This window comes from Lolium perenne, chromosome 4 (assembly GCF_019359855.2).
Source record: "Lolium perenne isolate Kyuss_39 chromosome 4, Kyuss_2.0, whole genome shotgun sequence".
In the NCBI taxonomy this organism is placed as follows: Eukaryota; Viridiplantae; Streptophyta; class Magnoliopsida; order Poales; family Poaceae; genus Lolium; species Lolium perenne.
In genome coordinates, this window is record NC_067247.2 from 285,887,096 (window position 1) to 285,959,184 (window position 72,089).

General features: G+C 44.1%; 1 protein-coding gene and 1 long non-coding RNA gene across 3 annotated transcripts; both read left to right on the forward strand.

Moving 5' to 3' along the window:
* Positions 1 to 18,758: 18,758 nt before the first annotated feature.
* Positions 18,759 to 20,979, forward strand: LOC127295654 (uncharacterized). Of its 2 annotated transcripts, XR_011743677.1 has the most exons (3): positions 18,759 to 19,569; positions 19,677 to 20,668; positions 20,811 to 20,979. XR_011743677.1 is itself a non-coding variant. In XM_071819231.1 (2 exons), exons 1-2 carry the CDS (start codon positions 19,396 to 19,398, stop codon positions 20,217 to 20,219), a joined length of 717 nt encoding a protein of 238 aa, XP_071675332.1. In that variant the 5' UTR covers positions 18,759 to 19,395; the 3' UTR covers positions 20,220 to 20,760. The 2 variants fall into 2 exon arrangements, 1 of the variants encoding a protein (XP_071675332.1); XM_071819231.1 differs by lacking the exon at positions 20,811 to 20,979 and having other exon boundaries at positions 19,677 to 20,760.
* Positions 20,980 to 33,516: 12,537 nt separating this feature from the next.
* Positions 33,517 to 33,990, forward strand: LOC127347682 (uncharacterized). Its single transcript, XR_011756835.1, has 3 exons — positions 33,517 to 33,683; positions 33,787 to 33,843; positions 33,928 to 33,990. It is a non-coding gene; the product is annotated as an uncharacterized lncRNA (long non-coding RNA).
* The last annotated feature ends 38,099 nt before the right edge of the window (positions 33,991 to 72,089 follow it).

Sequence of the window (72,089 nt, forward strand, 5' to 3'; positions counted from 1 at the left end):
TGCGGGTGTCTGTCTCTCCTACTATAGTGAAGATTCAATTTACTCTTCTATTGACAACATTAGTATCACCGTTGTGGTTCATGTTCGTAGGTAGATTAGATCTCTCTCGAAAACCCTAAACCACGTAAAATATGCAAACCAAATTAGAGACGTCTAACTTGTTTTTGTAGGGTTTGGTGATGTGATATGGCCATAATGTGATGATGAATATGTATGAGATGATCATTATTGTATTGTGGCAAACGGCAGGAGCCTTATGGTTGTCTTTAATTTTCATGTTGAGTAGTATTTCAAAGTAGTTGTAATAGTTGCTACATGAGGTGAACAACCATGAAGACGGCGCCATGGACCTTGACGCTACGCCGACGATGATGGAGATCATGCCTATTGATGATGGAGATCATGTCCGTGCTTTGGAGATGAAGATCCAAGGCGCAAAGACAAAAGGGCCATATCATATCACATATGAATTGCATGTGATGTTAATCCTTTATGCATCTTATTTTGCTTAGAACGCGACGGTAGCATTATAAGATGATCCCTCACATTAATATCAAGATAATAAAGTGTTCTCCCCTCGTATGCACCGTTGCCAAAGTTCGTCGTTTCAAAGCATCTCGCGATGATCGGATGTGATAGACTCAACGTTCACATACAACGGGTGTGAGCAATGTTGCACACGCGGAATACTTGGGTTTGCTTGACGAGCCTAGCATGTACAGACATGGCCTCGGGACAACGGAAACCGAAAGGTTGAACACGAGTCATATGGATGATATGATCAACATGTTGATGTTCACTATTGAAGCTACATCATCTCACGTGATGATCAGTTTTGATGTAGTGGATATGGATCATGTACCACTTAACAACTATGAGGGATGTTGTATTAAGTGGGAGTTCATTAGTAATTAGATTAAAACATGAACTAATTATCATGAACATAGTCTGAGTAGTATTTTGAGTTAATTTTGTAGTATTGGCATCCGTTTTCTACCATGCGCTAGTCTTGTAATTAAGATAGAAATACTGTTAAAATCTGACAAGAAACTTTACGGATTGGTACCGTATTGTTAAAGAATCAAGAATTGATTAAGTCCTATTGCAAACTTTTAGTAAACCTCACATTGTTGATTCAAAGAGCTATGGTTTCAATTAGTAGCTAAAGTTATCTTGTCTCCGTGAAACTTGAAGTTCAAATCTGTTTGAAAAGTAAGGAGCTGAAAATTTAGTTTTCATAAATAATCAAGGTATGAGATATATGTGATATCTAAGACCTTATTGCAAGATGATAGAATATAATTTGGTGAGACTACATAAACTCATAAGTTTTATGGGAATGTATGAAGGTTGAAGACGCCGGGCGTCACAATCCTCCAACTATTGGGGCACTAACGATATTCGCATATCCATGAAGTGATCGTCCTTAGTATGCACCGTTGCTAAGACTCGTCGTTTCGAAGCATCACGTGATGATCGGGTGTGATAGATTCTGTGTGTGCATACAACGGGTGCAAGCCAGATTTGCATATACGAATACTAAGGTTTAAACTTTACGAGCCTAGCATGTACAGACATGGTCTCGAAAAGTCGTCATGATATGATGGATAAAATTATGAGTGAAATTGTTCATCATATTAAAAGGTTACTAATAAGTGAAATCCGGAACACTTGTCATATGATGATCAACTTCAAAGTAAGAACCTCAAGGTTATTGGTATTTGACCAATAAACCTAGAAGTTATTGAAAATGAAGTGTTTTCTGAATAATGAGGAAAGCTAAAAGAGAAATTACAAAAGATATTTTGGCAGAAAGAAAGAAAAGACTAGAAAGTCTAGCTCAGGTATACATGTTATGGTTGTATTCCTAGTTAGGTCATACAATGAAATTCTTGGGTATTACTACCATATTGGTTGGTATGAAGTGTCATACAAAACAACACAATACAAGAATACAATGGCCTAAATGACTGACAAGGAATATGATAGGAATACACGTCTGGAACAAAATAAAGTGTTATTATGTTCGTCGTTGGCATTCTATCTAGCCCTTAGAATTTATAATAAAGAACTTAATAATTGTTATTTTGCTCTGGTCAAATGAAAACAATGAGTTGTTCAAATTATGACATTACTCCATGTGTGATGGATAAGTTATTATAAATCTTAATGGTGAAACACACACACATAATACCGACGCTAAAATGCCATAAGGCAAATGATTTGAATTCCACTTATTTGTGGAACCGCCATTTAGGTCATGTTAGAAAGGAACGCATGAAGGAACTCCATGCAAATGGATTTTTGGAGTCATTTGATTTTTGAATCGTTTGGCACTTGCAAATCTTTTCTAAAGAGAAAGACTAAAATACCGTTCATAGGCCAAGAGTTGAACGGGCAACTAACTTAGTGAAAACATACATGATGATATATGTGGTTCACTGGGAATAGTTGTGTGCGGGAGATTCTTCTACTTCATGAAAACTTCCAACAATGAATTGAGTATATATATGTAAATATATTCGATAAGGAAGAAGTTTGAAACATTTGAATGGATTCAAATAAATTTCAGCATGAAGTGGAAATCATCGTAATAGAAAAATCAAATATCTATGATTGGATCATGGTGGAGATATTTGAATTACGAGTTTTAGCGAACATCTAAGAGAGCCATGAAATTGTTCTACAACTCACATTTCTTGAAGTATCATAATGATGATATAGTATCCGAGAGGTGTATCCAAACCTTGTTGGATTAATGATGAGATAAAAATTTATGACGCCATTATATTTTTGTGGATTATGCTTTAGTGACTACCGCTTTTACACTAAATAGAGCATCATCATGATCCGTTGAAATGACACCATATGAGTTATGGCATGGGTATGAACCTTAATAGTCCTTTCTTAAATTTTTGTATGCATAGCATAAGTAAATAAATTTACAACCAAAATCGGATGAATGTCTTTGTTGGTTATCCCAGAGAATTGATTGGGAATTCTTTCCACTATGGAGACAAAGACAAAAGTGTTTGTCAATGTTTCTTATTTCCAAGAAATTGTTTTCTAGCGAAGTATTTAAGTGGGAGGACAGTAGAACTTGATAAGGTTTATGAACCTGAGCATAATGATCAGAGTAGCGCAGCATCGGAATTGGTTCCGGAAGCGGCCACGACGATCATGGCTCCCATGACTACAAAGTGTTTTAGCCATGGAGATCGAAGTACATATTGAACCTTGTAGGTATGGTTTACTTTGTGATCAAATAAATGATTTGTGGACAAAGAATTGATTTTGAATAATGATAAACCAACTACAAATAAAGAAGTTATGATGGGCCCTGACTCCGTTAAAATGGATATGCGCCATTAAATCCAAGATAGATGAATACTTGTTGAAAGTAAATGGATATATAAAATTGATGAAGCTTGACTTGTCGAAAAGTAGTTTACGACAAAGTTCAAAGAGTTGACTACGATAAGATTAGATCTTCCGTAGCAATGCTTATAGTATATGTGGATTATTCTAGTAATCGCTACATATTTCTTTTATGAGATATGCTAGTAGGATGGCAAAATACATTACTTATCAGAAGTGTGTATTAAAGGTGTATACAAAATACAACCAATATTTTTGCTGGTCCGTGGAATACTAGATAGGTATACAAACTTCAATTGGATGAAGTGAGTATCATGGAGTTGGAATCTTCACCAGATGAAATAGTCAAAGAGTTTTTGATTTCATCAGAAATGATGAAGAGGCTTGCATTTGCAAGAAATTAAGTAGGAGCGCTGAGACATATTTATAATACTTTATGTAGATGACATATAGTTGGTTATAAATGTTGTAATTATATACTTGATTAAAAAGGTTTCATTGAGAAATTAACTTCAATAAAAGGATATGGACTGAAACAAATTTAGTGTCAAGATCTATGGAGATAGATTGAAACACATAATAAATTTAAGTCAAAGTACATAGAATGGATATTGAAGTAGTTCAATATAGAAATATTAAGAAAATGTTCTTGTCATGTGAAGTTTTAACAAGACTTGAGTGTATCTAACACTCAATGAGTAAAAACACATGAGTGATTATAGATCACAAATAATATGTACACAATCAGATATCATGTGCTCTTAAAAATGTTATGAGCATGTACCAGAATGATTCATGTGATGATCATTGAAAAACAGTAAGAATATTCTTAAGTACTTAAGAAGAACCAAGGATATATATATAGTTTTATATGGAGAAATGACAAACAAATCGCTGTAAGGTGTTGCACCAATATTTGTTTTGTCACATATGAAAATAAAATTTCAATCTCAAATTAGACTAAGTGTTGTTTAAAAGGTAGCACAATGAGCTAGAAGTTGTCTATGCTAGATTTAGAAGAGTTCTAAATATTGTGACGGATTCTACAAAAGAAGGCAGAGTATGTCATTGTTTTGACAATGACAAAGGATGTTAAAGTCAAGAGGTTCTTTGAGAACTTGGTGTAGTTCCGACAGAGTCAGAACTTTGAAGCTATATTGTGTGTGACAATATTAGGGACATATTTCAGACCGCGGAATTAAGGTTCCACCAGAATACCAAACATATTTAATGCCAACTCATTTGGAAATGAGTGATGCGTTGAGACGCAAAAGAATTACAAAATACATACGTTTCTGAGCGTGTCAGATCCGTTGACAAAAACCTCTCCCGCGAGCAAAACATGATAAAGCACCAGAAGGCCAAGATGTTATATCTTTACAAATGTAAACTAGATTATTGACTCTAGTGCAAGTGGGGGACTGTTGGAGATATGCCCAAGAGTCAATAATAAATGGTTATTATATATCTTTGTGTTTATGATAATGTTTACATACCATGCTATAATTGTATTAACCGGAACATTGATACATGTGTGTTATGTGAACAACAAGGAGTCCCTAGTAAGCCTCTTGTATAACTAGCTTGTTGATTAATAGATGATCATGGTTTCGTGATCATGAACATTGGATGTTATTAATAATAAGGTTATGTCATTATATGAATGATGTAATGGACACACCCAATTAAGCATAGCATAAGATCACGTCATTAAGTTTTTTGCTATAAGCTTTCGACACATAGTTACCTAGTCCTTATGACCATGAGATCATATAAATCACTTATACCGGAAAGGTACTTTGATTACATCAAACGCCACTGCGTAAATGGGTGGTTATAAAGGTGGGATTAAGTATCCGGAAAGTATGAGTTGAGGCATATGGATCAACAGTGGGATTTGTCCATCCCGATGACGGATAGATATACTCTGGGCCCTCTCGGTGGAATGTCGTCTAATGTCTTGCAAGCATATGAATAAGTTCATAAGAGACCACATTCCACGGTACGAGTAAAGAGTACTTGTCAGGAGACGAGGTTGAACAAGGTATAGAGTGATACCGATGATCAAACCTCGGACAAGTAAAATATCGCGAGACAAAGGGAATTGGTATCGTATGTGAATGGTTCATTCGATCACTGAAGTCATCATTGAATATGTGGGAGCCATTATGGATCTCCAGATCCCGCTATTGGTTATTGGTCAGAGAGAAGTCTCAACCATGTCTACATAGTTCACGAACCGTAGGGTGACACACTTAAGGTTTGATGTCGTTTAAGTAGATATGGAATATGGAATGGAGTTCGAAGTTTTGTTCGGAGTCTCGGATGGGATCCAGGACATCACGAGGAGTTCCGGAATGGTCCAGAGAATAAGATTCATATATAGGAAGTAACTTTCCAAGTTTGGAAATGATCCGGTGAATTTATGGAAGGTGGTTTCTAGAATTATCCGGAAATAAATTACTATGGAAGGAGGAGTCCCGGAGGGACTCCACAAACCCTAACCAGCCAACCAAGTGGGAGGGTGGAGTCCATGGTGGACTCCACCTCCTTGGCCGGCCAAGAAAAGAGGGAAGGGGAGAGTCCCTGTCCCTCTAGGTTTCGTCCATAAGGCAGTTTTTCTGTTGGGTTCTTATTCGAAGACTTTGGGCAAACCCTTGGGGTTCCACCTATATAATGAGGAGGAGAGGGAGGGGGCAGACTATGGCTTGGCCACACCAAGACCACCATGGCCGCACCCCCTCAAGGCTGCCCTAGCCGGCGCCCCCTCTCCCAAACCCTAGCGGTTCCCTCCTACCTCTCTCTCCCACATAGCTTAGGCAAAGCTCTGTCGGAGATCTCCACCACCACCGCCACCACGCCGTCGTGCTGCCGGGATTCCGAGGAGGATCTACTACTTCTGCTGCCCGCTGGAACGGGGAGAAGGACGTCGTCATCAACACCGAACGTGTGACCGAGTACGGAGGTGCTGCCCGATTGTGGCACCGTCAAGATCGATTGTGGCACCGTCAAGATCTTCTACGCGCTTTTGCAAGCGGCAAGTGATCGTCTACCGCAGCAATAAGAGCCTACTCTTATAGGCTTTGGAAATCTTCAAGGGTGAGTCTCGATCATCCCCTCGTTGCTCCCGTCTTCTAGATTGCATCTTGGCTTGGATTGCGTTCTCGCGGTAGGAAATTTTTTGTTTTCTATGCAACGAATCCCTACACTCCCTTCTTTCCCATTGAGTTGGTTGATTTTCCTACTCTCTCTACCCCATTGTTGACTTTGAGAAGCTTCCTCCCTCTCTAATGCCTCCACGATTCTTGCTCATATTTGAGGAAAAGAGAAGATATCTACACCTACACCTTAACCAAACAAATCCCTCTCTTTGTGAGGGAATTTCACTAGACACTAAAAGGGAAAAGCCTACTGCCGGCGCACCTAATTGGCTTATTGCCGGCGCACCTAAGCCCGCCGGTGCGAACGGGCCGGTGATAACTGCTCATTGCCGGCGCGCCTGTATGTTCGCCGGTGGTAAGACAGCTACTGCCGGCGCACCGCCCCTGATTCACCGGCAACTACATATTCCACTGGCGCATGTGTAGCTGCGCCGGCAGTAGGGATGCCAGCACTGGCGAATGCTCTGTGCGCCGGCAGTAGGTCATGTAGGTGCACCGGCAGTAGTAATCGATAATACAATTTTATAGCCTTTTTCCAGCGTATTACAATGCATATTTGCAAATTTATACAACAGTTCATATTTATACAGCAGTACATGCAATATGAGAAGCACATAGAGAGCCAAGTTTCATTTCGGTATCAATACACAAATACGCAAGTCTCGCTTCGGAATGTGTTGATTCATACAACACATGTGCATATGCAACACCGAACGACGAAGTTTCACAAAGTTAGAAGTCTCGGTACATAGTCGTCACAAGTATCGTCATACACCTCACAATGTAGGTCCTAACCTAAACTACAATCACATAGAACATGACCAACATGGTCACGATGACCATCATAACGAAGGCCATGGTCTTCATCCGGTTCCTCCTCATGTCCCTCATCTCTCCCGCTAGATAACGGGCGTATCTTCCTTCCGCCTCCACCCTAGTGGGGTATCCCTTGTAGCTGTTGCCGCTGAAACGGTGCACCTGTCTCCGACAGTCCTCCCAGTCATCATAGACTCCAGGAACCCTCCCCTTGTACACGACATATGTCGTCGGCATCTCCATTCACAAGACAAGTAAAACGTTAGTACCAATGCAATGAACAAGTGCCAACTCAAATAAGAGACAAGTAGTATGAACTAAATAGCATGTGCCTCATACTTTGTTGGTCGAAATAAATAATAACATACAGGGATGGGGTCAGTGAGGCTAGGTAGGATGCACAATAGATTGATATTTGTGGCCATCACACCAAGCCTCACTGGCCCCACCCCGGAGTGTACAAGTGACCGAACATTTTAATCATCGGCCAATGCAATTAAGAAGTGCGAACTCAAATAGAAGACAAGTAGTACGAATTAAATAGCGTGCCTCATACTTTGTCGGTCGAAACAAATATTAACATCCAGGGATGGAGTCAGTGAGGCTAGGTAGGATGCATAAAAGATTGATACTTGTGGCCGTTGCACCAAGGCTCACTGGCTCCACCCCCGAGTGTACGAGTGACCGAACATTCTAATCATCGGCGAACTCCAAATACGAGGCAAGTAGTGGTCGAGTAAATGCAAATAATTATTAAGCTATGTACGCCATAATCTTGAAATATATAGCAAAGTAAATGAAACTATAGACACATGTTCACATGCACATTCATACAACTAAATAAAAGCAACTAGTCGATTCTATGGGAATATATAGCAATTATTAAAATACGGAAATTGAAGGATATATCGTTCAAGCTTTGGCAAGTGTTCCCGTCGTAGGATCAGGTTGTACGCCTAGGGGGAATGGACGGCAGCCCTGAAGCGAGTTGAACGGCCTCTCATCACGCGACATCTCCAAGCGGAGTTCTATCTCGTCATTAGGTGGTAGACCATAGCCGTAGAAGAACTCGCCAGACCTATTGGTGACATCCTGCAGGATTATCGTGCAAATGAACTGCTGGATGCGACCCCAGTTCTTTCTAATCTCTCTATCAGGGACATCCGCCATGTTTGCAAACCTGTTTCTGAGATTCTCTGGCAGCAACATGTCATCTGCGTACTTTATGTACTCCTGCATCTGAAGGATGGCGTACCACGCGTCCATCCCTTTGTCGTGCGTCGACTGCCTGAGGCAGGGGAAGTTGGTTGTGTGGGTTAAGACCAAGCCTCCTCGGGATTTCCTCTCTACTTTGAGGGGGCCTGCCTTGTTGGCGAAGCCGGTGAGAGCATCATTGAGAAGGGCCTTGATGTGGGTGTAGTCTTTCTTGTGGTCCCTACCCGAGTCGAGATAGACTGCATGCGAGTGTTGCGGGTGCACGACGATGAGGGTGCAGAACTTGTCTCTGCGGAAAACACACAGATTAACCTTTGGAAATGAAAATGGAGATATAGGATAGAATGGTAATGGGGGACTAGCGAGTGATTACTTACTCGGGGAAGTAAGGGATGAGAATGGCGCCCTTTTTAATGTTCGCCAGCATGAAATCCTCGACCTGCTGGGTGGCAATCGCCCGATCCCCAGCGTTGCAGATGATGCTCTCCCGCATATAGAAGGAGTCCATTATCGCGATGGTCGGCGTCTCCTCCTTAACAATCTGGGCAGACAAGCTAAGAGCAACTAGGCGAACCACACTAAAGTGGAGCGCTTGCATGCGATAGATGCTGAAGATGTCGTTGAACCGGATGAAGCACAAGTCCGCGGGGTACTTCTCGATGAAGTTCATGCCAGTTGGCACCTTCGCCACGAAGAGAGGGTAACCAGGATCTTTTGATTTGAGAAGAAGGTTCTCCACATGCGTGACAGTCTCATGCAAGCTCCTCATATCCGGGGTGAGTTTCTTCACGACATGCTCCGGCAGCATCGGTTCACCCAAGTGATGCAGAGGTCGCCAATTGTTTGGCAACTTGTCAAGGAGTGGGACCTTGTCCTTGGATTTGGCCGCCGCCGCCTTGTCTTGGGCGTCCTTCTTATTTTGCCTCTTCCTCTTCTTGGGTTGTACTGATGGACCCTCCATCGCCGTAGTGGCCGTAGCACGGAGTGTGTTTGGGCTCAACATATTTTTGACGGCAGCGGTGGCGACCTCCTCAGGATTTTCCTCCTCAGCCGTTTCTTGAGAATCGAACAGCTTCTTGGAGCACACATATTTCAAGGCCGGCGCATCGTCATGGACAACTTGTGAAGACGTAGGAATATCCCATTGGAAGTTGTCACATTCGTATTCCTCGGCCTCTGGCGCAGCTGGCTGTTGTGGTGGGGCGCTGACCTCTGGCGCAGCTGGCCGTTCTGGTGGGGCGATGACCACCGGCGCCGCTGGCTGTCGTGGAGGGACGCTGACATGTGGCGCCGCAAGGTGCTTGTCTTTGCTTGCCGTCGACCCCGAGTAGGTGTTGATCCGAATTAGGGTCTTCGGCCATAGCAGTACCCAACCCTTCAGTGAGGCCAGATTCAACGGGCTATCGTCATCGGCACCATGCGGTTGATTAGGAGGAAACAAATCCTCATAGCCCGGTAACGCCCGATCCATTTCAACCCGGTAAACGTCATCCGCCATATCTCGTGTGTGCCACTTCTTATCCAGGGGCCGAAGGATGGACCCCCTCGCGACGTCTTTGAGTTCGTCGTTTACTCTCATCAGGAAGGTGCATGGCGTTGAGAGCGCCTGCGAGAACATGTGTATGGCGTTAGAGAGAGGGCAAGGATGACGAAACTAATATATTAACTTGATGTACACATTAGTTAATTACCGTGAGGGCGTTGAGCTCGGCTAATGTCGACGGGCCAGCACATGCGGCGGCGGGCGTGCAAGTGACGGAGGGGCTGCTACCCGGCATGGACGGTGAATCCCTAGCACCAGCGACATTGCCGGCGGCCGGAGGAGTCTCCATTATAACATTGTCATTGCCGGCGGACGGCGGCGCCATCGAGTTGCTGCCGTCGAAGCTAACCACTTGCATTTTCGGGGGGGGGGGGGGGGGCTTGTTTGCCACCCTCATACCACGCGTGTAGAGCGTTGAAATCTGCTTGGACTGAAGCGGCGACTTCAGCTTTGACTTCAGGTACGAGTGTAGCTTTGAGTTGCGGTACCAGTTGCGGTACCAAACCAGCTTGGACTTGGGCTAGGATTGACTCCCTCATTTCCTCCGCCTCCCGCTGCTTCCTCTCATTGCGCGCATTTTTATCGGCCGCAGACGACAAGCCGTAGTGATCATGCTTGTGGCCTGTACCGGCGCCAGCCACACGGCCTCTATGCGGCCTTCTCGTAGGTGAATGCTCATTGACGATGTTTAGCGCCCGTACGAGAGGCTTGTCCCATGCTACCCTGCCCGTCGACGCCTGGGACGAGGAGCCTTCGTCACCTTGAGAAAGTCTTTGTCTTTCTTCTTCCTGCGGAAGAAACGTGAACCATTTAGAAATGTTGCTACTATTATATGAACGATACTTGATCTAATAAAACCGGTAAATTGCTTACCAGTTTTTTCTCCAACGACAGGACCTTCTGGTCGTTCGTGAACCAAATTATGTCGGTTACGACCTTGGGGTCTGTGACAAGTTCCCCGGTTAGTTTCTTCTTATGGTACCGTGACCTGATGAATCTTCTTTCAAGCGGGTCCTTGTACTTGAGCCAGGGGTTCTCAATGCCGGCATTTACATACGCCTCGTCCTCCTTCGCCCAATAGGGCTCCTTTCCCTCGTACCCACGGCTCCCAAGGTTGTGGTTGCCGATGTTAAGCTCCCGCATTTCCTTCCCCCACAACTTGCGATTCTTCGTCGCTTGTAGCTCTTCATTGGCCACAAAAGCATCAAAGTCCGCCTGGGAGACATGCGGAAAGGCAGAGTGGACCTCTTCGAAACCTTTGCCGTCAGCAATCATCTTCCGCACCATGTACTTATAGCTGCTGAGGTGTTTGGTGAACTTCAGGAGGGCTTGTGAGTTCACAATGTTCTTGGATTCATGAGTGGAGGCGTAGAGTGCAACCTCGCAATGAGCTGGGCTCGCAAATGCGCTTTGTTCTCAGCTCGGAGATCCATCTCGTTGAGATTGATGACCTCTCGGAGGATACATGCCAGTTGGTTGCCGTACCCCTGGGCAACATCCTTAGGCTCCACCGGCAAACCACTGGCGGGGTCCACCTCTTTGACTGTGTCTCTGCCGGTGCCGACCGTGTTTTGGCGCCTTGCCTTCCGCGGCCTCTTGGCTCCACTTGTCCCGGTGGCAGTACTCCCGGCGGCGCCGCTAGGATCGTCGCCGCTTGTCTCGCCACCACCCCCGGCGGCGCCGGTTGCCTCATCGCCGCTAGGCTCGTAGGTACTACCCCCGGCGGCGCCGCTTGCCTCGTTGCCGCTTGGACGATGCTTCCATCCGGATGTGACCTGTTACGAACGTATCCTTTAATGACCCCATTCATTCTTTCAAACGGCATCATGTTGTGTAAGAATGCCGGCCCTAGACTGACGATATCATCCATGATATGGATCAACAGATGGACCATCACGTCAAAGAATGCAGGCGGGAAGTACATCTCCATCTCACATAGGATCACCACGATCTCTTCCTGGAGCCTTGCGAGTTTCTTCATGCTTATCGACTTCCGAGTTATGACGTCGAAGAAGTTACAGAGCCCAGTCAGCGTTGCACGGACATGGTCATCCATTATACCTCGGATTGCAACCGGAAGAATCTGCGTCATCATCACGTGACAGTCATGAGACTTCATGCCGCTGAAGTTTCATTTCTTGGGGTCCATGTATCTGCTTATTAGCCCGGAGTAACCGAAGGGCACTCTGACTCCTAGAAGGCAATTGAAAAATTGATCGACCTCGGCCGGACTAAAAGTGAAGCAGGAGGGGGGACAGTAATAGTCTGGCTGCTTAATCCTTTTGCGCTTCTGACCGCCGTCCGCCTCCTCCTCCGACTGTCCCTCTTGGGCCGGCGGGATCTGAAGCTCTTCCCTGATGCCCAAAACTTTCAGGTCGTGTCTTGCTTTCGGCCCATCTTTGGTCCGGTCCGGCATGTTGAGAAGAGTGCCAAGCAAGCTCTCGCACACGTTCTTTGTAATATGCATGACATCAAGGCAGTGAGGTGTATCGAGAATTTTCCAGTACGGCAAGTCCCAAAACACGGACCTCCTTTTCCATACACCAATGAGCGGCGTCGTTTCCTTTTTCTTCTTCTTCTCTCCAGGCTTTTGACGAATCTTTCCCGGCGCAGGGCACTCCTTCCAACCTTTCAGTAATGTATCGATCTCTTCGCCGCTCTTCTTACGTAGAGGTCCTCGGGGTTCATTTGTACCATCGAACAGATCTCCACGCTTTCTCCACGGGTCAGTCTTCTGTAGCCACCTTCGATGCCCCATGTAAACTGTTTTCGAAGAGCCGGGATCCTTACCAAGCTGCAAAAACATCGTCTCTTCCATGCACCTGACACATGCCTTGTGTCCATGGCACACCTGGCACGAAATGTAACCGTATCCGAGGTAGTCCTGCACCGTCGTGATCAACGCGGCTCTCAAAGGGAAATATTCTTCCGCGACGGCGTCCCATGTATCTACCCCTTCCTCCGCCCACAACGTTTCAAGCTCCTCCTTTAATAGTTCGAGATACATGTTGATATCGTTTCCTGGCTGTGTCGGCTCTAGAATTAGCATACTCATCTGTATGTACTTCCTCTTCATGCACAGCCAGGGCGGGAGGTTGTAGATCCATACAAACACGGGCCATGTGCTATGTGTGCTGCTCTGGTTTCCGAACGGATTGAATCCGTCCGTGCTCGCACCCAACCTGATGTTTCTGGGATCTGCCCCAAAACTTCCGAATTCATTGTCTAATGCTTTCCACTGGCTTGCATCCGAAGGGTGCGTCAAAGATCGGGTGCTCAATCCGCTCTTCATCATTCAACACTGCCTCCTTTCTTTCTGCATGCCAGCGCATGAGCTTTGCTTCCTTGCGGTCCGCGTAGAACCGTTGAAGCCGGGGGGCGAGCGGGAAGTACCACACAACTTTTCGAGGAGCTTTCTTCTTCCCTTTCTTGTACCGTTCAGCTTCACACACAGGACATTTGGTCTTGTCCATGTGCTCCTTGCGATACATGATACAGTCGTTGATGCAGGCGTGATACTTTTCGTGGGGTAAGTCGAGAGGGCACGTGATTCTCTTGGCCTCGGCTAGACTACCAGGACACGTGTTCCCAGCAGGAAGGAGATCTTTCACGTATTGCAGGATGTCGTCGACGCTTGTGTCCGTCCATCCGTGTTTCGCCTTCATCTGCAGCACATCGAGAGCTACTCTCAAGCGAGACTCCCCCAACCCGCGACCTGAGTCGTACAACGGAGTATTTGAGTCTATCTCGAGTTGCTCAAGCTTTGATTTCCGCTTGGCGCCTTTCGTCTTTTCGAGAAGCAGATCTTGAAGATGAGGTTCCCGCACGACTGAAGCTAGTGGCACCTCTTCGTCGTCGTCAAGGTTATTGTCGTCATCAAGGTTATTGTCGTCGTCAAGGTTATCGTCCTGTGCGACAAGCTCTTCATCGTCATCAATATCATGATGCCCTCCTTCTTGCCGGCCATTATTACCACCTTCTGCCGTCGCCCGATTGACCTCCGCGCCATCATCACTCATCCATTGAGTGTGTCCATGCATGAAACCATTAGTGAGCAGGTGCCCCTGCAATTTGCCTGAATACGGGTCAAACCATTTCCCTCGTTTGCATCTCCGGCACGGACACAATACCTCCGTGCGGTTATTTTCATACATGTCGATGATCGCGTGTTTCAGATATCTCATCACGATGCTTTCACTCATCTCGATAACCATTATCTCCTGCATGGTAAGATTACATAATTGATTAGAACCATGCATCCGTCGGTAGTTTTCACGGAAAATTTCGGCATGACCTTCCTACACGGTAGGACATAGGAGCGCCAGAAATGTGCCGAAACGGAAACTTAAAGAATCAACATTTCGGCGCAACGTTGGCAACTCATTTTCAACGCCAACACACACAAGCACAAGCACAAACACAACATATATATATGCCACACACGAGCTTTGCTTCAAATGTCCAATATACGTTGATTTCATTCCTCAATTTGTTCATTAATCACCTATTTGTTTGATATACTCGTCAACGAGATCGAGACGTCGTGCCGCTACCACGGCGTATGGAAGCCGACTTTCTAGATCTAGATCTAGATTGAGCGGTCAATGCGGGATAGTAGATCTAGATCTACATAGGGGGATGTGGGAGATGCATGTAGGAAGGGAAGATTTGCTCAAAAAATATGATTTTGTTTGGTCAAATTGGTGAAATTGGGGATAGAAATGGGCAAAAATGAGCTGGGTTGGGAGAAGGCTCGGGTTTGTGTGGAGGAGTGGAGTGGTAGTAGTGGGGGGAGTAGTTGTTGAGCGTAAATAATCGCCCAGTTATCGCGGCGCACCAGGGCATGGGTGCGCCGGCAGCACATAGCCCTTTCGGCTATATCACCCCGGGCTAGGCCCAAGAATCATTGCCGGCGCACCGGCCCAGGGGTGTGCCGGCAATAGAGAATTTTCCGCCGGCGCATCCCTGGTCCGGTGCGCCGGCAATGATTCTTGGGCCTGGCCCGAATCGGCCGAGGCCATGCCAGGAAATAGCGCCGGCGAGCCTACAACTCTGGTGCGCCGGCAGAAGGCCTTCATCGCCGGCGCGGCGACAAAGTGGTGTGCCGGCAACAATGGCCACCGGCGCACGTCCTTGGTGGTGCGCCGGCACCTATTGCCTCCAACTATAGGCTTTTTCCTAGTAGTGAGATCTCGATCTTAGAGAAATTTGGTGTTCTTCTCCTTTGTTCTTCCTCTGTTATTACCCCAATAGGTTTAGTAGCTTTGTTGGAATTTGAGAGTGAAGGATTTGAGCATCTTTTTTGTGTTCTAGCCATTGCATTGATGCATCGGGTTGACTTCTTCGTGTGATACATGGAGGTGAAAGTTCGTGAGGAAAATTATTCTCCTAAATGGTCGGAAGCATAGCTTCTACTTTTCTTACCTCTTCGAAATATTCTAAAGCTTACCTTTCAGATCAATTAGGTCTTTGAAAAGTATTTACTCTATTTTCTTGCTCTCCTCAAACTTGCAAATCGGACAATGTCCCAAACTTAGACCGAAGGTATATCAGTCGAACATGGATCAACTCTTCGCGAGAAATCATGTCTATCCAACCCCTGATGATGAAGAATGGGTACTAAGTTAGTCATATAGGTATAATCATATTCTGACTTTGGTTGCCAGTGAAGTAGTTGACCTTGTTCATCTTCCGACCTGAACTTTAATATGCAGTCGTCAAGGATCAAGTCCTCAGTTGCTTGACTAGTAGGGAGTATTTTTTATGTTCGTCACTAGAAGTTCTCGACTCTGGAGAAATTCAGCAGCTACCTCTCCGAAGACCACACATCCATGGATGTTGAAACTAGAAGTTCTACGCAGTTTCCGCCTCCAACTCAACATTGACAACTCAAAAGCCACCCCTGCTCCACCATCAAATGATTTCGCGAACCCATGTTGATGTCACCGTCTGACAAATGAAGGCGTCAACATCTGTGACCAACCATTAACTATAGGACATATAGGACCAGCTAATTGTTCGATTGAACTACCCCCATGTATTAGGCATTCCTCGGCACTTGAAGTACCATGTGTGGTTCCCATGAACGATTCAAGTTTTATTAGTGTGTTTCCTTGAGTTCTTGTGTGTTTGTTGTCTGTATGTGTGCTTTGGCCTTTCAGCCCGAAAAATACTTTTTGTGTGACAACCCCCGTCTATGAAACCTTTCTAAGATGTTTCCCTCTCCTCTACTTAAAATCATGATAGAATGGTAACTACTAGTTGATTAAGTTAAGATAAACTAACTCTAAACTTGAATAACAATTAGATACAACCCTGTCTTCTGAAGCTCCCATGTTTAGTACGACATTTAAGACAAACCCAAGGCGCCCTACGACGCCAATGAAGCATAAGTTGGAGCCTTCAAGACTGACAGCAACACTGCAAAAAGATGAAGACTGCACTAACATGTCTAACTCTAGAGTATAGTTCCTCTAATTCTAGTGTTAACCTTCTTAAAGCTCCACCACGGTGCACTTTCTAAAACCCGATTAACCAAGTGAGCGTGAGTATCAAAGCCAAGATAACCTCCTTGTTGGTTCGCCAAGACTTTATCACTTGAAGCCTAGGTATCGCAAGTTAGACCGCAAAGCTACTGAAGACTGAGGTCTCTTCAAGGCCAAGCTTAGCTCGATGAAGAAATTTGAAGGCGTGTAAACAAGAGCATCGAGAACTTGAAGTGAAGAAATATCTAAATCAAAACCATCGATGTTTAGTCATCTAACAAGTCTAGTTCTGTAACTAGCTCTTATTTAGATCTTTTTCCCGCCAACTTTAGTGGGAGGTTTTCACTAGTTTTGGCAAGGAACTGATAAGAAGACCAGACCCGATTAACATAATCAACTTAACTTCGTCTTGAGAGAAGCTGCATGAAGGCCAATATCTGAGGGTGTCTCCAATAATGCTCCTGACATCGCACCCGGAGATCAACAAGAATGGGCATCCATCGACTCTCCGCCCACCAGATGAAATCATTAGAAGCGCAAATCAATAACATGCCCATATAACACCACTAATTGAATTGACGAACACCTTTGGTAAATTAGAATGTGGAGAGAGTCAAGTCTGCGGATCTAACACCACCATGTAAGGCCGTATGCATCGTCAAGTGAAGCCCTTGAAGGATTTCAATACCATACTAGAAGGTCGACAACAAATCTTAGGCGCCCAAGTGGTATCATAAGAAAGAAGATGAAGTCAAGATACTTGAGGGAAGCAACAACTATACTAGGATAATTAACCTCACTCTAACTTGCCTCTTAACCTCGTTCGTGCCACTCTTAGGAATCTCGGGGACGAGATTCTTTTAAGGGGGGAAGGTCTGTAACAAACCAACTTTCGTAACCTTGTTTAAGCAGAGCTTAGAGTTGCAAAAATGAGGGCCAACAAAAACTTTTTGTGTTAGCCTCTTGGCACAATGTTACTTGCTTATTTGCCTCGTTTGATGGATTGAGCATGTCTATTTGTCTTGGTTGTTGAACAAGGTTGTGAACCAACACAACCCGTGTCCCCTAGTGATCATGTCATTTAAAATATTACAATCTATTTGACAAAAGTTTTATATTGGAAATTTCTCTTATTCCAAGTGATTTAAATGTTCGAAACAATGAGCCAAGATTTATTTTGTCAAAAAAGTTGTTTCCAAACTAAGTATTTATAAACCCTGTTGTACATGTTGGTATGGTCCGGATACTTTGAAAACCCCCATTTAAAAACTTTTATAAATGGATTTCAAACATCTTTGAAAATCTATAAAAATAAGGAGATATTCATGTCTCCCTCGTTTTCTAAAAAAAATCTTGCAATGGATTTACCCCTTATTCAAGACCTCTCTTACACCATATACCATGACATGATCATCAGGGAGCACTTGTTCACCGTCTGCCTCTTGGTTGGTTTGATAGTTGTGTATTGGCCTTACTTGTCTATGTTGATCAAATGCTTATGTGTGACTTGATATTTGCAAATTTTGTTTGTGTGTGCTTGTGACTTGGTTGTTGTTAGCTTTAGATTTTATAAAAATTAACCACCTATAAAATCAATCTCAGACAATGACCACTTATCCCTCTGGCCATTTTTTCCAGTTAGTCAAATTATTTCTCTCTGGAAAATTATGTTACCTTTCCTCAAACCCCTGTTGTTTTATCAAATGGTATCCAATTTTTTTTCCAAAACCTAAGGTCACCTTTGACATTATTTACCTAAATATTTATCTTTCAAATTATTGCTTAAACCTATTTGCTTATTTTCAACAAAAAATGCATGTGATAGCGAGAATACCATTTCTTGCATCTCTCTTCTTCCAAAATTCGTGCAGATGCTTCTTAACTCAAAATAACACCTCTTATTTCTTAAAATTATTCAAAGGCTTTGTTTACCAAAATTCATTCAAATTTTTCCATAGTCATAGAAAGTGATCCAAACGAATAACAAATTACTTTAAAATTGAATGGAACACTGGGACACCAAATGAATCTCACTGATCTATTCAATACCCTCCTCTCATTGAACTAGCCATAATGTTAGAAGGGACCTTTGGATCAACATAAGTACTATACTATAGGGTAACTGACTTCTTTTTTGTCCCAATTTTGAGTTTTTTCGGGAATAACATGACACGTATGTGATTCTGTGGTTGATTTTCGCTAATATTTTCGTGTTTGCACTTCGGATGTCCTCTTACACTTTTCATTTATCCCTTTTCTTTGTTCTTTGTCGGGCTTCCTTTTATCATGGATGGATATGTACTACTTCCTCCGTTCGCATTTAATCAACGCCCTGCATACATACAAGCTCTACTAACTAGGCTGTACTCCCGCATCAATTAAAAAGAACGTAGGTAGTAGCATTTTACATAACCACTTTGAATCTTTCTGGAGGAGATCCTCTACCCATACCCTTGATTCTTCCCCGAGCTCTCTCTGTCTCTTTATCTCCTCCACCGTCCCATCGTCTCCAGCCCAGGGCCGGTGTCCTCCGCACCGTGCTCTTCTTTCTCCTCCAGCGGACTACACGGTGGCCCTCCGGCGAGGCACGGCCCTGTCGCCTTCCTCCCGTTCCTACGGTGTACCTCTACCCCGCCCTCCACGTCCATCGCCGCCTCCTCCTCCTCTTCCGTTTCCCGCCACCGCGGTGCTCGCCCCACTCGTATGCGCGTGCCCGCGAAATCCTAGCTCCGTCCTGCTCTTGGTCGCCAGCACTGCTCCACTGTGTCTGCTTCCCTATCTGCTACCCTTTCCTGCCATGTCCTGCTCCTTCCTCTCCCTGTCAGTGAGTAAGCCCTTCTCTGGAATCCTGATGCAGCACGAGGAGGAGGTCTCCAACCGCGTGCCATCACACGTCCAAGATGATTACATTGTTTTCTCTCTGTTTCTTCTTAAATTTTTTGGGAAAGGTAGAAGTTCTACTTGTGTCCAGGTACCACACGATGCAATGTTGTGCTCAGGAATCAGGATCTGTAATTTTTGGACATTGTGATGGTTGAATTTCTGATCGTGCGTGCGTCTGGTACTCTGGTATTGCAGGATTGCGCACATGGAGGATCAGCGCCAGCGCCGGCAGGAAGCGCCCGTGGCAGAGCGTTCGATTGCTTGCACCTGTGGATGCAGCTAGCCTGCCGTAGGGCCGCCGCCAGCACCGGAGGAGGACGGGAGTCCGCGCGTCTGCTGTTCTTCCAAGGCCGCGACATTGGCGTTTGCGAGGCTTTTGTTCCTCTGCGCCCCGGCGTGCTCCCACAAGGCAGTCCTACGGTTGGGCGTGCACGTCGACGCCGCGGCGCCAACGCCGAGGAGGAGCGGAAGGTGTTCGGCCGGTGGCGTCTCTCCCTCCACGGCAGTGCCTGCTTCGAGCAGGCCTTCGGTGGCTCTGGCGTGGCAGGGGACGACGAGAAGGGGGAGGTCGCCGATGGACAACACGTTGATGTGGCGATCCATGCTGGACGAGCTGGCAGCGCGTCGGCACGAGGGGATGGAGGCAGGGTGTTGATCGTGTGTATTACAAGCTGCAGGGTATCAACAATCCGGTGGAGAATCACCTGTGAGGTGCCGACGGTGATGGGCCCCTTCTAGGTTGGTGGCGGCCGCTCCAAGGTGCTGCTCACCACAACCCGCCACCTCTTGATGTTGCCGTTGTCTGCTCCTCATGCCGGCGATGCGCGTGACGCACCTGAATCGCACGGCCGCGAATCACCTGTGCCGCTTGCCCTGCTGGCCGCCATGGGCCAAGCTACTGTTTGTGTGATGCGAGCCATGCCACTGGCTGGGGTACAGATCAGCACCCTCCTGCTAGCGATCTCTATCATCACGCTCACCTGCCTTCCAGCCTCTCATGCCGGGCACAGCCGGTTGATGAGCCACATTGTTGACTTCTTCCGTTCTGTTGCTGCCTATAAAGTATGGTCTGCAATTTTTGTTCTTGCGCGTTGAGTTCAGCCGCCGGGCTACACCGGAAAGTGGTGGTCGACGACGGCCTAGCAGATGATGTGCTTCTGGCCGGCTCTGGATCACCGCTTGAGAAGGTGAGTTGAAACTCATGCGTACATGCCAAACTTAGTGGAACTTTCTGACCAAGTTGCATTCTTTTGCATGAATATTCATTCTCAGATAATGTAATATGTTCTTAATTTCTTATCATGCTAATTGATTTGATTTTTATTACAGGATGATATAAGAAAAGTCCTTTTGACATATGAGCATCAGTGCTCCTGCCACGTGGAGATCTCATGTGCCGTTGGATTTCTCAGTCGGTCCATCCATCTGTCTATATGGTTTTAGTATGAAGTAGTTTCGTTCTGGTATATGTGACTGTATAGCAGCAGCCAAATAAAATTTACCAAAGAGAATTCTGCATCCAAATCATTACTATTTCCATATGCACATATTAAACATTACCAAAATTTTAGATTGAATTATCGCAAAATATCCTCCCTTTTCATTATTTAAGAAGAAGTTCAATGGTTTCACACAAAACTATGCCTACACATGGTTAGCCTGGCTAGGACCAGCGCGCCCCATATGGCCAGCCCACTTTTTATTTTTGAAAACTTCATAAATTTAACTAGACACTAAAATTCATTAAAATTTGTACGAAAGATTGCGAAATTTAAACTAAAACATTATAAAAAATTAATTGAAGCGTAGTAAGCCATGCCCTCCGCACCATCACCGCCGTCGTAAGAGGAGGAGGCAAATGCCTCGTCGAGGCTATCGTACTCCTCCACTTTAGAAGTAGGAGCTGGCGTCGGTTTCGTTCACGAGGTTGACAACATTGCCGCTGTCCGTCGCCGACCACCACTTCGTGAACCGATCGTCGGTCATGTGGTACCATGTTGAAGGAGCGGTTCAACATTGTCGCCTAGCCGACACGTCTTCCGGGTCATTTGGAGCGCGGTGCACCGTCTGGATCTCAAGCTTGATCTCCCCTCCTTCGGTGGCGGCGAAATGATGAGCTTCTCCTTCATCACAATTGCCTCCATTTTCGGTCGTCGAATGTATAGGCACCCGTGTGGAAGCAAGTGCTCCTATTTCTTTGGGCAAAGGGGTGTCGGTGTCAAGGTGGTTGAGGTGGAGGAGAGAAATGAGGATTGGAGGATGGAGTTCGGACGTGATTATGAGGAGATAATTGCATTAATTAATTGTATTAGTAGTGTGAACATACATTTTTTAAAGTAAAATTTAAACCTAGAAATATACTAGTACTTCTTTTAGAATGGAAAAGGTACGCAAAACAAACCGCTCAAAGCTGCTCACCCCGTTTAGGCATTTACGGAATAAGTTTTTTTTCGAAATGGGGAATATGACCCCGGCTTCTGCATCGTGATGATGCACACGGCCTTTTATTAATAGAGTATCATTACAAAAGTTAAAACAATTCAGGCATCGCCTATGATCGATACAAGAATCAACCAGCGAAAGAAAACAAGAAAAAACGGACTACACTTCATTGTATCCGTCTATTGTACCGCCAGCCAGCCTGGCACAAGATATCCTGAGCGACCATCTGGAGCCGTGTGCATCCAGTTTTACGGAATAAGTATGGCCCATCCAAATTAATGAACTATATTTTATCAACTAGAAATGTGCCACAAAAGCTGGCACAGGTAAACTGATTGTCCCAGCATCCCACCTACCTGCTGCAGCCTTGCCTACGTATCCCCTCATGTTTCTATACTTCAGCGGCTTGTATTCTATAGAAATGCATTCTGGTACAGATTATAAAGGCCTAAAGCAACGAACCACGCACAACCACCTGGTGAGAGCACTGATGTCCGGGAGCACGAAATCCCCTTCCGATGATATACGACTTCAGTGAAATTTGGAGCATGGGTTATATATATCTTCACTTCAAATTCCATTGGTAAGGATTTGTTTGCCCATCGATTTATTGTTGGGATTTCTATTTTCGTGCCCTCGGTTCCTTAGTTGTACTCAGTTTTCCCCAGCCCCTTAGTTTTTCCTCACTTTTCCCCAAGTCCTTGTTTGAAACCCGCAGAAGGCAGCTCAGACGGCAGGATTCCCGTTAAGTTGACCGCTCCGTTCTGACGTGTGGGGCCGCGTCGTGTGGGCCCGCGTCGCGTGGGGCTGGTAGAAAGGGACCGCGTGGGACAGGACGAGATTGCGTTTGGTTGCACGTGAGCAGGAGCTGGGTTTTGTCTCTCTCGGCCATTGGCATTTCCCTTTTAAGAGTACCTTTTCTGCCTCCTTCTCTCTGCCTTTTTTCACATAATTAGTATCAAATCTAGAGAAGCTTGCATTTCTGTCTTTCTTCAATTATTATTTGTGCCTTTTGGCCCTGGTTGTTTTCCCAATATGGCAGCAAATCTAGTAGGGAGCCCAATCTAGTACTCCATCTGGTCCATATGTATGTAGTTAAATCTAGAAGCAAATCTACAGGGAATGTACGATAAATTCACAAGGTCATATAGTAGAATAGGGATAGATAATATAGATAATAAGCTGCATTCAGCAGCCAAACATAGTAGGGTTCGAGGTTCTTCACAGCAGTACAGCACCATCATACTAACAACATAACAACGAGGGATCCCTAACTAACAACAAAGGGATCCCAACAACAAAATGGAGGAGGCAGCAAAGACACGTCCAGGACTCCGCCTACCCCATCTGCCTCTGCCTCCACTTGTTGCTCCCCTTGGGAGCCTAGGGCTTTAGCGTAGGCAGGCGCCCGCCGGAGATCTCCACCCGCCGGATGCCGCGGAGGTGCATGCCGAGCGCCAAGTGCTTGGCGCGGAAGGAGTTGGGGTTCACCGACGCGCCGACCTTGGGGTTGGTGTGGCCGATGTTCTCGGCATGCGTGAGGACGCAGCTTGAAGTCGGTGCCGCCGAGCCTCCTAGTGCAGAAGGGGCACTGTAGACACCCTTGGCGACGTCGAGGTAGGAGACATACTGGCCGACCTGCAGCCTCCGCAGCACCTGGCGAGTCTTGACGTCATGGTGCTCGCTGTCGCCGCCGACGTCGCCGCTGAACAGCTGATCCATATCAAACGGGAATTTATTAGTGAATGAGTTGCAAACGTGCATGATAACAAAGTTAGGAAAACAGAGGCAGCCTCGGTTAGAGTGGACACGATTATATGTCTACAGGGACGGTGTAAGCGAACCAAAGCTCATGCACAACAGATTTGTACACGTAAATGGTTCGCTGAACCCTCCCTGTAAAAATCTGTGCCCACCGATTCATCATAGGCAAAGAAACAGATTCCAGATCTGAACTTGAACACATTCCAGATTATTTGCAAAATTAAACGGTTGATATCTTTTGATTCGTGCATAAAATAACTGATTGAGATCCTATGATTACTTGCATAAATTAACTGATTGAGATCCCATTATTACTTGCATAAATTAACCGAACGGCCGAAACCCAAATCTTGAACGAAATCAAGGAGGGATCAAAGCAAAATGGAATAAAATCGGCGCAAATATTAGCCCAATACTCATCCATCCACAGATCCATCTACACCAGCACAAATAGGGTTCAAAAAGGAATGGGGACCAAACAAGGAAGCAAACCGTAGTTATTACCTCGTTCCATGGGTCCTCTATGGAGGTGTCGTAGCGGTTCGGGGCGGGACGTACGGCACCGGCTCGTAGGGGTCCCATCCCGGTGGGATCTGACCGCGACCGGCGGCAGCAGCCTCCGATGCACCGGCGGAGGCGGCGGCGACGTCCGTTGAGGGGACGGCGGCGACGTCCGTTGAGGGGACGGCGTCGAAGAGGGAGGCGTCGCGCTTGGAGCCGACGGCGCCGTCGATGATGGGATTGGCATTCTCCTTGTCCATCTCGCCGGCAGAGGAGAGGGAGAGGGAGAGGGTTTTTTGCTTTGGAGAAGATGATGGGACGTGAGAGAGGCGGCGTTGCGTAGGCGAGTGAGAGTGACAGAGATAGTGGGAGGAGGCGTCTATAAAGGCTAGTGGTGGTTAATGCGACCCGCGTCCTACGCGTCCACCGCTGCACGTCCGCACGTCTTGGACTTCGCAATGCGCCAGGCGTCCACGTTTGCACGTCTTCGACTTCTGCACCGCGACCGGCGTCTACGCGTCAAATATTGCACGTCTTTCATTTCTGCACCGCAACACGCGTCCTCGAGTCTAACCCTGAAAATTTAGATATACTCAGTTATAACCTCGAGCATTATACTAGCATTTTTTGTGTGCTCAGTTTTCCCCTTGAGTGCTAGTACTGGCTAGTGCAATATGCTCAGTTTTACCCTCAAGTAGCTGGTCAACGTACAGTCAACAAATGGGATTAACTAGTTAAATGAGTCATTTAATGTGCAAAAATTCCGAAAAATAGTGGCACATACTCATGGAGTCTTTACCACAAATTTCCAGTTCTCAAAACATAGATAAGTCATAGATAAATCAAGTTTTACCACAAATTGCCACTTCTCAAAGGCCTTCTCAAATCACCTAGTAGCTATGAAGGTGCATGGTTTTCCACAATAAGCCCTTCCCAAAACAGCTTTCCCCAAAACATACTTTGTCTAAATGAGGCCACAATTCTCACACTCATGTATATTTGTATTGCAAATAGTTTGAGATAGGCCAAGATGGGTTTTATTCTACAAAACACGCATTTTTCATTTTTTAAATCTCATATTTGAATCCCTTAGTCTGTTTATTACATAGGTGCCCTTGGTTTCTTGATACTACTCAGTTTTGCCCTCTCCCTCCACAAATTCTCTCACACGTGCAACATTGCCCTGATTGGTCTAGCCCATGTCACGCGGATCGTGCCCGCCGACCGTTGATCGTATGATCTAACGGGCAGGATAACCCCTCCCTCTCTCTCGTCGGCGGTTACCTTCCACTCTCTAAGTTTGCTAAATGGCGGTTTTCTGTATTTATTTTCACGCGCTAAAAATTATAAACTCTTTTAGGCATTACTTTTCACGCAAAAAATGATAAACCATCACCGATTTGTTGTAGCCATAAATTTTCACGCAAAAAATGATAAACCGTCACCGATTTGTTGTAGCCATTAATTTTCACGAAAATCCCAAATGATAAACCATCACCGATTTGTTGTAGCCATTACTTTTCACGCAAAAAATGATAGACCATCACCGATTTCTTGTAGCCATTACTATTCACGGTAAAAATGATAAACGAACCAATCTATCTATCTCTCGTATTTGAAGTTTGGAAGGGTTCACCATCTAGTTATGTTAACTTTCGAGGTTTTGATCTGAAAACAAATGGGTATTATAAAGGGAAATAAAAGTTCAAAAAATGTAAAAACGAAACAATCTACCTATCTTTGTATAGAAGATCGTCTCGTATGATTTTTGAGGTCATTTAGAGAAGGTAGAAAAAAATCCCTTTTGAGAAGGTCGAAAAAACCTAACTTGTTACAAAAGCTGGTTTCAGTGAGACCTAACCAAATTTGGCATACATTATGCCATATCTATAACAACAAGGAATATCTAAAAGGGAAAGTTTCACAAAATTTGAAATTTATGGCGAAAATGATGCCATACATGATGCTGTTTTTCGAGGTTTTGACCTGAAAATCAATTGGATATTATAAAGGGAAATAAAAAGTTCAAAAAGAAAAAACACGAAACAATCAATCTATCTATGTATAGCAGAACAGCTCTATGAAATTTGAGGTCATATAGAGGAGGTAGAATAAATCACCTTGTTAGAAAAGCTGGTTTCAAAGTGAGACGAAACGGCATGCGTTTAAGCAAAGTGATTTTTTCGAACATCTCCAAATGATCCCAAATTTGCCATACATGATGCCATACGTGTAACAACAAGGAACCCTATCTAAAAAGTGTCAAAAAAGTTTGCCCAACCGTATAGCTCTATCAAAAAGAACCTCACCATGGCGCTAGTATAATTTTGGGCTTACTTACAAACTTTCGTTACCTAACCTTCAACACGAAACTTGTTTCAAATCACTTTTGGCGTACAAGAAACAAATACCTCCTTGATTCGAGCACCACAGCCTCCAAACTTTGCCGATGCCGATATCGGCATGGTCAGAACGGCTATGCTCGACGCCACTGCTAGGTCACCGTCGGGATGCACCCTCAATCCCGTCCCCTCATTCGATCACTGACACACCAGAGATACCACCGAGGCCAATGCCGAACGTATATGCTGATGCCAATGCCGAACATGCATCCACGCCGATGTGGGCACGGCCACGCCGCCCCGCTATGTTGGACGCCACAGACCACCGCGAGGTCTTTCCCTTCGCCACCACACTCTTCTAGCACCCATCTATACACGCCAGAAAGGAGAGACACTAGTTTTCTCTACATTGCTCGCGTTCGTGTCGGACACGGTCAGTCAAAGTTTTGAGGTAGTCGTCGATGTCGTTGACCATTTCTTCTCTTCTTTGCATGGTTAAGCGCGTCTAGTTCATATCTATCTAATGCGTCTGGTCTCGCCTCATGCAGTTCTTTGTGGACGTCGATCTCATCTCGGCACTCCGCAGGCCACCTCCTCCGTGCCATCGCTGTAGAGCTCCGTTTAAAAATCTAATCCTACCCGTGTATTGCCCCTTGTATCAGCGCCATGGCCCCACTTGTCATTTGATATAGCGAAGCCCCACTCGTTCGCGTTTTGGTCAGGGATACAGCGATGCTTACGGTCAAACAAAGATGGATGGTCTAACGTGTCTTTGCAGGCTCTACGTGGCCCCACTAGTCAGAAGATAACGGTCAACCGTCGGGCAACCGGGCGTTACATCACGTGTGATGGTTTCAGACAAACGCTTGGGTAAAACTGAGGAAAAACTAAGGAGCTGGGGAAAACTGAGCACAACTAAGGAACCGAGGGCACGAAAATAGAAATCCCTTTATTGTTTATGTGTTTTGTCCCCTATTCCTTATGTTGAGATTTTGGATATGTTTCTCTCCCTTTCAGATTGTTAGGAATTCACTCGCAATAAACCTGTACCTTCCAAACCTTTTCCATCTGTATTCTTGTCGTGTTGGAACTGTTGATAGTCTAGATTTGATTTTTTTTTTTTGAACAAGATAGTCTAGATTTGAAGAATCACAGTATGCCAGTATATGTGCATGAACAGTGCTTTGTGCGATGGATATTTATGCCCTTGATAACTCCATCCCCCAGGTACCTATTTGATGTTTCAGTTCTGTGGCAATAATTGAAATGGTGATCTTATAGCCTTACAGCAAATGCTATTAGTCAATGTTGGCTCTCTTTTCAGAATCCCCTAAGATGTTACTGTCTACATGCCATACAATTTGAGCCCTGACTTCTGCTTCTTCATAAACACGCGCAATGCTTCTCATGTTAATCAAAGATGATATCAAGGTGGAAGTCATGTACAAAAATATTATATGGTGGATATGGCCTAAATTTATGTGATATCATGACTATTCTTTACCAAATTTACATAGCAGTTAACACTTTCAGCCTGAATGGTCTTTTCTTCATTACTTTCTGCCTCACAAATTGTGGATGAAGATATTTATCTCATCAATCAGCTAAAGTAGCATGGACCTGGGCCAGCCATTTACTTATGATGCAGGTGTCTTCGTCATAAGTAAATGGTTTGGGACCATGATCATCATACCATTATCTTTGAATCCTACACTGCAATTCAGATCAAAATTTAGGTCATCTTCGTTGGTTCCTAGACTGCTGGTCGATGGATGAAGTCTTAATAATAATTATATGGGTTCTTGCTTTGTTTTATGGGGCCCTCTTTTTGTTCTGGATGAGCTAGCAACTTACATGGATCATTTAGAAATTTAGAGTTTGCCCAGATGCCTATCTTGTGAAAAGTTTGATTGTTTCTATGTACTCCCTCCGATCCATATTATTTGATGCTAAAATGGATGTATCTACAAATAAAATGTATTTAAATACATCTATATTAGCATCAAGTAATAGGAATCGGAGGGAGTAGAAATTGTGGTTGGAGGACCCTGAGGTGCCCTCACTTTGTTGTGGGCACTTCAAGAGACATTCAATCATGAATGATATGTGTCTCAAAGTATTTCTTTCTCATTTCCGCCACACTTTCATTATGACCGTTGTGCTCAGGTCTGATCATTTATGTTTTGAATTTTTTGGCATTGGGGATGTTCTAATTTTCCCCTGCTAAAAGAAGAGAGATTTGGTATTCATGTTTGAAGTTCACTAGTTCAATTCTTTATGTTTATTTGGAGCAACAAATACAACATCATTTTAATATATAGTTGGCACTCTAGACTTCTAGGGGTTGACAAGGATGACATAACTTTTTATTTTTCCAGTACGTTTTTTCTTTACAGTATGTGTGCCGAGATACTCTTCTATGAAAGTTTATGCGGGAAGACTTTCTTGCCTTGCAGACGCTCCAAAGAGGAGAACCAGAATTATGCACTACCGTTGTTGTTGAGATTACAGTAGCCACTATCATATCACTACCTCATTTAATCTAATTCTTCTGGATAGCAATTAGTCTTGTTGACCTTTTAGTGTTCACGTACACTAAAAGTTCTCATCATCAACGTCAAATTTTCGTTAGGTATGGGTCCTTTTTCGTCGTCTATGGGCCCAACCCGGCCATAAGGATTTTGTGGTGCATACTGCGTCAGGTAAATGCTTACCACAAAATTTTCGGTGCATCGCGTTTGGGGGCCCTTTGGCCACGGAAAATCGGACTGATGCAGAAGAGTTTTCGGGAGGCCGTTGACTGCTGACGTCATGCAAACTGACATGTGGCAGACGCCGTTAACCGGCTGAAACCCAGTGATAGATGGTAGGCCCACACAAGGCATGCCACGCCTTAAGCAGGCCGGCTCGTTTAGTTTGTGGGCCGGGCCAGCTGACTTAGTTTGACCGGTCAACTATATAACTAGGCTGGTCAGTATGTACGTGGGCCGGGCCGAATGTCTTTGTTTGACCGGTCAACAGGATGACTGGGCCGGTCCACTAAACAAGTGGACCGGACCGAATGTCTAAGTTTGATCGGTCAACACAATAAATGGGTTGGCCCAAGAGTCATGTGGACCGGGCCAAATGTCTTTGTTTGACCGGTCAACAGGCAAACCGGGCCGGCCCAATAAGCATGTGGGCCGGGCCGAAAGTCTTTGGTTGACCGGTCAACAGGACAAACGGGCCGGCCAATAATCACATGGGCCGGGCCGAATGTCTTCATCTGACCGGGCAACAGGATAAACGGGCCAGCCCTTTTATGTGGTGGGCCGGGCTAAATTCATTTGTTTGAGCAGTCAACTGATAATATTAACGACCCATTTTGTTAATAGGAAGGCCCTGTGTAAAATTTTGTCCGGTCGACATGTTGACCGTGCCGGCCCATTTAGTTGGTGGGTCGGCCCATTAACCCACTACATAATATATATGTGGGCTTAGTAAGGCCCATTAGTTTTGTTGGGAAGAGGTGCGTGAAGCCTGTTGTTATTTGTTGGACCGGCCCATCTGCTAATTGCAATGTCAACATGGCGGCATGTAAGGCGCTTTAGGATTTTGCGGGCTGGCCATATGTGATTTTGCTTGTTTGGGCAGTTGTTGGGATGGAAATTTGTGATTTAGATTCGCCAACAACGGCCGGTTACATACTGAGAATATTTACGCAATACATGATTTCAGTCGGATAGCCTCACTTACCACAAGAACCATAGAAAGAATGCGCGAAAGAACCATAGAAACTAACTAAATATTACATCAGCTGCAAGACTTTGAAAAAATATTATATCAGCTGCAAGGCTTTGAAAAAATATTACAAAATCCAGAGAAATTGAGTGGTAATTAAACCTAGCAATACAATGAAGGGATTCAGCAATATATTATGTTGTCCGTGCACCACCTATATCTAAAACAAAGACACTACAAGTTAAGATAGCAACAATGAAAAGGCAAAGACACTACAATGTTGTTTGCCAAAGAATTTGGAACTCAACATTTCCTCGTTATAACAAGATCATTGTAATGCGCACAGATAGTCTACCGGTATGGGGCTAATATAGACTATCAATAAGCACACAAAGAGTGCATGCCGCATAGCAACAACCAGAATATTTTAAGGTGGACAGATGGCAACTAATAGGCTGTGAGCTTTCTTTTGATGTGTATAATCTATACCAACAAAAAAAATGCGATGTTTTAATCATTAAGCAGCTGAGATAATGCAAGATAAACAAGTAATCGAATTATTTTGTGGCTTATATAACCAAGCATGTCAGAATAAAACAACAGACTTACTACTGTCAAGTCCCATGCAGCTGACCATATTGATACACTCGTTGAAGATGTCCGATGTTGCCCTTATTTATAAAAGGGAGTTTTTTTGTTACTCTGAATCAAGACACGATTAGTCATACACATACGAGTTCCAGCATGATAAACAGTATGTATATCTTCATTCCAGTGGTATTCATGCATTAAACACCGAAAATAGTGAGTGATTGGCTACATAAGTACACTATATATGTGGCTGGAATCTCTCAAGAATGTGTGTTCATGCATATATACACACACGCAGGCTTATAGCAATACGAAAGGTACATGTACTTGAACCAGAGCAGCAGTTACTGGCCTAGCTTATGAAAAATCAGATATATACAATAGTTATATCATTTGCAGTGCACCAAAAGCAGACCAACATGTTCAATTACTTCCAAATTGACATGAACTACTACATAATAGAAGACACTTACTTTTGTAACAAAGAATGAACCAGGTAGTAGTTATAATGTCAACAACTATAGACCAGGTAATGCAAACCAACATGCTCAATTACTTAAATTGGCCATGAACTAAATAACTGCAGCATTTTACTGTCATAGCTAGTAATAAATCATATAGGAAATATAATCTGAACTTTGTTGTGCAGGGAATGCTTATCAACACGTTCAGGGACTTAAAATAAGAAAACATGCATCACATAGAGGGTAGTGAGTGAACTGATAGCAGACAGTTAATTTAGTAGCTCATGAAGAACCAGATAAAAATAATAATGGTATTCCTTGTATAGGGAATGCAGAGTAACATGTTCAGTAACTTCAATTTGGCACGAACTATGTAATGGGAGGCTGTTACTTTTGTAACAAATAATGAGCCAAATAAAAGTTAAGATGACAAAAGCTATAGAGCAGATGTGAACCAACATGTGCAATTCCTTAAAATTGGACATGAACTAAATAATTGCAGGATGTTACCGTAATAGCTAGGAATGAACCAGATATGAATTATAACAACATCATTTCTGAACTTATAGTGAAGGGAATGAAAATCAATATGTTTTGGGACATAAATTTGTAATGAGCAACACACAGAGGATAGTTAATGCTGGAGCTAAGGATGGACCATATATAGAATATAGTGGGATCACCTGTGAACTTGTAGAAGAGCTAAAGCGCGAATGAAAACCAATATGTTCAGTATTCCATGTGGGATTGCCATGCAAAGTAAGAGAAGCGAGTTAATGTTGCAGCTTTTGAAGAACCCGATGGCACACAAAATTATTATCAAAGTAGCTAGTGTGACGAGTTTAAATAAATTTGTACTACAGGATAGCAGAGAGATAGCATGCAAGATAGACATCCATTACACTTTATTGTTACTCATCTCATCTGCAAAACCGTAACGGCACGTTGTTAGCACAAACAGGTTCCCCCAAGATTAACCATGAACTTGCAGGCAGCAATAGAAATGTAATAGTAGAAGAGTTTAGATATGTGTGGATCATGAACGGCGCCGGTGAAGCAGATCCGGTTCATGCACATCGGTGTCAATGAGCTAGAAACGATACGGTGGACGACGGATCCGGCGAAGCGGCCTCGGTGGGGTGGACGATACCGCAGCTGAAGCGACTGCGGTAGACTGCTGAATGAGTATATGGTTTCGAGGTTCGGCGGGGATGATCCGGACTGGTTGATGACAATGTCAATCAAGCAGCTCCGGCAGACAACCGGATGAGGAGGATCGCGCGGCTTTGGGTAGGCCAGGAAAGTCCGGCGGGGATGTTTCGGTGCGGTAGTCGTGGAGGTGGGAGAGAGAGGGACTTGGGAAGTTCCGGTGGGTGGTCTCAGAGGAGAGACTGAGGGAAATGATTTTTTTTCAGAGGGTTTCCGGAGCTAGGGAGGTGGTGATCGAAAAAATAACGGGGAGATCCCCACCAACCGACTTTGTTGTCATCTCCACAGGGGTAGAATGGGAATTTAAAAGCGTGTGAAATATTTGTATTTTGTGGGCGGGAAGTTTTGCCGCTATAAAATTTTGAATTTGGCTACTGCCCAAGTATAATGATAAAAAAATTGTGCGACCGTACTAGTACCTCTATTTAAGACCGAGTGCAAAATCAAATCATCATCACGTTGAATATCGGCCACTGCCATGATCATGATCTATCTCTAAAATTGGCGCATCCGCTAGATCTTGCAAAGTATAATGATAAAAAATTGTGAGACCGTACTAGTACTTTTGTTCAAGGCCGAGTGCAACATCAAATCATCATTACATTGAAAATTTGTTACCATGATCATGATCTATCTCTGAAATTGGTGCACCCGCTAAATCTTTCAAAGTATAATGATAAAAAAAATTGTGAGACAGTACTAGTACTTCTGTTCAAGTCCGAGTGCAATATCAAATCATCATCACCTTGAAAATTTATTACCATGATCATGATCTATCTCTGAAATTGGCGCATCCACTGAATTTTGCAAAGTATAATATATAAAAAATTTGTGAAAAAGTCAAAGCACCTGGCATGTTTTGATTAGAATGCGGGACGGGCCCGTGTTGGGATATTTTTCTGATCGACTTTCGTGGTTAATTCGCATGCCTATGTCGAGAAGAAATTCGGAGGGATCACGCCCAATAAGCCTCTGATATCCAAGGTACCACTGTTCTAGAGATCGGGACTTCCTAACAGTTTCTTGCTCACAGAAATAGGCATTTGAAAGTTGAAATGTCTCTGAAAGAACATCTGGCCGTTTCCTTGATTTTGTTGCATTTCCTCTTTGTGCTATTGCGGGACCATGAGCGGGCGTACTTCGATTCAGCAGACTGGGTCCTCGGCAAGGTCAGACAACAGAACAAATCCTCGATCATTTATTCAGCCACGACATGTCTTCGCAACTGCCTCTAACAATATTTTTTAATCGATATCCTGGCATGTTCTTCAGCAAGCTGCAAACAACAGCTCAAGGCCTGCAGTCTAGTCTCTCAAGCCCAAGCTCAAGGTCAGTACACATCTTCGGGTCAGCTAAACGATATTGTCAGTTCTAGCAGAAAACGTATACTGCTTGCTTCCTTCGTTTCTTCAGAGGACGCCGCACCACCAGCTTCCCCCTCGCAAGCCCGCCTGCGCATCTGGCTGAGACGCAAGGTATCAAGAAGCCGAAAACTCGCAGGCTTTTGCTGCCTGATCGCAGATTTACATGACAGTTCTTGCGTCTTGTCGTTGTAGGGACTACCTCGCAGCAGAAGCAGGTGAAATGCTCCAAGGGAGAAGACAACAGAGATCGGATTAGTGTTTAGCTCCTCATAGAATTCGTAGGAAACAAGTCAGACAACTCTGCATGCAAATTGGCTTCTTGGCACTCGATGCATGACTGCCTCTATGTCTATCAGAAGTGGTTGATTATCCTTATCATGTGTAAGAATGAAGAGTTGAATTAAAGGGCTTGCTTTGAGTAATAGTGAATTGCTTTCACAACACGTAATTTAACCGTAATTTTGTGGACTTTGTGAATTCTTTGCGCATTCTTTTTTAGGGTATTTCCGCATTCTTTCTTTCTTTTCGAGCAACCGCCATGAGATTTTCTTTTCATCTAAAAAAAGTCTCATGATTAATTTTAGAAAATCGAGCGAAAAACCCACATAAAACACAAACAAATGTACAAAACCGGTAGAAAGGCAAACAAACGAACTTCCGAGAGACACTGACATATATAACAGGCTTCAACCGTGCTAAGTTGATGATGCACCCTCCAAGCAAGACATGTGGTAGATGTTTCACCATGGAGCTTTTGTTTTCAACAGGGAAACGTTCAACTTTTTCTGTCGCATTTCCTAGTGTGTTGTTCACTTAGCATTCAATATTACTCCATCCCATAGTATTTCACATATTACAAATCGTGGTTACGGAGGTAGATAAGTTTTCAGAATAGATAATCATTGTGGTGGATGCAATATCTTTTTGGTCCATTTCATTATGTACAAAAAAATGCTCAATCTTACATGTAGTTGTTGCTTTCATGTGCTAGTTGGCCGGTCATAAACTTTGTTGCGGAAGATGCAAAAAAAGGGAGTGTTGATGGAGCTTGATTTCAAGCAGATCGAGTGATTGTTTTGGATCATATACTGTCATGGAGTTCAGACCCAATGTGGCACAACATCTGCATAGGTACAAAGAACCGACGAGGCTGCGGCTTTGCGCTGCATTGCCACGTCACATTCGAGGGAACGAAAGTCGACCATAGCTTCTTGAGTTGCAACTTAACATGGTTGAATAAATTCTAAAATATTTTCCAAACTTCTTTTACACAATAAATGTTAAAACTCTTTTAGACATCAAAAGTGGGTTTCAAGTTTCAAGTTTCAAGAGAACTCCTCCAAAGAAAAAAGTTGCAAGAGAAAGAAAAATACAAAAAAAAAATCAGATTGTTCCATGTGTACTGGGCTTTAGTTTTTGAATTTAAACTCCACGGTCTGCCGGCGATTTTCCAATTCTACCCTGAGTCCACTGGGCTCAACGTAAATCAACCTTAGCTTATTGAATACAGAGTCAGTTACATGTGAGTAGACAGGCCCATGGGAACCTACAGGTAAGTGTTGTAGCCATCAACTTTCAGTTACATGTGAGTAGACAGGCCCATTGGAGCCTACACGTACTTGTACCCATCAACTTTCCCTCAAAAAAAAAAAATGTACCCATCAACTTTCAGCGCAACTTCACATCCATAGAAAAATCTCAAGAACAAGAGTCATTCCTTTTAGTACAAAAATATTATTTGCTAAAAATGCAAGAAAAATATTACACTCCGTTTGGATGCACCGAATCGGGGCATGGAATTAGAATTCGCGAGGAATAGGGCCAATTCAACTGTTTGGATGGGCTTAGAATCGTGGCGGTGAAACAACCAGCAAATTCCAAGCCGAGCCCGCGCGCGTACCTTTTCGCGTTGAGTGATTCCGAGGGAGGGAGCTCGAAAACGCCCGGAAACACGATGTGCGTACTGCATCGTCACAGCGCAAGAGATTGGAGGAGGCTCTCGAGCTCGGCCTTCTCCGCCCGACAGCGAGCGGAGGTTCCCGGCGGCGGCATCTCCGGCTCCGGCAAGCCACCATGTCCTTTTCTTGCTCGCTGGTTCTGCACCCTCCTCTCCCCATCTCACCCCTCCTCCCAGCCTCTCCCTGGCGTTGTACTCACCGGCTCCCCTAACCCTAGACATGAACGGGATGTAGGAGAACGGCGGCGGTAGAGAGGAACGGCGGAGGTAGGGGAGCGTCGGCGGGCGGCGGGCGGTGGCCTCTCCCTAGCCGACTCCACGACCTCTTCCTGCCCTCTCCCTCCCCTCTGTCCAATTCGATTTGTTCCTGGAGGCATGAGGCAGTGACCTGGATTTTTTTTATGGACGTGACCTGCATTTTTGTTCATGGAGATCACTAATCGTTTGATTTTTTACTTGTACAATCCTAGAAAATCAGCAGCAACTCTGTCCAATTTCATACTTCATATTTTGTATTCCTTTTTTATGTGTGTGTGTGATGTAATTCAAATTTGTGAGATACATAATTATTTTATTTTAATATTATTATGTGCGAAAAATAATACATAAACATTCTAATATAAACATATTATTTTCTTGCATGAAGACAACTTTATATTATTCAAACTTAATAAAATATCAAATTCTACTCTTTGCGCATCCAAACATGAATTGGAATTGAGTGCCACCCTTTGATTTCAACAACAAATATCATGTACATCTAAACAACAGAATTGAAATGGAGGCCATTTTCTTTCCATCTTAGATTCGGAATTTCAGTCCAATTCAATTCTATGGGCAAATTATGTGCATCCAAACACCCGGTTTCTCCAAAGACAGAAACTATATCACTATCGCAGTACGGTCTCGTGGCCTTGCCTAGTTTCTAGACACAAGACACGGCAGCAACCATATATTATACAGTGCGCACGGTACATCAAAATTAGACGTCTGTCTTGAATTCTGGTTGGACTCTACAAAATGGCACGCACAAACAAATTTACACTAGTAGAAAAAGAGGCTTCCATACGCCTCCTTTAGTCCCGAAATATTAGAACCGTGATTAAAGGGGTCTTTAGTCGCGGTTCGGGAGGCGACCCGCGACTGAAGGTTTGGGCCCAGCAGGCTCGGTCGACAGCTAGTGGATGGGAGGGGCTTTAGTCCTGGTTGGCCAGGCAACCGCGACTAAAGGTCCTCAGGCCTGGCCCGAAGGCCTTTAGTCGCGGTTGGCCAGGTCAACCGGGACTAAAGGCTCATCCCTATAAATGCAATTCAGCACACTACACTTAGCCATTTGGTGCCACTTCCATTCACAAGGGGGTGGTGGATTTGCCTTTGGATCCTCTTATACACACAAGGTGTTCGTTGAAATGCCCGAGAGCATGAAACAAACATGATATGAAGTGTCCGAGCCATACTTGAGTTTTCTCATTTATTTTTCCTCCTCGATCGCGGTTAGCAACTTGAACCTTTCATGTGTCATTGATAAAATATGCATGTGTGTAGTTCATTGTTTAATTTCTATTATTTCTAGCTAGTTAGTTTAACAAATGCATGATGGTTATATACTTTATATAATAATAATGCAGGTGAATCGGCAATGGATGTACGGTAACCGATTCTCCGGCGAGTTCATTACGGGTTTGAAAGATTTCCTCGTAGTGGCTAATGTGAACAAGCAGGGGGGTTTGTTATTTGTCCATGTGCTGCCTGTAAGAATCAGAAGGGTTACTCTTCCTCAAGAGACGTTCACGTGCACCTGCTTTGGCACGGTTTCATGCCAAGCTATAATTGTTGGACCAAGCATGGAGAAAGGGGGTTAGAATGGAAGAAGATGAAGAAGGGGATGACATCAATGACAACTATCCTGATCATTTCGGGGATACTTTCATGAAGGATGCTGAAGGTGGGGAAGGTGAAGGGGAAGATGAAGGGGACGGTGAAGAAGAGGCACGTGATGAGCCCGCTGATGTTCTTGGTCGGACCGTTGTTGATGCACGGAGACACTGCCAAACTGACAAGGAGAGGGAGAATTTGGATCGCATGTTAGAGGATCACAAAAAGTCGTTGTACCCAGGATGCGATAATGGTCTGAAAGAGCTGGGATGCACACTGGATTTGCTGAAATGGAAGGCACAAGAAGGTGTAGCTGACTCAGGATTTGAAAATTTGCTGAAAATGTTGAAGAATATGTTTCCAAAAAATAACGAGTTGCCCGCCAGTACGTACGAAGCAAAGAAGGTTGTCTGCCCTCTAGGTTTAGAGGTTCAAAAGATACATGCATGCATTAACGACTGCATCCTCTACCGCGGTGAATGCAAGAATTTGAATGAATGCCCGGTATGCACCGCATTGCGTTATAAGATCAGAGGCGATGACCCTGGTGACGATGTTGAGGGACAGAAACCCAGGAAGAGGGTTCCTGCCAAGGTGATGTGGTATGCTCCTATAATACCACGGTTGAAACGTCTGTTCAGGAACAAAGAGCATGTTGCGATGACACAAAGAGGACCGTAAGTCGGACGGGGAGTTGAGACACCCCGCTGATGGAACGCAATGGAGAAAGATCGACAGAGTGTTCAAAGATTTTTCAGCTGACGCAAGGAACATAAGATTTGGTCTAAGTACATATGACATGAATCCTTTTGGGGAGCAGAGCTCCAGCCATAGCACCTGGCCTGTGACTCTATGCATCTACAACCTTCCTCCTTGGTTGTGCATGAAGCGGAAGTTCATTATGATGCCAGTGCTCATCCAAGGTCCGAAGCAACCCGACAATGACATCGATGTGTATCTAAGGCCATTAGTTGTTGAACTTTTACAGTTGTGGGGCAGACCTGGTGTACGTGTGTGGGATGAGCAAAAAGAAGAGGAATTTGACCTACGAGCATTGCTTTTCGTAACCATCAATGATTGGTCTGCTCTTAGTAACCTTTCGGGACAGTCAAATAAGGGATACAATGCATGCACACACTGCTTACATGAGACTGAAAGTATATATTTGGGTAATTGTAAGAAGAACGTGTACCTGGGGCATCGTCGATTTCTTCCCCGAAATCATAACGTAAGAAAGAAAGGCAAGCATTACAACGGCAAGAGGCAGATCAGCGGCCGAAGCCTGCGGAACATACTGGTGCTGAGATATTTTATATGGTCAAGGATTTGAAAGTCATCTTTGGAAAGGGTCCTGGCGGACAATCAGTTCTGCAGGGAGTTGACGGGCACGCACCCATGTGGAAGAAGAAATCTATATTTTGGGAGTTAGAATATTGGAAAGTCCTAGATGTTCGCTCTGCAATCAACGTGATGCATGTTACGAAGAATATTTGCGTGAACCTGCCAAGCTTCTTGAGCGTGTATGGGAAGACAAATGATACAAAGTAAGCACGGCAGGACCAGCAACGTTTGAAAGACCCAGATGACCGGCATCTGGAATGGTTTCAAGGTCGTGCCAGCTACGCTCTTACCAAACACGAGAAGGTCATCTTTTTTGAATGCCTGAGCAGTATGAAGGTTCCGTCTGGCTTCTCGTCGAATATAAAGGGAATAATAAATATGGCGGATAAAAAGTTCCAAAACCTAAAGTCTCACAACTGCCACGTGATTATGACGCAATTGCATCCGATTACTTTGAGGGGGCTCCTACTGGAAAATGTTCGAGTAGCCATTGTGAAGCTATGTGCATTCCTAAATGCAATCTCTCAGAAGGTAATCAATCCAGAAGATCTACCACGGTTACATAACGATGTGGTCCAATGTCTTGTCAGTTTCGAGTTGGTGTTCCCACCATCCTTCTTCAATATTATGACGCACCTCCTGGTTCACCTAGTCGAAGAGATTTCCATTCTCGGTCCTATATTTCTACACAATATGTTCCGCTTTGAGATGTTCATGAAAGTATTAAAGAAATATGTTCGTAACCATGCTAGGCCAGAAGGAAGCATCGCCAAGGGCTATGAAAATGAGGAGGTAATTGAGTTTTGTGTTGACTATGTTCCTGACCTTAAGCCGGTTGGACTTCCTCAATCGCGGCACGAGGAAAGACTAAGTGGAAAAGGCACGATCGGAAAAAAATCAACGATATGTATGGACGGTCATTCTATGACTGAAGCAACCAGGACTAAAGGGGGTCTTTAGTCGCGGATAATTAGTTCCGATTGCGCAACCGGGATTAATGCGAGTTGCGAACCGCGACTAAAGGCCGTTTTTCCTACCAGTGCTATGAGCTCCAGCATTATGAAGTTTGCCTGCTTGGCTGGCCAGCCTATTCAACCCTGGAAGTACATAGTACCTCAACTCACTACTGTCCTCTATCTATTTAATTTCTCTTTTTTTCACGGAGCACTCTTGTGCTCTTTAGTTCAAAATGAACTATAATTTATTGTAATAAACACAGTATAGACGTGGACGCTCACAACCATCTCTACTCACTTTTTTGTCTAACTCGTAATCTATGTTTACTCCAACAAGCTCGGCTCTACACTTTTGCATGCATAAAAATATCTTGCCACAGCTTTGAGACTCTGACATATGACCAATCTATCAAAAACAAAGTTTGTCGAAAGTGTGGTTGTGGACTAAACACCCTCTTAGTTCCGGCAAATCTGGCAAAGTAGGTTTGGAGCTTGCAAGTTACAACTCACCTGTACTCTGCTACTACTACTTGATTTCTTCTGCCTTAGAGCTCAAAAAAATAAATTCTTCTGCCTTTTGCACTGTCCTCCATTTGTGTAGCAATCCACTGGCCTTTCAGTTTTGTCAATACCATTGTAATAGATCTGGACACAGCCGCACATGAGTACTTGGACCAGTGTACCATATTTTCTCACTTCAGCTTTGGATCTTGTGGCCTTGTTCTTTCCCTGCCCACCAAAAGATCTGCTCTCCGATCCCAATTAGTTTATCACTTCAGCCGTAGAAGTCTAGTTTCAGCCCCTTGTTACCCTACTACTACAATTTATAACTCAACTTGTTAGATACATGACTGACTTAATAATCCAGGTGAAATGATTGATTCTTCAAAGTGGGGAAAAGATAAAGTCTTGACGTGACTATCAGCTTAGTACAAACTTTCATATGGCTAAATCAGGCTATGGTTTTGTCATGTGTCGACCTACCTAATCTGCTTCTAAACCGGCAGAATCGATCACAAATCATTCTTCCATTGACCTTGCTGGCCAAGATTACCCTTCCTTTTGCTTTTACTACTGGGATGCCGTGTACGTTATTGGATAGCATGATCTTTATAAAGCTTCAATCATGGTTAGGATAAGATCTTTTTTTCACTAGTAGAAAAGAGAGCTTTTGCACCGGTTTGAAATGGCCATATATACCGGATGGGCAACCGGTGCAACCCATCCGGTGCTAAAGGCCCCCCTTTAGCACCGGTTCAGTTGTGAACCGGTGCTAAAGGGGCACCACGTGGTCCGCAGAGGAGCGCCCGAGCGGAGGACCTTTAGCACCAGATCGTAACACGAACCGGTGCTAAAGGATTCTGCCGCGACATTGTTTTGGGGCCCTTTTCTGCTGCGGAAGACTCTGCTGCGGTAGGGAATTGCACTAAAACGCTACCGCGGCAAAGTCTGCCTCCATTATATTACATAAAAACCGTTATGACTATATCGATCGAAGTGACACACGTTCATGCATATATGTCTACATCAACTTCCAAAATAATTTCTATCCAAAATTGGGGGCTGATAGTATGCTCTGTCTGGAGCTATGACTTGCTCAAGTAAGAATGCCGCAAGTTCTTCTTGAATTGCTCATACACGCTCGTTGCTAGAAGACCGTTCCGCAACCGTTGGATCTAATAATTTCAAGAAGGTGGTCAGTGATATATATGTATGTGAATGAAGAACAAGGTGATAAAATAAAGTTATGAATGTTGTTTACGTACTTTAAGTTGATCTAAATTTTTGGCCCCCTAGTGGGTCGTCTGGCGAATGAACTCGCAAACATAGAACCCGCATAAATTATTCCCGTCCTCTTGCCTCAAACACTTTACGAGAACAAAGTTCAATAAAAATAATAATCAAGGATGGTAATAATGGTATTGAAACTAGAATCAAAGAGATGCGCGGCCTAGCTAGTAGTACTTACCGGTACAGGTATAATTTCAAGTTCTTTTTTCCACAAATCGGGGCCCTTGTTGGTGAACCATTTCCAAGCCCTCTGGAGCATATCAGCCATGTCCCCCCACGCAGCAAGGGGTTTACTTTTCGAGTCCATGACTTCTACTACTCCGGTGTCAGGTTCAATGACTAGCAGGATATAGTAAAACCTGCGGACATATGCATAACTCATCAATTACACTTAACACATGGAGTAAGTGAAAACGATTTAATGTGTGTAGACAGTAACACTCACGCGAAGTTGTAAGGAAATAGTATTTCCCTTTTGTATGAGTGTTTCCTTAAGGCATATACCAAGTTATTCTCCATGTCCTTGGGAAAGCGGTTGACAGCATACTCATTCATGGTATATGGGTCAACGAACCCAATGTCATAGATTTACCCAAGTCGGCATTCGCGGATCTTCATTCTGCATAATATAGTGGGTATAGTTATATGCATGCAATGGACGAGCCGCGGTAGAGACTTAATTACATAAATAATACTTACAGACAATAGGCACTCAGCCGAGATTTGTCGAGGGTGTCTTGATTGAATAACTGAAATAATTCAGAAAATTCGATGTTTATCACGTCATTTCGCCCGTAGTGATCATACTTGATTGTCATCATGATCCAGTTCTGACCGTCCTCACATGCATCCAAGTACCACTTATGCAGTCTTCGTAGTTGTGTTGATAGATAAGGCAACTCCTCAGTTCTGACAAGAGGTTTCCCGTACTGGTACAGGTATGCTATTTGGACATCATACGTGTGCATGAATTCGATGCGGCTTAAGTACTCAGGAATAATCATATCGGCCGCATCTGCCTCCTCTTTGTATAGTGCTACCAGCATCGGATCAAGGCACTGTAGGACATCGGGATACACTTGGAGCGGGGGTCACGAGTTTTTCTGGTTTCCAAGCTGGGGAACTGGTTTCCCTTCTACCTTATTTTTTTCCCACCGCTCTTTTGCTACCACATTTGACTTGCGAATATGTTGGAGATATGCCCAAGAGGCAATAATAAATGGTTATTATATATCTTTGTGTTTATGATAATGTTTACATACCATGCTATAATTGTATTAACCGAAATATTGATACATGTGTGTTATGTGAACAACAAGGAGTCCCTAGTAAGCCTCTTATATAACTAGCTTGTTGATTAATAGATGATCATGGTTTCGTGATCATGAACATTGGATGTTATTAATAACAAGTGACATAGGCATACCAAATGGGCCTGCCGAAGATAGTACCCGGGGTTTACTGAAGGCCCACTACCCGAAGAATAAGAAGATTCGGGAGCCCAAGATATATTAAGGAAAGTTAAGAGTTGTAATAGGAAGTGTTATTTGTAATCTGGCGGGATGAGTTAGAAACCGTCCCGGACTCTGTAACTTGTATAGCACGAATCCCTCGGCTCCACCTCCTATATAAAGGGGGAGTCGAGGGACGAAGAGATAATCGAATCATTGTCTACAAACCCTAGTTTTCACAATCGTCGAGTACTTTTCGGCTGAAACCTTCGAGATCTACTTACCCTCTACTTCCAACTAAACCCTAGCCTACAATCCATAGGCATTGACAAGTTGATACCTTGTCAATTGGCGCCGTCTGTGGGGACTAGAGGCGTAAGGATCTGATCTCGATGGCACGTTCAAGATCTTCGACATCGTCAACCGCAAGCAACACAATGGATCGAGGTAAACAGATCGCTGCTGGTCTTGTCGATTTTGTTCCTCACCCACCCTCCCGTTTGGATGCATATGCGTATCTGGCGGAGCCCATGGAGATGACGTTCGGAAGGTTTCACTTTCGCGTCGAGAAGGAGGGATCGTATCGTGCCGAAATTCCGAATTCATCGGGATCGTCGGCGGTCGATTCCGATTTTTCAAGCTATGCATCGTCAACCGAGTCAGGAGAAGAAGAAACTTCGGCGACACGCTACGTCGACACCGAGCAAGAGAGAAACTCGCCAAGATCTTCAACGACATGTCGTTTGAGTCATCTGCGGACTCATATATAAGCGATGGCTCAAGCGATGTCGACGATTATGACTTCATCGACAAATCTATCACGATGGGCAAGGTCTTCATCAATCTCAACGATGATGTCACCAAACCCAACATAGATCTGAGTACAAAGTATCATCAGATTTATGCCATTGAAGATCAAGAGGAAACATCTGAGGCTTTCGACGATCTGGGAAATCCATACGTCGATCCCTCCAATCTGCGACAAGTCCCTTGCAAAAAAGACGTCGGGCCAGAGCCGCGATATAGAGTTCAACTTTCACAAGCAGCGTGGGACAGAGCCGCGAGAGCTATGAACGATGCAGAACCAATGGCTACCACGGCCACACCAGAGGAATTACAAGCATATCAATATAGGCTCGCACGAGCTGCCAGGGAATTGGAAAAACAGACAGCTGAGTTGAACAGGAGAAAGGAGGCAGCTTCTGCATCCAGCAGGAGAAGGGCAGATCTAAGTCGACAATCTAGAACTTCGGGTGATAGCCACAGGGAGGCGCGGAACAGAGCAAGATCAAGGCTGCAACACATACCCGAAGCAGAAAGAGAACACTTGGTCCAAAACCTCGACATGTCCTTCATGTCGATAGATACAAGAGGAAACATCATCCCTAAGACACCAGAAGCTGGGTATATGGCGACACATGCTTTTATCCTTGCATCTAAACCACCTCCAGGTGATCCAAGGGAAACATTGTACAATATGGCGGTAGCAGGAGTTGGAGCTATGGGGACAGCGTTTGTATCAACGCCTCCCGAAGGAGCGGCAAGGCAAAATAGTCCACGACCGCAAAGAAGAATGCAAAGACTCGAAGGACCAAGTGGAGCAAGAGACACAGCAGCACAAGCAAGGGTCGACAGAGCGCGGCAAAGCAGAAGGGATCATCGGCAATCTCCAGAGCTTAACGACGAAGATATGTGCGGCTTACCATGCTTCACGAGGAGAGTCCGAAAAACTCGAGTCCCCTCAGGATTCAAGTTACCCGATAATTTCAAAAAGTTCGACGGCCTTCAAGATCCAGAGGATTGGCTAGTCGACTATCTGGAGACGGTGAAGCTCACAGGAGGAACCAGGGCAACAGCTATGCAAAGCATCCAGGTGCATTTGAGTGGAGCCGCACGATCTTGGATAAAGAAACTCACTCCAGGATCCATCGACAGCTGGGAAAGTTTCGAGGATGTGTTCGTCAAGAACTTCAGATCCACGTGCAAAAAACCTGCGTCGTTAGAGGAGTTGAGAGCATGTCGACAAAAGCCAGACGAGCCAATGAGAAAGTATATCCAAAGGTGGAATATCATCAAAAACTCGGCAGAAAATATATCTGACGAGAGAGCAATAGATGCGTTTGTCGCAGGAATTAGGCGTGGAGATTTTGTCGAGGACTTGGGAAGGACCAATCCAAAGACAGTATCCGCATTAATGGAGATAGCAAACAGATGGGCAGATGGAGAAGATGCTGTTCACAACAAACGGCACAGGTCACCAGAGGAGGACTGCGGTCGAAACTATCAACCAAGGCGACGATTTCCTCGGCAGTATCCGAACTATGACGCTCCAGGGCAAATTTCGGCAGGCTTTCGGGCAAACACAGGAGGAAGCAACAGAGATGATTATCAGAGAAGCAAGGAGCAGCGAGGTGATAACAGGGATGATTCACGCAACAGGCAAAATAGCGGGCCTAGATTCCCAAGGCCTTTTGTGTCCCCTGAAGAGATGATGAATGGACCGTGTCAGATGCACTTTTTCCTCGATAGCAACGGTAAAAGACAGTCAGGGCACCTGCAGAAAGACTGTCGAAATTTTCAGGCAATGTTGCGGTATGCAGAAAACGCTAACGCGCGAGCAACACAGAGAAATCCTCGGGAACCCAGAAGCGAGATTCACTTGCCGCCTCCTCCCGCGATTACAGACGACAATCGGCATCAGCTCAGAATAGCGGCAGCACCTCCACCACCACCTTATGTTGATCCTAACTCCAACGGAGCGGTGTCAATGATTCAGAAGGGAAGGCCGTCCAATAGAGCTCAGAAAGTAATCTCACGACAGGTGTTTATGGCAGAAAAAATGCCTCCACCAACAGTTGAGTACCTTAATTGGTCAGGACAAGATATTGGCTTCACAATAGCAGATCACCCGCAGCAAGTCCCTCGACCAAGGGCCAAGACTTATTCTCGCCGACAGATTATCGCAGGATTTGATGTCTCCCGAGTGTTTATAGACGGCGGCAAAGCAGCTAAACCTTATGTATGCAGATACATTGAGGAAGATGAATATATCCTTAGCAAACTTGAAACCAACAGACACAAGGTTCCACGGCATCACACCGGAGAAACCAAGTTATCCATTGGGGAAGATCAATCTCGACGTTCAGTTTGGGACCCGAGAAAATTACAGAATCGAGAGGCTGGAATTTGAAGTCGTGGATTTTCCATCACAATACCACGCTCTGTTGGGACGACCAGCATATGCTAGGTTTATGGCGGTACCACACTATACATACCTGCTGTGGAGGTTGCCTGGACCAAAGGGACCAATCACAGTCAAAGGAAGCTTTGCCTTAGCCGATAAGTGCGATAAGGACTTTCACCGGCTGTCAGAAACTTTCGGGATGCAAGCTGAGTACTTGGCGTCAAAAAGCATGACTGATTACGACGTACTGCCAGACGTTGGGAGGCCAAACAAAGAATCAACTTTCAATACCGAGAAAAATTCAAAAGAGGTGCGATTCACCCGACAGACCCAAAAAGACGACATCTATCGCAAACGACATGGATATCGCATAGGAAAGCGCGCTCGTCAAGTTCCTCCGTGAGAACTGGAAAATCTTCGCATGGTGTCCAGCTGACATGCCAGGAGTACCCAGGGAACTTGCCGAGCACCACCTAAACTTGGATCCAGTAGCGAGACCAATCAAACAACCTTTGCGGCGTTTTTCGGAACCAAACCGCAAAGCCATGCTATCAGAAATAAATCGACTTGAGGAGGCTGGTTTTATCAAAGAGATATCTACAGAAGCCACATGGGTAGCTAACCCAGTGATGGTGCCGAAGAAACACACAACAGTCCTTCGCATGTGCGTCGACTTTACGTGTCTCAATAAACATTGTCCTAAGGATCACTTTCCCTCCCAAGGATCGATCAAATCATCGACTCCACGGCAGGCTGAACGTCTTTCCTTTTTGGATGCATACTCTGGTTATAACCAGATCAGATTAAAAGAAGATGATGAAGCCAAAACAGCGTTTATTACACCTTACGGCGTGTTCTGCTACAAGACAATGCCCTTTGGTCTAAAAAATGCGGGAGCAACATATCAGAGGATGATGCAGAAGTGTTTAGCGACACAGATCGGGAAAAACGTGCAAGTATACATCGACGATGTCGTCATAACGTCAAAAAAGGGGGCAACGCTGATCGAGGACCTCAAAGAAACTTTTAACAACCTCGACAAATTCTGCCTGAAGTTGAACCCGACGAAGTGTTCTTTTGGCGTCCCAGGGAGAACTTCACGGGGTTCCTAGTTTCAGCAAGAGGGATTGAAGCAAATCCCGACAAAATACAAGCTATAGTAACAATGAGGAAGCCAACAAAGTTGAAAGAGATACATCAGCTAATGGCGAGTCGCAGCTTTGAGCAGATTCGTCGCGATCGGGAGAAAAAGCGTTACCATTTTACGCTCTGATAAAGCAAGGAGATAAATTCCAATGGAACGAAGAGGCCGACAGAGCTTTCGAGGATTTGAAGCGCACAATTTCGACACCACCAATTTTGGTAGCGCCAAAGGAAAAGGAACCTCTCCTGCTGTATATTGCAGCCACACCCCAAGTGGTTAGCACGGTGTTAGTTGTTGAAAGAGAAGAAGAAGGGAAAATCCATGGAGTGCAGAGGCCAGTATACTTCGTGAGCGAAGTTTTGTCGCCCTCAAAACAAAGGTACCCTCAGTACCAAAAGCTAGCATATGGAGTGTTCACAACAGCACGAAAATTGCGCCACTATTTTTCGGCACACCCGATCATAGTGGTCAATGAAGCTCCCTTGTCAAATATACTAAACAATCCAGAAGCTACGGGTCGTGTCTCCCTTTGGAGAATAGAACTTTCCCCTCGGGACATCACGTATGAAAAAAGAAAAGCAATCAAGTCGCAAGTTTTACCAGACTTCATCGCAGAGTGGATGGAGTTGCAAAACACAGGACCTCCAGACTTATCGAGAACCTGGACCATGAACTTTGATGGGTCCAAAAGACTAGAAGGGGCTGGCGCAGGAGTAGTACTCATATCACCTGAAGGCGACAAGTTGAAGTACATCCTTCGGATGACGTTCCCTAACGCATCTAACAATGAAGCAGAATATGAGGCTCTCATACACGGGATGAAGATGGCGAAAGCCTGCGGTGCAACTCGACTAAAAATCTTTGGCGACTCACAATTGGTGGCTTAGAAAGTTATGAACCAATGTGACGCAGTCAATGATAGCATGATGGCATACAAGGAGGTGTACAACGAGCTCGAGAAGTTGTTCGATGGATGCGAAGTAAATCATATTAGTAGATTGAGCAACGACGAAGCCGACGTCCTTGCAAACATCGGGTCGCAGTGCCTTGCAGTTCCGCCAGGTGTATTTTGGGAAGAGATAACAGAGAGATCTACAAAATTGATAAAATCAAAAAAGAAGGAGAAGAAACCCTCGGGGGCTACCAAGGAAAAGCAAGAGGAAGAAGAAGAAGATCAGGACCTGGTCATGGTGATACAGATACCATGGATGCAGACGTACATATCGTACATCCTCAGGAAAGAAATACCCGATGATCCAGTTGAGGCAAGACGAGTAATTCGACGCTCCAAAGCTTTCACGGTGGTCAAAGGAGAATTGTACAAGCGAAGTATTTCAGGTGTCCTGCAGAGATGTGTCACACCCGAAGAAGGAAGGATAATTTTGAAAGATGTACACGAAGGAATATGTGGCCACCACGCAAGTAGTCGAGCTATCGCAGCCAAGGTTTTTCGGGCAGGATTCTACTGGTTTACAGCAATCGAGGACGCCAAGGAAATAGTAAGAACTTGCGACGCGTGTCAAAGGTTTGCCGCAAAACCCCACTCTCCAGCAGCAGAACTAACACCAATACCATTGTCATGGCCCTTTTCCCAATGGGGACTTGATATGGTGGGCAAGTTACACAAATCCTGGCCAGGAGGAAAGGAGTACATGCTAGTAGCTGTCGACAAATTTACAAAGTGGATAGAAGCGAAGCCGATAAATTCACCAGATGGAGCATCCGCAGTAAAATTCATAAAAGGACTCGTCTTCAGATTTGGAGTGCCCCACAAAGATCGTCACGTACAATGGTAGTAACTTCACATCCCACGAATTCAAAGATTATTGCAAAGAAGTGGGTATCAAGCTGCACTTCGCGTCAGTTGCACATCCTCAAACCAATGGGCAAGTCGAGAAAGCCAACGGCATCATCTGCAATGGCATCAAGAAACGCCTGTTAGGACCACTGGAAAAAGCTCGACATACCTGGCCAGAAGAACTACCAAGTGTGTTGTTGAGCATCTGAACAACACCAAATACAGCGACACAGGAGACACCGTTTTTCCTGGTCCATGGAGCAGAGGCAGTACTACCAATAGAAATAGAGCACGACTCCCCCAGAGTCACAAAGTATAATGAAGAAACTTCCAAGATAGCATTGGAAGACGACGTCGACGCACTCGACGAAGCTCGAGACGAGGTACTATCAAGGGTAACTAAATACCAACAGGACTTGAAGAATTACCACAGTCGACGTTTGCGGCCAAGATCTTTTCAGGTGGGAGACCTAGTTCTTCGGCTCACGCAAAAAAGTCATGAAAAACTCGAGTCACCATGGCTTGGACCTTACATTGTCACGGAAGTAATCGGAGGAGGAGCATACAGGATAAAGGACAAGAAGACAGGGGTGGAGGAGCAAAACCCCTGGAACGTGGCGCAACTCAGGCGGTTCTACGCCTAGAGTCGAAATATAGTCCTTGTAAAACTTCAATGTACTGAAACGCCCGCGAGTTTTCAGACGCACTCTTTTCCTTTCTTGGGGCACCGAGTGGGACCGAGAAAGGTTTTTAATGAGGCGGGCTCGCGGTGCTGCAATATAATAAAGATAGTGTCAATATAACTTTTCTTTATCGACATGCTCAAAGTCTCTGACCCGACGAATTTCAATATAGTTCATCGACAAAGAAAAGCCTTGCCTTGGTACTAAAGTACCTCGTGAGTCAACGAAAATACAAAATAGTACTCAATAAAGAAGCTCGGGGGCTGATATTCGCCATCAATACATATTAAATAAATGCCTTGGTTCAAAACCTCGCAATATATAAATACAGTAAATAGCCACCGAAACACTCGGGAGCTAGACAAATATAGAAATATAATGATTGCTTCACAATATAATCACAATCATGGGTTACAAAGAAGAGTTATCTACAAAGGAAGATAATTAGTCTTGATTCAGTATGTCATCAAGGGTAATTCTGTTTTCTTCAGGAGCAGCGCCAAGAAAATCAGCATAATGACCATCGGCAAAAAAGTCGGCATCCATCCGAAGAAGATCTTCAATCATTTCTTCGGCTACAGGCGAAACCTTCGTGTTAATTCGGTCGACACCAGCTCTTCGGTGCTTTACTTTCTGATGAACTTTCGCAACAACTTGGGTAAGGTCAAGATTTGAGTGGCAGATCTGAAGCATGATAAGAGCAAATCTGGCGCCAGCTACCAATTGAGCTTTGACGAAGTCATGGATCCTGTGAGCTTCTTTGAATTTCTCCATTAACTCAGGAAGAGTTTTTGGTTGAATGTTCCGAGGAAACATGGAGTTATAAACCATAGACAAGGTCTTGGTACAGAAGTCAAGGAAGTCGCGAGTTTGAGAGGTGCGATCCTGAAACCTGACGATTTGGCGGGTCCTCTCCGGAGTAGCCCAAAACAGAGAACCATGGTCAAGGGAAAGGTTAACAAGGAGGTTCGTCCTAGTATTTACCCTCTCTTCCTCAGCAAAGATCAATAAAGGAACCTATCAAAACAACGAAGTAGAAACCTTTAAGAGACATAGCATGAAGATGAAAGATATCGGAGGATGAAACAAGCATACCCGACATATCTGCACTGGCTTCATTCATTAACTCGAGCATGAAATTTTCTCGAGTAGTCGCCTTTTCAACCTCGGAAGCAACAATTTCCTTAGCAGCCACGGCCTCGCGAGCTTGCTGAAGTGCAATTCTTTCGGCTTCAGATGACTTATGAGACTTCTCCATCATCACAAGTGTTTTCTTCTTCGCATACTGAAGTTGTTTTCGAAGTTCATCCAGTTCTTGCGACAAGGTATCTTCGACAGGTGCAGTATCAGCAAAAGCTCTCCTCGAGCGAGAAGAAGAAGGCGAAATATTGGAAGGAGCGGAAGACGGAGTATAGTTATCAAATATCAACTGAAATTTAGACAAGACAACATCAAACAACAAGCAAAGATAGAGTTTTCATTAATCTCTCGGAATAATTACAAAAGCATTACAGTGGAGCTAAGGAAGTACGTGTCGCCAAATGACTACTTTGGCGACAAGAGCAAAAGAAACATAGAAAGAAAAATAAAGAGGCATGCAACTAGACCTCCGGCCTTGATGAGCTAGGAGTCGACGCTGGTTTGATCCCGAGATAGGCCAAGATCTTCTTCGTGTTGGGCTTGGCTGCCTTAATCAGCGACCTCCATTTTGATTGCTCTATCTGCTCGGTGTCGCCAACTTTCGTCCAATCAACAGCCTGTTGGATCGTCAAAGAACCAAAGCAACAGTGCTTTCGACGGCAATTTTCATATTTTCTTGGCGCATCTTCAGTCCAAGGTCTTCTGGTGAATTGAACATCTTGGCAAGGTTAAGGAAAGTCGAGGGCTCCTCTTTCTTCGGGAAGAAGTAGGGGAACAACGCCGACAATCCTGCATTAGCATTTGCCACGCCTTCACGAATTTCGGACCCATGCAGCTCCAGATAGGAAAGTGCGTCAAGGAGAGGGTCATCGACAGGATTCTCCAGATCAAAATCTTGGTTTGTTTGATCTGCCAAGAAAACAAAACGTTGGTCAAACAACAAGAAATAGCGACTCTCATAAAAATAGAAGGGATCAATAATATTACTGTAAGTGCGTCGACTTTGTGATTTCAGGCGCTTGAGGATCCCCTGTTCACGAGAAGCTTGTGCAGCTTTGTGCTCGTTTAAGGCAGATGCAGCATCCTCAAGTTTTTTCTGCAGTTCCTCGACACTAGCAGCTTTTGCTTTGGCTTCATCAGCCTCGGCTTTGGCTTCGCTAGCAACAAGTTCGGCTTTCTTGCGAGCCGCTTCACTTTGCTCAAGTTTCTGAGCAAGTGCGTCGGCACGTTCGTTGGCCTCTGCAAGTTTCTCTGTCGAGATAAAAAAAAAAGAGAGAAGAAAGATCAAAAATCACGACAAGCAACAGGCGCAAAAAGTCAAGGAAAAACGGCAAGCATAAAAATTGTTACCTTCGGCTCTGCTAGCATATTCACGGTACCCAATAAATTGGGATCCGATGCGGAGAAGCTCTTTGATCATGGGCTGTTAAAGAAGAACACAGGAAGAGACACATCGGCATGAAAAAGAGAGTGAAGGCATGAAAAAGCAAAATAGGGGAAATATAGATATCGACAAACTTACATCATCTAAGAGCAGAGTCGACGAGCTGCCCAATTGAGGGGCAGGTTCAACTAACGATTCAATCCTTGCCCTTTTTGGTGAAGGAGCAAGGAGGCTTGACGGCGGAGTTGTGGTGACGACGTTTTGTTGAGGAGGCGAGGATTCTTCTCCTTCAACTAGCGTGTCTGAGGCAAGTACAGTATGTGACGTGCTTGTCCGAGGAGCCACGTCAACAGTTGGTACTTCTTCCTCGTCATCACTGTCGATCAAAAATCGGCAGCATAAAAAGTAAGACAAGATAAACACATCGAGTACAGAAAAAGGGAGAAATAAAGGTGACTTACGAGCTGACGAGGGATTCAATATAAGGATCATAAGCTGCCTTCGGATGAGAAGGAACAACTTTTTCAGCCTTAGAAGTGCCAGAATCCTCGACATCATTCCTTTTCCTTTTGTTCCTTGGGGAAACAGCAGGAGGAAGGGATTGCGTCGACTCGCTGGCTTCAGATTCAATTTCTTTTTCATGGGAAGCCGCAGATTTGTGAGAACCCGCAACTTCACTTTCAGGAATAGAAGAACCTTGGGTGTCTTCGGCAACGATAGCCTGTTCTTCGACTTCTCCATCCTCAGGAAGAGGAGGAAGGGAAGCCATAGTAGGATGGTTCTGCAAGAAAATAGCGATAAAAGAAAAAATTAGTGAGATTTCAATACAATAAGATGCAAGGAAAGTTCGGAACAAGACAGAAACTCGAGAAGACAAAATACCTCGGGGAGAGGATTGGCGGAGCTGTATGGTTCCACGCGACAAGAGGAGGGAATAGGATCCTTCTTCGCCAAGCGGGAAACTCTTCGAATCAACTTCTCCAAATCCTTTGCAGAAAGATCACTGGAGATTCTATTGGCGTCGTTTTCTCCGGAATACGTCCAAAGGGGATTTTTGCGAGCCTGAAGAGGCTGCACTCTAATCCTAAGGAAGTAGGCAGTGATTTGAACACCAGACAGTTCTTTGCCTCGAGTATTTTGAAGCTGATGAATACGAGACATAAGTGCTTCTGTCGTCTTTTTCTCTTCTTCGGAAGCTTCAGCGTCCCAGGAACGGCGGCGCTGAATTTTGGCACTTCCGTCGAAAGGGATTATGTTGTGTTCCACAGAGTTGGCACTTTCTTCGTGAATGTAGAGCCATCTTTTGTGCCATCCTTGCACAGAATCAGGAAACTTGACGTCGAAATAATCAACGTCAATTCGGACACAAATAACAACGTCACCTATGTTATAAGTGGCGTTGTGGGAGCCATTGCGGCGGAGGCAGAAAATGCGTTTCCACAGAGCCCAATTAGGAGGGATTCCGAGGAAGCATTCGCAAAGTGTGATAAAAATGGAAATGTGAAGGATGGAATTGGGGGTCAACTGGTGCAGTTGAATCCCGTAAACAAAAAGAAGGCCGCGGAGGAAATCGTGAATTGGGGCCGAAAGGCCGCGGATGAGGTGATCAACGAAACTAACCCGGTACTCCATTGGAGGGTTGGGGTAGCTTTCTTCGCTGGGAAAGCGGATGGCGTCTTCCTTCTTCATGAGGCCAAGCCTCTTCAGAGTGTTGACGTCCTGGTTGGAGATTTTAGATCTCTCCCACTCAAGATCTTCGGCGGCCATCTTGGATTCTGGAGTGCTGTGGCGAGTGAGTCGCGTACGCGGTGGCATCAACGGCAATGGGCAAAGCAATGTTCGTGAGTGCGGAAGATCAGAGAGAGTTGGGCGCAGGGGAAGCTTTTGCGAAGAGGAACAGATGTGCGGCGCAAGCGAGGGAGTGAACGGAGGTTGAAGAAAGGTTTATATAAGAATCGGGTGAAGCAATGCACCGTTGGATGAAGAAATCGTGTGGTGACAACAAATCTTCCAGATAAAAGGGTAAAAAGGTATTTTTACTGAGATAAGCGTTACAGTACGTGCGCCAGGAAAAGCGGAGGACGTGTGTCCCCCACTTGCACGACGTGTCAACGTGGTAGAAGCAATGGACCCACAGGGCAGAAAAATCACGACTATTAAATAGAGATGAAGTAAATTTGATTAAGGGAAGCATGCCGACAAGAAAATAAAAGAAGATTGGCGACAGGAGGAGTTATTTGAATATTTCGGGAGCCTTTGATCAAATACAAGTTTTTGCCCAAATGCTCGGGGGCTACTTCGACAAAAAGTAAAATTTCGAGTATGGCAGTATAGAAATTATGGAGCCTACAACCAAGCACAAGTCCTTGGCTGTAGCCTCGGGGGCTACTCCCATCGGGAGCGCTGTTCGCGCACCCGAGAGATAAAAAGAAGATCATATTGGAACATAATGACAATATAGTGACAAGGTGGACTAAAATGTTGAGCCTACAACCAAGCACAAGTTCTTGGCTGTAGCCTCGGGTTCTACTCCCATCGGGAACGCTGTTCGCGTACCCGATGAAGTTCAAAAATAAAAGATAGAAAAGCAAGAGAGTATATTTCGAGTTATAATTAACTCTACATATACTCCCATCGGGAGAGCAATATAAGTCATATTTGACTCGATAAAATGTGCCATTCCAACAGCCGGAAAAGCACTCGACAATATATTCTCAGAACGCCAAAGTTGCGATCAATTTCTGCATGCCGCAAATTTGCGAAGGTAAGACCCAGATCCGTTTCACTGGGCGTGGCATCGCCAAAGACTGCGCTACGCTACTTTTATCCGTATCAACAGATACGAAGAAAAATCCTAACGGACGCGTTAGGTACCCGATAAATTTGACTGGGACTCGACAGAATGGTAAGACCTTAAGCGGCACCTGTCGAAGTTTACACCAGTATCCCGAGATCATGTCCAGGGACGTGATCTTGAAGTAGGTTTTTGCGGATTGCCACTAGAGCAGTTAACTAGTACCTGATCCGTCAGATGAACTAGCCCCAACTACCATTATCCCTGTACAATATAGAATTTTATGTGAAGAAGTATAAAAAGGTTAAAGCTTTCGAAATAAAAATAAACAGTGGAGATTTTCCCTGACTCTACGATTCAAGCAAAATCTCGGGGGCTACTGACATAGGCATACCAAATGGGCCTGCCGAAGATAGTACCCGGGGTTTACTGAAGTCCCACTACCCGAAGAATAAGAAGATTCGGGAGCCCAAGATATATTAAGGAAAGTTAAGAGTTGTAATAGGAAGTGTTATTTGTAATCTGGCGGGATGAGTTAGAAGCCGTCCCGGACTCTGTAACTTGTATAGCACGAATCCCTCGGCTCCACCTCCTATATAAAGGGGGAGTCGAGGGATGAAGAGATAATCGAATCATTGTCTACAAACCCTAGTTTTCACAATCGTCGAGTACTTTTCGGCTGAAACCTTCGAGATCTACTTACCCTCTACTTCCAACTAAACCCTAGCCTACAATCCATAGGCATTGACAAGTTGATACCTTGTCAACAAGGTTATGTCATTATATGAATGATGTAATGGACACACCCAATTTAGCGTAGCATAAGATCACGTCATTAAGTTATTTGCTATAAGCTTTCGATACATAGTTACCTAGTACTTATGACCATGAGATCATGTAAATCACTTATACCGGAAAGGTACTTTGATTACATCAAACCCCACTGCGTAAATGGGTGGTTATAAAGGTGGGATTAAGTATCCATAAAGTATGAGTTGAGGCATATGGATCAACCGTGGGATTTGTCCATCCCGATGACGGATAGATATACTCTGGGCCCTCTCGGTGGAATGTCGTCTAATGTCTTGCAAGCATATGAATAAGTTCATAAGAGACCACATACCACGGTACGAGTTAAGAGTACTTGTCAGGAGACGAGGTTGAACAAGGTATAGAGTGATATCGATGATCAAACCTCGGACAAGTAAAATATCGCGTGACAAAGGGAATTGGTATCGTATGTGAATGGTTCATTCGATCACTAAATCATCGTTGAATATGTGGGAGCTATTATGGATCTCCAGATCCCGCTATTGGTTATTGGTCAGAGAGAAGTCTCAACCATGTCTACATAGTTCACGAACCGTAGGGTGACACACTTAAGGTTTGATGTCTTTTAAGTAGATATGGAATATGGAATGGAGTTCGAAGTTTTGTTTGGAGTCTCGGATGGGATCCAGGACATCACGAGGAGTTCCGGAATGGTCTGGAGAATAAGATTCATATATATGAAGTCATTTTCTAGGTTTGAAAATGATCCGGTATTTTCTCTGGAAGGTTCTAGAAGGTTCTAGAAGAGTCCGGGAGAAATAAGGATGGAAGGTGGAGTCCCAGAGGGACTCCACCCACCTTGGCCGGCCAGCCTAAGGGAGGAGGAGTCCCAAGTGGACTCCCCACCATGGTGGCCGGCCACCCCACCAAGGAAAGGGGGGAGTCCCACTCCCCCTAGGTTTGGTCACATGGAAGGTTTTTGTTGGGGTCTTATTCGGACACTTTGACCTAAACCTTGGGGCTTCCACCTATATAAAGAGGGGAGGAGAGGGGATGGCCGGCCACCACAACACCACCATGGCCGCACCCCTCAAGGCTGCCCTAGCCGGCGCCCCCTCTCCCAAACCCTAGCGGTTCCCTCCTACCTCTCTCTCCCACATAGCTTAGGCGAAGCTCTGTCGGAGATCTCCACCACCACCGCCACCACGCCGTCGTGCTGCCGGGATTCCAAGGAGGATCTACTACTTCCGCTTCCCGCTGGAACGGGGAGAAGGACGTCATCTTCATCAACACCGAACGTGTGACCGAGTACGGAGGTGCTGCCCGATCGTGGCACCGTGATCAAGATCTTCTACACGCTTTTGCAAGCGGCAAGTGATCGTCTACCGCAGCAATAAGAGCCTACTCTTATAGGCTTTGGAAATCTTCAAGGGTTAGTCTCGATCATCCCCTCGTTGCTCCCATCTTCTAGATTGCATCTTGGCTTGGATTGCGTTCTCGCGGTAGGAAAATTTTTGTTTTCTATGCAACGAATCCCTACAGTGGTATCAGAGCTGTGTCTGTGCATAGATGGTTGCACGAGTAGAACACAATGGTTTTGTGGGCGTTGATGCTTATGTTGTCTTTAGTTTGAGTACTTTGCATCTTTGTGGCATAGTGGGATGAAGCGGCTCGGGCTAACTTTACATGACCGCGTTCATGAGACTTGCTCCTCGTTCGACATGCAACTTGTATTTCATAAGAGGCTTTGCGGGTGTCTGTCTCTCCTACTATAGTGAAGATTCAACTTACTGTTCTATTGAAAACACTAGTATCACCGTTGTGGTTCATGTTCGTAGGTAGATTAGATCTCTCTCGAAAACCCTAAACCACGTAAAATATGCAAACCAAATTAGAGACGTCTAACTTGTTTTTGCAGGGTTTGGTGATGTGATATGGCCATAATGTGATGATGAATATGTATGAGATGATCATTATTGTATTGTGGCAACATGCAGGAGCCTTATGGTTGTCTTTAAATTTCATGTTGAGTAGTATTTCAAAGTAGTTGTAATAGTTGCTACATGAGGTGAACAACCATGAAGACGGCGCCATAAACCTTGACGCTACGCCGATGATGATGGAGATCATGCCCGTTGATGATGGAGATCATGTCCGTGCTTTGGAGATGAAGATCGAAGGCGCAAAGACTAAATGGCCATATCATATCACATATGAATTGCATGTGATGTTAATCATTTATGCATCTTATTTTGCTTAGAACGCGACGGTAGCATTATAAGATGATCCCTCACATTAATATCAAGATAATAAAGTGTTCTCCCCTCGTATGCACCGTTGATATAGTTCGTCGTTTCGAAGCATCTCGTGATGATCGGATGTGATAGACTCAACGTTCACATACAACGGGTGTAAGCCATGTTGCACACGCGGAATACTTGGGTTTGCTTGACGAGCCTAGCATGTACAGACATGGCCTCGGGACAACGGAAACCGAAAGGTTGAACACGAGTCATATGGATGATATGATCAACATGTTGATGTTCACCATTGAAGCTACATCATCTCACGTGATGATCGGTTTTGGTGTAGTGGATTTGGATCGTGTACCACTTAACAACTATGAGGGATGTTGTATTAAGTGGGAGTTCATTAGTAATTAGATTGAAACATGAACTAATTATCATGAACATAGTCTAAGTAGTATTTTGAATTAATTTTGTAGTATTGGCATCCGTTTTTCTACCATGCGCTAGTCTTGTTATTGAGATAGAAATACTGTTAAAATCTGACAAGAAACTTTACGGACTGGTACCGTATTGTTAAAGAATCAAGAAGTGATTAAGTCCTATAGCAAACTTTTAGTAAACCTCACATTGTTGATTCAAAGAGCTATGGTTTCAATTAGTACATAAAGTTATCTTGTCTCCATGAAAATCGAAGTTCAAATCTGTTTGAAAAGTAAGGAGCTGAAAATTTAGTTTTCAGAAATAATCAAGGTATGAGATATATGTGATATCTAAGACCTTATTGCAAGATGATAGAATATAATTTGGTGAGACTACATAAACTCATAAGTTTTATGGGAATGTATGAAGGTTGAAGACGCAAGGCGTCCCAATCCTCCAACTGGTGGGGCACTAACAATATTCGCATATCCATGAAGTTATCATCCTTAGTATGCACCGTTGCTAAGACTCGTCGTATCGAAGCATCACGTGATGATCGGGTGTTATAGATTCTACGTGTGCATACAACGGGTGCAAGCCAGATTTGCACGTGCGAATACCAAGGTTAAAACTTTATGAGCCTAGCATGTATAGACATGGTCTCAGAAAGTCATCATGATACAATGGATAAAATTATGAGTTAAATTGTTCATCATATTACAAGGTTACTAATAGTGAAATCCGGAACACTTGTCATATGATGATCAACTTCAAAGTAAGAACCTCAAGGTTATTGGTATTTGACCAACAAACCGAGAAGTTATTGAAGTTGATGTGTTTTTTCTGAATAATGAGGAAAGCTAAAAGAGAAACTACAAAAGATTATTGGCAGAAAGAAAGAAAAGACTAGAATGTCTAGCTCAGGTGTATATACATGATATACATGTTATGGTTATATTCCTAGTTAGGTCACACAATGAAATTCTTGGGTATTTGTACCATATTGGTTGGTATGAAGTGTCATACAAAGCAACGCAATACAAGAATACAATGGCCTAAGTGACTGACAAGGAATATGATAGGAATGCACGACTGGAACAAAATAAAGTGTAATTATGTTCGTCGTTAGCATTCTATCTAGCCCTTAGAATTTATAATAAAGAACTTAATAATTGTTATTTTGCTCTGGTCAAATGAAAACAATGAGTTGTTCAAATTATGACATTACTCCATGTACGATGGATAAGTTATTATAAATCTTAATGGTGAAACACACATACATAAACACTGATGCTAAAATGCCATAAGGCAAATGATTTGGATTCCACTTATCGATAATTGTATTGAAGTACATAGGCAAATGATCTAAATGATTGTGGAACCGCCATTTAGATCATTGATACGTCTCCGACGTATCGATAATTTCTTATGTTCCATGCCACATTATTGATGATATCTACATGTGTTATGCACACTTTATGTCACATTCGTGCGTTTTCCGGAACTAACCTATTAACGAGATGCCGAAGTGCCAGTTGCTGTTTTCTGCTGTTTTTGGTTCCAGAAAGGCTGTTCGGGCAATATTCTCGGAATTGGACGAAATCAATGCCAAACCTCCTATTTTTCCCGGAAGGCTCGAGAACACCGAAGAAGAGTCGGAGAGGGGGCACAGGCCCACCAAACCCTAGGCCGGCGCGGCCAAGGGGGGGCCCGCGCCCCCCTATAGTGTGGCCACCCTGTCAGCCCTCCTGCGCCGCCTCTTCGCCTATAAAACTCCTTTCGACCTAAAAACGCACCACCAATTGACGAAACTCCAGAAAGACTCCAGGGGCGCCGCCACCGTCGTGAAACTCCAATTCGGGGGACAGAACTCTCTGTTCCGGCACCCTGCCGGGACGGGGAATTGCCCCCGGAGCCATCTCCACCGCCGTCTTCACCGCCATCTTCACCGCCATCGCTGCCTCCATGATGAGGAGGGAGTAATCCACCCCCGAGGCTGAGGGCTCTGCTGTAGCTATGTGGTTCATCTCTCTCCCTATGTACTTCAATACAATAATCTCATGATCTGCCTTACATGATTGAGATTCATATGATGATGCTTGTAATCTAGATGTCGTTATGCTAGTCAAGTGAATTTTACTTATGTGATCTCCGGAGACTCCTTGTCCCACGTGTGTAAAGGTGACAGTGTGTGCACCGTGTGGGTCTCTTAGGCTATATTTCACAGAATACTTATTCACTGTTATGAATGGCATAGTGAAGTGCTTATTTATATCTCTTTATGATTGCAATGTGTTTTGTATCACAATTTATCTATGTGCTACTCTAGTGATGTTATTAAAGTAGTTTTATTCCTCCTGCACGGTGTAATGGTGACAGTGTGTGCATCCGTGTTAGTACTTGGCGTAGGCTATCATTATGATCTCTTGTAGATTATGAAGTTAACTATTGCTATGATGGTATTGATGTGATCTATTCCTCCTACATAGTGTGAAGGTGACAGTGTGCATGCTATGTTAGTACTTGGTTAAGTCGTGTTGATCTTTCATGCACTCTAAGGTTATTTAAATATGAACATTGAATTGTGGAGCTTGTTAACTCCGGCATTGAGGGTTCGTGTAATCCTACGCAATGGTGTTCATCATCCAACAAGAGTGTAGAGTATGCATTTATCTATTCTGTTATGTGATCAATGTTGAGAGTGTCCACTAGTGAAAGTATGATCCCTAGGCCTTGTTCCTAAATACTGCTATTGCTGCTTGTTTACTGTTTTACTGCGTTACTACTGCTGCGTTACTACTGCTTGTTTACTGTCCTGGGCAAAGCACTTTTCTGGTGCCGTTGCTACTGCTTATATATATTCATACCACCTGTATTTCACTATCTCTTCGCCGAACTAGTGCACCTATTAGGTGTGTTGGGGACACAAGAGACTTCTTGCTTTGTGGTTGGTGGTTGCATGAGAGGGATATCTTTGACCTCTTCCTCCCTGAGTTCGATAAACCTTGGGTGATCCACTTAAGGGAAAACTTGCTGCTGTTCTACAAACCTCTGCTCTTGGAGGCCCAACACTGTCTACAAGAAAAGGAGGGGGGCGTAGACATCAATCATGTCAGAAAGGAACGCATGAAGGAACTTCATGCAAATGGATTTTTGGAGTCATTTGATTTTTGAATCATTTGGCGCTTGCAAAATCTTTTCAAAAAGTAATGACTAAAATACCGTTCATAGGCCAAGAGTTGAACGGGCAACTAACTTAGTGGAAAAATACATGATGATGTATGTGGTTCACTGGACATAGTTGTGTGCGGGAGATTCTTCTACTTCATGAAAACTTCCAACAATGAATTGAGTATATATGTGTGGATATATTCAATAAGGAAGAAGTTTGAAACATTTGAATGGATTCAAATCAATTTCAGCATGAAGTGGAAATCATCGTAATAGAAAAGTCAAATATCTATGATTGGATCATTGGAAAAATATTTGAATTACGAGTTTTAGCGAACATCTAAGAGAGTTATGAAATTGTTCTACAACTCACATTTCTTGGAGTATCATAGTGATGATATAGTATCCGAGAGATGTATCCAAACCTTGTTGGGTTAATGATGAGATAAAAATAAAATAATGCCATTATATTTTTGTGGATTATGCTTTAGTGACTACCGCTTTTACATTAAATAGAGCATCATCATGATCCGTTGAAATGACACCATACGAGTTATGGCATGGGTATGAACCCTGATAGTCTTTTCTTAATTTTTGGTATGCATAGCATAAGTAAATAAGTTTACAACCAAAATCGGATAAATGTCTTTGTTGGTTATCCCAGAAATTTGATTGGGAATTCTTCCCACGAGACAAAGACAAAAGTGTTTGTCAATGTTTCTTATTTCCGAGAAATTGTTTCTAGCGAAGTATTTGAGTGGGAGGTCAATAGAATTTGATAAGGTTTATGAACCTGAGCATAATGATCAGAGTAGCGCAGCATCGGAATTGGTTCCGGAAGCGGCCACGACGATCATGGCTCTCATGACTACAAAGTGTTTTTGCCATGGAGATCGAAGTACATATTGAACCTTGTAGGTATGGTTTACTTTGTGATCAAATAAATGATTTGTGGACAAAGGATTGATATTGAACAATGATAAAGCAACTACAAACAAAGAAGTTATGATGGGCCCTGACTCCATTAAAATGGCTATACGCCATGAAATCCAAGATAGATGAATACTTTTTGAAAGTAAATGGATCTATAAAATTGATGGACTTGGATGAAATATCCTTGAAGAAGCTCGACTTGTCGAAAAGTTGTTTACGACAAAGTTCAAAGAGTTGATTACGATAAGATTAGATCTTCCGTAGCAATGCTTATAGTCTATATGGATTATTCTAGTAATCACTACATATTTCTTTTATGAGATATGTTAGTAGGATGGCAAAATACATTACTTATCAGAAGTGTGTATTAAAGGTGTATACAAGATACAACCAATTGTTTTGTTAGTCCGTGGAATACTAGATAGGTATACAAACTTCAATTGGATGAAGTGAGTATCACGGAGTTGGAATCTTCACCAGATGAAATAGTCAAAGATTTTTTGATTTCATCAGAAACGATGAAGAGGCTTGCATTTGCAAGAAATTAAGTGGGAGCGCTGAGACATATTTATAATACTTTCTGTAGATTACATATATTTGATTATAAATGATGTAATTATATACTTGATTAAAAGGTTTCATTGAGAAATTAACTTCAATGAAAGGATATGGACTGAAACATATTTAGTGTCAAGATCTATGAAGATAGATTGAAACACATAATAAGTTTGAGTCAAAGTACATATAATGGATATTGAAGTAGTTCAATATAGAAATATTAAGAAAATGTTCTTGTCATGTGAAGGTTTAACAAGACTTGAATGTAATTGACACTCAATGAGTAAAAACACATGAGTGATTTTAGATAACGAATAATATGTACAAAATCAGATGTCCTATGCTCTGAAAAGTTAGGAGCATATACCAGAATGATTCATGTGATGATCATTGGACAAACAGTAAGAATATCCCTGTGTGCTTTAGAAGAACCAAGGATACATACATAGTTTTATATGGGGTAATGACAAACAAATCGTTGTAAGGTGTTGCACCGATATTTGTTTGATCACATATAAAAATGAAATTCTAATCTCTATTAGGCTAAGTGTTGTTTAAAAGGTAGCACAATGCTAGATTTAGAAGAGTTCTAAATATTGTGACGGATTCTACAAACGAAGGCATAATATGTCATTGTTTTGACAATGACTAAGGATGTTTAAATCGAAGAGTTCTTGGAGAACTTGGTGTAGTTCCGATAGTGTCAGAACTTTGAAGCTATATTGTGTATGACAATATTAGTGACACATTTCAGACCGCGGAATTAAGGTTCCACCAGAGGACTGAACATATAAGAATAATGCCGACTCATTTGGAAAATGAGTGATGCGTAAAGACGCAAATGAATTGCAAAATAAATACGTTTTCTGAGCATGTCAGATCCGTTGACTAAAACCTCTCCCGTTAGCAAAACATGATAAAGCACCAGAAGGCCAAGGTGTTATATCTTTACAAATGTAAACTAGATTATTGACTCTAGTGCAAGTGGGAGACTGTTGGAGATATGCCCAAGAGGCAATAATAAATGGTTATTATATATCTTTGTGTTTATGATAATGTTTACATACCATGCTATAATTGTATTAACCGAAACATTGATACATGTGTGTTATGTGAACAACAAGGAGTCCCTAGTAAGCCTCTTGTATAACTAGCTTGTTGATTAATAGATGATCATGGTTTCGTGATCATGAACATTGGATGTTATTAATAACAAGGTTATGTCATTATATGAATGATGTAATGGACACACCCAATTTAGCGTAGCATAAGATCACGTCATTAAGTTATTTGCTATAAGCTTTCGATACATAGTTACCTAGTCCTTATGACCATGAGATCATGTAAATCACTTATACCGGAAAGGTACTTTGATTACATCAAACGCCACTGCGTAAATGGGTGGTTATAAAGGTGGGATTAAGTATCCAGAAAGTATGAGTTGAGGCATATGGATCAACAGTGGGATTTGTCCATCCCGATGACGGATAGATATACTCTGGGCCCTCTCGGTGGAATGTCGTCTAATGTCTTGCAAGCATATGAATAAGTTCATAAGAGACCACATACCACGGTACGAGTAAAGAGTACTTGTCAGGAGACGAGGTTGAACAAGGTATAGAGTGATACCGATGATCAAACCTCGGACAAGTAAAATATCGCGTGACAAAGGGAATTGGTATCGTATGTGAATGGTTCATTCGATCACTAAGTCATCGCTGAATATGTGGGAGCTATTATGGATCTCCAGATCCCGCTATTGGTTATTGGTCGGAGAGAAGTCTCAACCATGTCTACATAGTTCACGAACCGGAGGGTGACACACTTAAGGTTTGATGTCGTTTAAGTAGATATGGAATATGGAATGGAGTTCGAAGTTTTGTTCGGAGTCTCGGATGGGATCCAGGACATCACGAGGAGTTCCGGAATGGTCCGGAGAATAAGATTCATATATATGAAGTCATTTTCTAGGTTTGAAAATGATCCGATATTTTCTCTGGAAGGTTCTAGAAGGTTCTAGAAGAGTCCGGGAGAAATAAGGATGGAAGGTGGAGTCCCAGAGGGACTCCACCCACCTTGGCCGGCCAGCCTAAGGGAGGAGGAGTCCCAAGTGGATTCCCCACCATGGTGGCCGGCCACCCCACCAAGGAAAGGGGGGAGTCCCACTCCCCCTAGGTTTGGTCACATGGAAGATTTTTGTTGGGGTCTTATTCGGACACTTTGACCTAAACCTTGGGGCTTCCACCTATATAAAGAGGGGAGGAGAGGGGCTTGCCGGCCACCACAACACCACCATGGCCGCACCCCTCAAGGCTGCCCTAGCCGGCGCCCCCTCTCCCAAACCCTAGCGGTTCCCTCCTACCTCTCTCTCCCACATAGCTTAGGCGAAGCTCTGTCGGAGATCTCCACCACCACCACCACCACGCCGTCATGCTGCCGGGATTCCAAGGAGGATCTACTACTTCCGCTGCCCGCTGGAACGGGGAGAAGGACGTCGTCTTCATCAACACCGAACGTGTGACCGAGTACGGAGGTGCTGCCCGATCGTGGCACCGTGATCCAGATCTTCTACGCGCTTTTGCAAGCGGCAAGTGATCGTCTACCGCAGCAATAAGAGCCTACTCTTATAGGCTTTGGAAATCTTAAAGGGTTAGTCTCGATCATCCCCTCGTTGCTCCCATCTTCTAGATTGCATCTTGGCTTGGATTGCGTTCTCGCGGTAGGAATTTTTTTTTCTATGCAACGAATCCCTACAGAATAGAGCCGTCATTTTCGATGAAAGACTTGGTTCAGGTTGATGAAGGTACTTCAGCATTTTCAACTTTTTTTTCCTTAGATATAGGCGGCTCGAGCTAGGGCTTTTTCTTGCCAAACTTGGATTTCATGTACTGTTCCTTTGCGATCTTGTCATTTTCCTCTTCTGTATAGTCGTAAGGTCTCTTAGGAGGAACCTTAGGTACTCTTAGGTGGGGTTCTTGTCGGCGTTTCGGTGATTGGTTACGACTCATTGCCGGAGCGCTCCGCTTTTTGCTCTTATACTTAGTGGTGGGCACATTGCCTCTCGTTTATTAGCTTTTCAAGGTCTAGTTCCACATGCTTTGGACTTTCAATTTCCATTAGAGAGGCTTGATCTTAATTCCATGATTCAACACCAATTTGTTTATTTTCAAGCTAACATTGGCAACCTACCTTATGAAATTACCTTTTTCAAGAAATCATCATCGTGGAGGGTAACTAAGACCGATCGTCTAGTCAATTTGCCTGCACCTCTTTTGCTTAACCTTGATGCCAGGGAAGGATGGTCACTCACAGAGCAATAGCTTGACACATACATAGAGGAACATGGGCGACATGTACATGAAGATGGAGAGGAGGCTGAATATAACTTCGTCAAGCCCTCCAACACTGCTGGGTTCCCATATCAGCAACCTGAATATGACTGTGGGCCTTCTGCTTCTTCTTCCTCGTGAGGGCCGAAGTACGACCATGCTAGGGATGACCCACATCCTAGAGCCATGATACGTCTCCAACGTATCGATAATTTCTTATGTTCCATGCCACATTATTGATGATATCTACATGTTTTATGCATACTTTATGTCATATTTATGCGTTTTCCGGAACTAACCTATTGGCGAGATGCCGAAGGGACAGTTGCTGTTTTCTGCTGTTTTTGGTTTCAGAAATCCTAGTAAGGAAATATTCTCGGAATCGGACGAAATCAACGCCCAGCATCTTAGGATCACGCGAAGCTTCCAGAACACCCGAGAGAGGCCAGAGGGGGGCCACAGGCCCACCAGACACCACCCTGGCGCGGCCAGGGGGGGGCCGCGCCGCCCTGTTGTGTCGTCGCCTCGTTGACCTTCTGACGCCGCCTCTTCGCCTATTTAAGCCTCCTCAACCTAAATCTTCGATACGAAAAAGCCACGGTACGAGAAACCATCCAGAGCCGCCGCCATCGCGAAGCCAAGATCTGGGGGACAGGAGTCTCTGTTCCGGCACGCCGCCGAGACGGGGAAGTGCCCCCGGAAGGCTTCTCCATCGACACCGCTGCCATCTCCACCGCCATCTTCATCAACGCTGCTGTCTCCCATGAAGAGGGAGTAGTTCTCCATCGAGGCTCGGGGCTGTACCGGTAGCTATGTGGTTAATCTCTCTCCTATGTACTTCAATACAATGATCTCATGAGCTGCCTTACATGATTGAGATTTATATGAGTTTTGTATCACAATTCATCTATGTGCTACTCTAGTGATGTTATTAAAGTAGTCTATTCCTCCTCCATGATGTAATGTTGGCAGTGTGTGCATCATGAAGTACTTGGTATATGCTATGATTGTGATCTCTTGTAGATTATGAAGTTAACTATTACTATGATGGTATTGATGTGATCTATTCCTCCTTTCATAGTGTGATGGTCACAGTGTGCATGCTATGTTAGTACTTGGTTTGGTTGTGTTGATCTATCTTGCACTCTAAGGTTATTTAAATATGAACATTGAATATTGTGGAGCTTGTTAACTCCGGCATTGAGGGTTCTTGTAGCCCTACGCAATTAGTGGTGTTCATCATCCAACAAGAGAGTGTAGAGTCTAGCATCTATCTATTTATTCTGTTATGTGATCAATGTTGAGAGTGTCCACTAGTGAAAGTATGATCCCTAGGCCTTGTTCCTAAATACTGCTATCGCTACTTGTTTACTGTTTTACTGCATCTGTACTATCCGCAATATTACCACCATCGACCACACGCCAGTCCTGGATAGCAAAGCACTTTTCTGGCGCTGTTGCTACTGCTCATATTTATTCATACCACCTGTATTTCACTATCTCTTCGCCGAACTAGTGCACCTATTAGGTGTGTTGGGGACACAAGAGACTTCATGCTTTGTGGTTGCAGGGTTGCTTGAGAGGGATATCTTTGACCTCTTCCTCCCTGAGATCGATAAACCTTGGGTGATCCACTTAAGGGAAACTTGCTGCTATTCTACAAACCTCTGCTCTTGGAGGCCCAACACTGTCTACAAGAACAGAAGCTCCCGTAGACATCAAGCACTTTTCTGGCGCCGTTGCCGGGGAGGAAAGGTAAAAGGCACTCATACTCCGGTCCCAGGTAACTAAGTACTTTTCTGGCGCCATTGTGTGAGTGTTCGAAGCTATTTCCTTTAGATCCTGCAATTGCATCTTTTTGTTTCTTGTTTACACTAGTTAGGCATAATGGAAAACAACAAAAATATGAGAGATCTTAATGAACTTTATCTTGAATTAGGACATGATGTGTTTGAAGAGAGAATTAAAAAACCCATGGAACTTTATATGCATGCTAATGGGAATGTTGTTAATATGAATGCTTTGAACACTATTGTTGCTAATGCTATGGAAAATTCTAAGCTTGGGGAAGCTGGTTTTGATGAGCATGATCTTTTTAGTCCCCTGGGCATGGAGGAGAAAATTTACTTTGATGATACCTTGCCTCCTATTTATGATGACTAGTAAAAAATGCCCGTGCGTTGCACCGGGCGGACCCAGGATTTTCATCAAGCCCGGCCAAATTTTCATCGAAATTGTCGTCGAATTTTCATTAAAATAAGCCGCGCCGCCTGCTAGAAGCTTGGATCCATGCCTGAACTTAGGATCGGTTGGGTCCGCCTGACCATGTGGTGAAATCTAATGAAACCACAAGAAAGTTTAATGTAGCTACTGAGTAATCTCTTCCATATGGGGTGAAATTCAACCCCACCTATGATCCCGGCCTCGAGTAACATCGTATCAAAAATTTCAATGCTTTGTTTTTTGCGATGAAACTAACATATTTTGCCACAGTGCAAATTCATTTTTCAACACAACATAATTTTACATTCAAATGCCAAATTTATTTCTTACCGAACTCAACACAAGAATTATTTTACCATGCATAGCTTACAAAGTTACAACCCCGCCAACACAAATAGGCATATCCTCTGCCTGAACCAAGCTTAACAAACTACTGGCATAAGAAGTCCCCAGTCTTCAGCGGCTCCTAAAAAGTTGCGCGTACATTGACATCACAAAGATGTTCTACTCTACTTGGCCCTCCACATCACAGCATGAACTTAATCTCTGGAGCATCATGGCAACAATTTGAATTAAAAAATCTGCTAGCAACAACTGTAACCATCAGCAACATGTTAACTCAGATCTATTGTTTACATAATCGGGGTACTTTTTTGTATTCAGGGATCATCATATAGTACATGACATCTCTTCACTGCCTCCATAAGTTAAACTGAATTTCTGGTCAGCCTCGTACCCAGACTCTTCCGCCGACTTGCTAAAAAACTAAATTCATGGAACTCTTAGTCCTCTTGATCTAGAAATACTCTTGTAATTCCCAAAAAGCATTTCCATCCGAGCAAAATCGCAGGCAAATGCAGGCACAAAATTCTGCAAATGCTCCGCCTACATTTTTTTGAAAAAGGAAAAACTCCCCAATCTCTGCATCGATAAGATGCATACGACCTTTATTACTTTTACTGGAGCATAACTGATTACAATCTTATTACAGTTCACATATCATAAGGTCAATACATGAATCAACCAATTAAAGAGAGACAAACTAAACAACTGACAATGTATCAACATATTAGCCTGCGATCAAGCTGCCAACCGTACCGGTTGAATAAATCTCGAGCGACCGTCTCCAAACGGTTGCACCCAAAATCTATGTCCTCGCGTTGCTCCTCCAGCTGAAGACATAACCAATCATGTTAAATGCATCAGAACTATATCCAATATTTCACACGAAGAAACAACATAGTCGGTCTCTAACTCCCATGTATAGCATGCATGTTGTGTAGGCCATGAATAGCTTAAGCGAATTAAGATTCTTCAGCACGAGTGCACCCCTCCATGAATAGCAAGCAGAACTGGTTCGATATAGGCATCCACCAGACCACTACTACCTGGACAAACTGTCCACATTAATTTTCTTCCATCTCGGCACTGGTTTTTTCCGGACCGCAGAATCCAGATGCACTTAGTACATGTTTTGGAGCTAACATCTGAAAGATGCACTTAGTACATGTTTTGGAGCTAACATCTGAAAAGAGGGGCTGTTTTCCTTAGAGGAGCAGAACAGCAGACCAGGAACACCAGCTAGCACCACAGTGCCAAGCAACGATCTAAGTAACACATGCGAAGTAGATTAAATCGTACATGTGCAGTTAGAGAGAGGGTGCCATGCAAAGAACTAATCGCTAGTAACTTGGCTGCGTATAATTAAACAAGGAAAACTTTTTCACAGAACGGCTTGTCTTCGCTGCATCTCGCCGCCTCAGTCCGTCAGTCGACGAGGATAAGAAATACAGGGATGAGAAAATATCCAATCGAGAATTCCAGATACCCCATGGCATCGTACTCGGTGGCAGCACGGCCTGGACAGCGTACAGGGTGAGGACGGCCTCCTCTGAGACCCTCTTCACCAAGGAGCGCCTTCTACACACCTTGATCCTCAATATCTCTATCTTACAGGATGCACGGTCGTGCCAGCAACGACCATGGGCAGCCTCGCCACGAACAACGACGTAAACTCGCGGCATGGTACCGATTCTCCCCAGCCCCGGAACGCAGATCCTCTGCAGGCCAGCCAGGCTTGGTGGCCGATCGCTTGCTCGTCGCGATCACGGCGGATCGAAAGCGGGGCATCACCACGGAGTTTCCTCGCCAAGAGATCCAACGTCGAGGTCCTCCCGTATGCGACATATTCTTGCGCCATCTTTCCCCCATCCTTGCTTAGACAAGGAGGTTTTGGTGACCACAGCGGGCAAAGCGGGATTTATGTAGCCAACCGGAAGGAGTCCGTGCCTGACTGGTCATCCGGTCTGCTTTGTATCCAGAACGGAACCGGGCGACGGACAAAGAAAGAGAGATGCGCACGGGACGTTTGATGGACGACGGAAACGACGGACGAACCAATACATCGCGGGACGAAACCACGGAAACACTTCTCCCTTTATTATTAGGTACTAGGGAATGTGCCCGTGCGTTGCGACGGGTATAAAATAAGTCAAACATCTTATGTTTAAACTATACCCTCGATTTTGGTTTGTTTCATGGTTTTGAACTATTCCCTCCGCCGCAAATTAGTTGACTTAATTTTGTCTAGATACACATATATATCTAGATAATAAAATGTGTGTACTCATATATCTTATGTTTAAACAAAGTTGAGTTAATTGGTTCGGGATGTAAGTAGTACGGTGGTTTCCACCAAAATTCCAATTCTCCTAGATGTGCCACTATAAAACAATCCTAACAAAAGTAATAAAGGAAATAACTGAGAAATTGGTTTCTAATTTTCATGGTATAGATCACGTGTATCGGAAAGTATAAAATCATCATATGAAAAAACTAAATAATATGAAAAACACTAAATTAATTTAATCTTGTTAAATTGTTAAATAATTGGATTACATGGAAAATTGTGTTTTCAATTTCAACGAAATAACACAAAGGAAATCAGTATGCATGATATGTTTTACCCAATCTACGCTGCACAGTTATTACATGTTGTAGCCTCAAAAGCTAAAACAGTTTTGCAAGGAGCAAAAGAACAGTGAAACTACATCTTATAG

What these genes read in the sequence shown, in the direction of transcription:
- LOC127295654 (XM_071819231.1), top strand. Translation starts at nt 19,396, where the DNA reads ATGTCCTGCTCCTTCCTCTCCCTGTCAGTGAGTAAGCCCTTCTCTGGA. An exon ending in GAAGTTCTACTTGTGTCCAG is followed by an intron (nt 19,570 to 19,676) that starts GTACCACACGAT and finishes CTGGTATTGCAG; the next exon opens with GATTGCGCACATGGAGGATC.